The 72,089-nt window shown below is 42.8% G+C and overlaps 9 non-coding genes and 1 pseudogene across 9 annotated transcripts; 6 read left to right on the top strand and 4 right to left on the bottom strand.

Moving 5' to 3' along the window:
• The first annotated feature begins 2,738 nt into the window (after positions 1 to 2,738).
• Positions 2,739 to 2,858, top strand: LOC140287460 (U5 spliceosomal RNA). Its single transcript, XR_011911624.1, has one exon. It is a non-coding gene; the product is annotated as a U5 spliceosomal RNA (small nuclear RNA).
• A 17,101-nt stretch (positions 2,859 to 19,959) lies between these two features.
• On the top strand, positions 19,960 to 20,073 carry LOC140287452 (U5 spliceosomal RNA). The gene has a single exon (XR_011911617.1). It is a non-coding gene; the product is annotated as a U5 spliceosomal RNA (small nuclear RNA).
• A 308-nt stretch (positions 20,074 to 20,381) lies between these two features.
• On the top strand, positions 20,382 to 20,565 carry LOC140287448 (U2 spliceosomal RNA). Its single transcript, XR_011911614.1, has one exon. It is a non-coding gene; the product is annotated as a U2 spliceosomal RNA (small nuclear RNA).
• A 22,060-nt stretch (positions 20,566 to 42,625) lies between these two features.
• LOC140287451 (U5 spliceosomal RNA) lies at positions 42,626 to 42,739 on the top strand. Its single transcript, XR_011911616.1, has one exon. It is a non-coding gene; the product is annotated as a U5 spliceosomal RNA (small nuclear RNA).
• A 308-nt stretch (positions 42,740 to 43,047) lies between these two features.
• LOC140287464 (U2 spliceosomal RNA) lies at positions 43,048 to 43,231 on the top strand. The gene has a single exon (XR_011911628.1). It is a non-coding gene; the product is annotated as a U2 spliceosomal RNA (small nuclear RNA).
• Positions 43,232 to 47,690: 4,459 nt separating this feature from the next.
• LOC140287463 (U2 spliceosomal RNA) lies at positions 47,691 to 47,874 on the bottom strand. Its single transcript, XR_011911627.1, has one exon. It is a non-coding gene; the product is annotated as a U2 spliceosomal RNA (small nuclear RNA).
• Positions 47,875 to 48,182: 308 nt separating this feature from the next.
• On the bottom strand, positions 48,183 to 48,296 carry LOC140287450 (U5 spliceosomal RNA). Its single transcript, XR_011911615.1, has one exon. It is a non-coding gene; the product is annotated as a U5 spliceosomal RNA (small nuclear RNA).
• Positions 48,297 to 68,987: 20,691 nt separating this feature from the next.
• On the top strand, positions 68,988 to 69,178 carry LOC140287446 (U2 spliceosomal RNA). The gene has a single exon (XR_011911613.1). It is a non-coding gene; the product is annotated as a U2 spliceosomal RNA (small nuclear RNA).
• Positions 69,179 to 71,156: 1,978 nt separating this feature from the next.
• On the bottom strand, positions 71,157 to 71,324 carry LOC140287449 (U2 spliceosomal RNA; annotated as a pseudogene).
• Positions 71,325 to 71,599: 275 nt separating this feature from the next.
• On the bottom strand, positions 71,600 to 71,713 carry LOC140287454 (U5 spliceosomal RNA). Its single transcript, XR_011911619.1, has one exon. It is a non-coding gene; the product is annotated as a U5 spliceosomal RNA (small nuclear RNA).
• Between the last annotated feature and the right edge of the window lie 376 nt (positions 71,714 to 72,089).

Here is a 72,089-nt window from a genome sequence, read left to right as displayed (position 1 = left end):
ACCATAGACAATGGGAGGAAATGTGGCCCCATTTATCGATATGGAGTGGCTCAAATCAAAATAAAAATGATGGTGTGGCCATTCTAATTAAAAATCCGCATGTTCTGGTGAAAGGTAGCACAGTGGTGAGAGACGGACGGGCACTTTTAGCACACTTGAATTTTATGGGGCAAGACTTTAACCTCTTAAATATTTATGGTTTCAATGGAAAAAATGAAAGGTATGACCTTATAGAAGATATACAGCTTTACATGCTAGGGCAAGTACCTTTAGTTGTAGGAGGGGATTTTAACTGTATCTTGAGCAGGAAAGATAGAAAAAGAGCAGGGGTAGATTTTAAAGTGGATAAGACTTCGATTTTATTTCAGGGCATATGCAGGGATTTTAAGCTTACTGACTGTTTTAAAACCATGCATCCCAGAGAGGAGGGCTTCACCTGGTTTAGTCATGATGGCACCAGAGCCTCTCGCATTGATTATTTCTTTACTAGAGATTGCCCACCCACTGATGTTAGATTAACCCCTGTTTTCTTTTCAGACCACCTTATGCTCTCCTGCACCCTTTCACCCCCTTCTGGTGTGACGGTAGGAAGTGGTCTGTGGAAACTCAACTGTTCCCTGTTGGAGGATGAAATCATAGTCAGTCAGTACAGGGAATGTTATAAAGAGTGGCAGACCCTTCAAGACCTCTACGAAACACATGCACAATGGTGGGAAATGGTGAAGGAAACGACCCAGACTTTTTTTAAACAGCAAGGTAAACGTAAAAAAAGGAAAGAGAATAGATATATGATGGGACTACATAAACGCTTACAGCGCTACTTTAAACTAAATCAGTGTGGCATAGACTTTAAAGAAGAAATCAAAGATGTCAAAAAGGAAATGTCAGTTTTAGCAGAAATAAAGAGTAAAGGAATTTTTGTAAGAAGCAGGGAGCAGGAAATTGAGGAAGGTGAAAAAGAAAGAAAGTTATAAATAAAAAGGAGTGTATTCAAAATCTAAAAAGAGAAGATGGGTTTTTAACAAAATCCACACAAGAGATGATTGAAACTGTACATACCTTTTATAGTAACATGTACAAAGAGAAACCAGTGCACTTGGAAACATCGGCAGAAATCTTAAAATTCGTTGACAAAACCGTAAAAGAGAATGCACACTTGAAACAGAATTTTACTGCTTTAGAGTAAAAAAAATGCCTAACAGGTTTTAAGAGAAGTCGAGCTCCGGGTTTAGACGGGCTTCCTGCAGAATTCTATCTGACCTATTGGGACCTTTTATCATCAGACATTTTAGATGTTTTTAAAGATTTTGAAAAACTCGACCGACTGCCTGATAGTTTTAGAGTGGGACACAAAACCGCTCTCTCTCTTTTTTTTTTTTATCGTGTGCCAGGGCGTTGTCTCACGTATTAGATTATGCTTAAGATACGAATGGGTTTATCAGTCACATCAGAATCCATACATACTGATCCTCCCGTAATAAAATGGTCGGATCTTATCAAACACACTTTGTTTCTTGTGACAATCAAGTCAGCGAAACAGCGTATACACGTCAAGACACTGAATCAAGTTTGCCACAAGAACTCATAAGTTTGGCAGTATTGCTCTGCCGTCAGCAATCATACACCCATTTTATTTTCGTGAGACATGTGCAAGCACCTGTTCATCTACTGTTCTATCACTATGAATTAGTGATCTATTATCAATAAGGATACTTCTACAACTACTATCAAAGTATGTCCGGACTTCTTATGTTGTCAGTTGCTATATATGAATAAGTGGGTAGCTACTGACAAGCATTAAGCATGTCACACAGCCCAAACATATAACATTTCAGGACACACCACACAGTTAACAACCACAGTGAAGCGTGTCAAAGCCCAAACATGTAACATTCAACAGGACACTTACACAACACATTCAAATCAAACAGTCAGACAACATACAAGAACATATACCCCAGCCGGCATTGCTCCCTGCCTATTTTCGTACAGCACACTATGTGTGCGCACACCTTTATTCACAAACTCTTCAACTTATACTCTTTTACCGAAGCTGCTACAGCTCGATTGGCCGAATACCCTTTGATCCTATTTCGGTGAATTTGACATCTGCCTTACATATAACAGATTAGCGGTTTAGCAGTTTTAATTTAGTTTGAGTGAAGGAATTCATTTTATAGCAAAATCCGAAATCGTGAAGAACTCATGAAAGTAAGCTTATTCTCGGATTCCTGAAACTTTAGATTTGCTCTTTCTTTTACTGCAAAGTACAACGTTGTTTTTTTTGTTTAAATCTTTCTAGACATGGTAAATATTAAGGACAAAGCAGTTTTCACATAGTTTGAGTGAAGGAATTAATTTTATAGATAAAATCCCAAGAGTCTGCTGAGAAAAGAGAGTGAATGCGAAGTAGACTTTAACACGGCTATGGGAGCGAGCCGAGTGTGGGCTAACCGGGAGAATTGCTTGAAAGAAACGCGACACCGAATGAGCGATCAGAACAAAGCCTCAATACGGGATTTTCGTGGTGTTTTTGTTGCTGCCTTGTCTTTTGCACAGAGTAAAAGACAAGGCAGCCATCGAATAGGGCCCGATTGTTCCTACTTGGTCAGCCGAGGAGCAAGGGGGGGGGGGGGGGGGGGGGGGGGGGGCAAGCGTCTCAACCAAGCAAAGCTCACCATGGGGAAGGTGGCTATGCCAACTAGCCTGATGCCCTGCTCCCGCAGTGACGGATAATCGTACTCTGGTTTCTCTTCATAACTCTTTCTCATAAGTCTTTCGCCTTTTACTAAAGATTTCTGTGGAGAGCAGCACTAATGAGTTGTTTCTATTTTTGGCAGGCTTTACCTTTGCGGGTGAAGCCCTTTCTGTCTGTGCAAAAGAAATCTTCTTACTGTGCAGAGTGACTTCTCTGAGTAGAGTCGCCTTACTTGTTGCGACTGTGCCGATGTTTGAAGCTGGAGTGCAAAGTTGTTGCTTGAATGGTGCTTGCTGGAGCGTGCGGGAGTGCAAAGTTATACCATTTAAAAGGGCTGAAGAGTGCTCAGTGCAGCGGGTGGGCGACACTTTGGCCACCTTGAAAACCGAGGTTACATCCACTACCAGGGTCAGCCCAAGTTCTGCCGCAAGTGTGGTGAGCATGGACACCTGGTTGAGGCTTGTACCAAGGTGTTATGTGGGAAGAGCAGAGAAATTGGGCAAACTTTTGGAGAGTGTCCAAATGGCAGGAAATGTAATCTCTGTGGAGAATTAAATCACCTCTTCAGAGATTGCCCTAAATCTTTTGCCAACAAATTAAAGATGGTAAAGCCACAGTCAAGCCAACAAAGAGAAGGACCAAAGGTGGCAGTTGGTGAACAAAGTGAAGAGGTTGACCCAATAAATTCAAACTTCCCGCCAAAAGCTTGGATTGGAAGTGAGGAGCAAAAAGGGGAGGGGCCTGTAGAGGCCTCACCACTCAGTGTTGAAGTCTGTGAGAATTCAAAGGCAGAGGGTGGAGCTACGCTAAATGAGGAGGAAGAGCAGACAGGTGAGTCTAGTGAAGATACTCACCTCCCCGAAGGTCAACAGAAGGTCAATTTGTTGATAGGCATTCATTTATTTCTTCACTTCTGATGAAGTTTCAACAATAAACAACAAACTTTGTATTATGAGAAAGAACCAGAATCATTCTACAGGAATCCGAAAATAAGCTCTATTTTATGAGTTATGCACGAATTCGGATTCTCCTATAAAACGAATTCCTTAACTCAAACCAAGTTAAGACTGCTTTGTCCTTCATATTTATTCATGTCTAATCAAGTTTCAACGATAAACAACGTTGTACTTTGTAGAATGAGAAAGAACTTCTTCAGCAATAAGCATCTCTCGACATATGACGAAGTACAGATTTTGCTATAAAATTAATTCCTTCTATCAGCCTGACTTAAAACTGTTTGTCCTCCTTATTTATCCACTTCAAATCAAGTTTCAACAATTAAAAAAAATTTGTAGTTTGAGAAAGAACAACTTAATCTTCAGCAATCAGTATAAAAAGAGGTGCAAATGCCAACCATACATACCTAAAAGGTGGAGCGGAAGTATTCAGCTGCAAGTAGGTGTGAATGTTCGACCATAATTTGTAAAAAGCGGGTAAGAAAAGGTTCGAATGCCCGACTATATATTAACAAAAGCGGGAGGAGAGGTCTTCGGATGAGAGTGGGTGAGAATTTCCAACCATAATCTATAAAATACGGTGAAAGAAAATATGTGAATGCCTCATAGAACACTAAAAGCGGAAGTGTTCGGCTGCAAGAAGGTGTGAATGTCCGACTATATTTGGTGAAAAGCAGGTGAAGCAAGGTCTGAATGCCCAACCTTACATCATCAAAAGCGAGATCAGAGGTGTTTGGCTGCAAGAAGGCCATAGTTTGCCAAAAGCGGGTAAGGTGCGAATGTCCGACTAAATATCAACAAAATTTGGGGCGGAGGTCTTCGGATGCAAGTGGGTGTGAATGTCCGACTATATTTGGTGAAAAGCAGGTGAAGCAAGGTCTGAATGCCCAACCTTACATCATCAAAAGCGAGATCAGAGGTGTTGGGCTGCAAGAAGGCCATAGTTTGCCAAAAGCGGGTAAGGTGTGAATGACCGACTAAATATCAACAAAAGTGGGGGCGGAGGTCTTCGGATGCAGGTGGGTGTGAATATCCCACCATACAAGTATGGTGGAGAGGAAGCTGTGAATGGCCGACCATAGTAAAAGGCGGGTGAGAGAAGGTGCGAAAGTCAAACCATACATAATCAAAACAGGGAGCGGAGGTGTTCTGCTGTAAGAAGGTGTGAATGTCCAACCATAGTTGGTAAAAAGCGGGTAAGAAAAGGTTAAAATACCCGACTGTACACAATCAATAGCGGGAGCGGAGTTGTTCGGCTACTAAAAGGTGTGAAATTCCGACCATGGTTTGTAAAAGCGGGTAAGAAAAGGTGCGAATGCCCGACAATGTATGATCAAAAGAGGGAGTGGAGGTTTTCGGCTGCAAGAAGGTCTGAATGTCCAACTATAATTTGTAAAAACCGGGGAAGAAAAGGCTCGAAAGCCCGACTATACACCATCAAAAGTGGGAGCGGAGGTGTTCAGCTGCAAGATGGTCTGAATGTCCATCAATAATTGCTAGAAAACATTAAAGAAAATTTTCGAATATCAAACTGCACATGATCATAAGCGGGAGAGGAGGTGTTCAGCTGCAAGAAGGTGTGAATGTCTACCCATAATTACTGAAAAATGGGTAAGAAAAGGTGCGAATGCCTAACCATACATCATCAAAAGAGGGAGCGGAGGTGTTCCGCTGTAAGACGGTGTGAATGTCCGAACATAGATGGTAAAAAGCGGGTAAGAAAAGGTTAAATTACACGACTGTACACAATCAAAAGAGGGAGCGGAGTTGTTCAGCTAAGAGAAGGTGTGAAAGTCCGACCTTGGTTTGTAAAAAGCGGGTAAGAAAAGGTTCGTATGCCCGAATATACACCATCAAAAGCGGAAGCGGAGGTGTTCGGCTGCAAGATATTGTGAACGTCCGACCAAAGTTTGTAAAAAGCAGTTAAGAAAAGGTTCGAATATCTAACTAAACATAATCAAAAGCGGGAGCAGAGCTGTTCGACTGGAAGTAGGTGTGAATGTCAGATCATAATTTGCAAAAAGCTGATGAGAAAGGGTGAGAATGCCCGACTATACACCATCAAATGCGGTAGCGGAGTTGTTCGGCTGTGAGTAGGTGTGAATCTCCAACCATAATTGCTGAAAAATGTGTTAGAAAAGGTAAAAATGCCGGTCCATACATAATCAAAATCGGGAGAGGTGGTGTTCAGCTGCAAGAAGGTCTAAATGTCCATCAATAATTGCTAGAAAACATGAAAGAAAATTTTCGAAAATCAAACCACACATGATCATAAGTGGGAGAGGAGGTGTTCAGCTGCAAGAAGGTGTGAATGTCCACCCATAATACCTGACAAATGGGTAAAAAAAAGGTGCGAATGCCCAACCATACATCATCAAAAGCAGGAGTGCATGTGTGCGGCTACAAGAAGGTGTGAACGTCCGACCAAAGTTTGTAAAAAGCAGTTAAGAAAAGGTTCGAATATCCAACCATACATAATCAAAAGCGGGAGCAGAGCTGTTCGACTGCAAGTAGGTGTGAATGTCAGATCATAATTTGCAAAAAGCTGATGAGAAAGGGTGAGAATGCCCGACTATACACCATCAAATGCGGTAGCGGAGTTGTTCGGCTGTTAGTAGGTGTGAATCTCCAACCATAATTGCTGAAAAATGTGTTAGAAAAGGTAAAAATGCCGGTCCATACATAATCAAAATCGGGAGAGGTGGTGTTCAGCTGCAAGAAGGTCTAAATGTCCATCAATAATTGCTAGAAAACATGAAAGAAAATTTTCGAAAATCAAACCACACAAGATCATAAGTGGGAGAGGAGGTGTTCAGCTGCAAGAAGGTGTGAATGTCCACCCATAATACCTGAAAAATGGGTAAAAAAAAGGTGCGAATGCCCAACCATACATCATCAAAAGCAGGAGTGCATGTGTTCGGCTACAAGAAGGTGTGAACGTCCAACCAAAGTTTGTAAAAAGCAGTTAAGAAAAGGTTCGAATATCCAACCATACATAATCAAAAGCGGGAGCAGAGCTGTTCGACTGCAAGTAGGTGTGAATGTCAGATCATAATTTGCAAAAAGCTGATGAGAAAGGGTGAGAATGCCCGACTATACACCATCAAATGCGGGAGCGGAGTTGTTCGGCTGTGAGTAGGTGTGAATCTCCGACCATAATTGCTGAAAAATGTGTTAGAAAAGGTAAGAATGCCGGTCCATACATCATCAAAAGCGAGAGAGGTTGTGTTCGGCTGCAAGTAGGTGTGAATGTCCAGCCATAATTACTCACAAACGGGTAAGAAAAGGTAGTATTGCCAGACCATATATGATCAAAACAGGGAGCGGAGGTGGTTCAGCTGCAAGAAGGTTTGAATGTCCGACTAAAGTTCAAATATATTAACAAAAGCGGGAGGAGAGGTCTTCGGATGAGAGTGGTTGAAAATTTCCAACCATAATGTATAAAATGCGGTGAAAAAAAGGTGTGATAGAACACTAAAAGGTGGAGCGGAAGTGTTCGGCTGCAAGAAGGTGTGAATGTCCGACTATATTTGGTGAAAAGCAGGTGAAGCAAGGTCTGAATGCCCAACCTTACATCATCAAAAGCGAGATCAGAGGTGTTTGGCTGCAAGAAGGCCATAGTTTGCCAAAAGCGGGTAAGGTGCGAATGTCCGACTAAATATCAACAAAATTTGGGGCGGAGGTCTTCGGATGCAAGTGGGTGTGAATGTCCGACTATATTTGGTGAAAAGCAGGTGAAGCAAGGTCTGAATGCCCAACCTTACATCATCAAAAGCGAGATCAGAGGTGTTGGGCTGCAAGAAGGCCATAGTTTGCCAAAAGCGGGTAAGGTGCGAATGACCGACTAAATATCAACAAAAGTGGGGGCGGAGGTCTTCGGATGCAGGTGGGTGTGAATATCCCACCATACAAGTATGGTGGAGAGGAAGCTGTGAATGGCCGACCATAGTAAAAGGCGGGTGAGAGAAGGTGCGAATGTCAAACCATACATAATCAAAACAGGGAGCGGAGGTGTTCTGCTGTAAGAAGGTGTGAATTTCCAACCATAGTTGGTAAAAAGCGGGTAAGAAAAGGTTAAAATACCCGACTGTACACAATCAATAGCGGGAGCGGAGTTGTTCGGCTACTAAAAGGTGTGAAAGTCCGACCATGGTTTGTAAAAAGCGGGTAAGAAAAGGTGCGAATGCCCGACAATGTATGATCAAAAGAGGGAGTGGAGGTTTTCGGCTGCAAGAAGGTCTGAATGTCCAACCATAATTTGTAAAAACCGGGGAAGAAAAGGCTCGAAAGCCCGACTATACACCATCAAAAGTGGGAGCGGAGGTGTTCAGCTGCAAGACGGTCTGAATGTCCATCAATAATTGCTAGAAAACATGAAAGAAAATTTTCGAATATCAAACTGCACATGATCATAAGCGGGAGAGGAGGTGTTCAGCTGCAAGAAGGTGTGAATGTCTACCCATAATTACTGAAAAATGGGTAAGAAAAGGTGCGAATGCCTAACCATACATCATCAAAAGAGGGAGCGGAGGTGTTCCGCTGTAAGACGGTGTGAATGTCCGAACATAGATGGTAAAAAGCGGGTAAGAAAAGGTTAAATTACACGACTGTACACAATCAAAAGAGGGAGCGGAGTTGTTCAGCTAAGAGAAGGTGTGAAAGTCCGACCTTGGTTTGTAAAAAGCGGGTAAGAAAAGGTTCGTATGCCCGAATATACACCATCAAAAGCGGAAGCGGAGGTGTTCGGCTGCAAGATATTGTGAACGTCCGACCAAAGTTTGTAAAAAGCAGTTAAGAAAAGGTTCGAATATCTAACTAAACATAATCAAAAGCGGGAGCAGAGCTGTTCGACTGCAAGTAGGTGTGAATGTCAGATCATAATTTGCAAAAAGCTGATGAGAAAGGGTGAGAATGCCCGACTATACACCATCAAATGCGGGAGCGGAGTTGTTCGGCTGTGAGTAGGTGTGAATCTCCAACCATAATTGCTGAAAAATGTGTTAGAAAAGGTAAAAATGCCGGTCCATACATAATCAAAATCGGGAGAGGTGGTGTTCAGCTGCAAGAAGGTCTAAATGTCCATCAATAATTGCTAGAAAACATGAAAGAAACTTTTCGAAAATCAAACCGCACATGATCATAAGTGGGATAGGAGGTGTTCAGCTGCAAGGTGTGAATGTCCACCCATAATTCCTGAAAAATGGGCAAAAAAAAGGTGTGAATGCCCAACCATACATCATCAAAAGCAGGAGTGGAAGTGTTCGGCTACAAGAAGGTGTGAACGTCCAACCAAAATATGTAAAAAGCAGTTAAGAAAAGGTTCGAATATCCAACCAAACATAATCAAAAGCGGGAGCAGAGCTTTTCGACTGCAAGTAGGTGTGAATGTCAGATCATAATTTGCAAAAAGCTGATGAGAAAGGGTGAGAATGCCCGACTATACATCATCAAATGCGGGAGCGGAGTTGTTCGGCTGTGAGTAGGTGTGAATCTCCGACCATAATTGCTGAAAAATGTGTTAGAAAAGGTAAAAATGCCGGTCCATACATCATCAAAAGCGAGAGAGGTTGTGTTCGGCTGCAAGTAGGTGTGAATGTCCAGCCATAATTACTCACAAACGGGTAAGAAAAGGTAGTATTGCCAGACCATATATGATCAAAACAGGGAGCGGAGGTGGTTCAGCTGCAAGAAGGTTTGAATGTCCGACTAAAGTTCAAATATATTAAAGAAAGCGGGAGGAGAGGTCTTCGGATGAGAGTGGTTGAAAATTTCCGACCATAATGTATAAAATGCGGTGAAAAAAAGGTGTGATAGAACACTAAAAGGTGGAGCGGAAGTGTTCGGCTGCAAGAAGGTGTGAATGTCCGACTATATTTGGTGAAAAGCAGGTGAAGCAAGGTCTGAATGCCCAACCTTACATCATCAAAAGCGAGATCAGAGGTGTTTGGCTGCAAGAAGGCCATAGTTTGCCAAAAGCGGGTAAGGTGCGAATGTCCGACTAAATATCAACAAAATTTGGGGCAGAGGTCTTCGGATGCAAGTGGGTGTGAATATCCAACCATACAAGTATGGTGGAGAGGAAGCTGTGAATAGCCGACCATAGTTTGGAAAAAGCGGGTAAGAAAAGGTTTGAATACCCGAACATACACCATCAAAAGAGGGAGCAGAGGTGTTCCGCTGTACGAAGGTGTGAATGTCCGACCATAGTTGGTAAAAAGCGGGTAAGAAAAGGTTAAAATACCCGACTGTACACAATCAATAGCGGGAGCGGATGTGTTCGGCTACAAGAAGGTGTGAAAGTCCGACCATGGTTTGTAAAAAGCGGGTAAGAAAAGGTGCGAATGTCCGACAATGTATGATCAAAAGAGGGAGTGGAGGTTTTCGGCTGCAAGAAGGTCTGAATGTCCAACCATAATTTGTAAAAACCGGGAAAGAAAAGGCTCGAAAGCCCGACTATACACCATCAAAATCGGGAGAGGTGGTGTTCAGCTGCAAGAAGGTCTAAATGTCCATCAATAATTGCTAGAAAACATGAAAGAAACTTTTCGAAAATCAAACCGCACATGATCATAAGTGGGATAGGAGGTGTTCAGCTGCAAGGTGTGAATGTCCACCCATAATTCCTGAAAAATGGGCAAAAAAAAGGTGTGAATGCCCAACCATACATCATCAAAAGCAGGAGTGGAAGTGTTCGGCTACAAGAAGGTGTGAACGTCCAACCAAAATATGTAAAAAGCAGTTAAGAAAAGGTTCGAATATCCAACCAAACATAATCAAAAGCGGGAGCAGAGCTTTTCGACTGCAAGTAGGTGTGAATATCAGATCATAATTTGCAAAAAGCTGATGAGAAAGGGTGAGAATGCCCGACTATACACTATCAAATGTAGGAGCGGAGGTGTCCGTCTGTGAGTAGGTGTGAATGTCCGACCATAATTGCTGAAAAATGTGTTAGAAAAGGTAAGAATGCCGGACCATATCTCATCAAAAGCGGGAGAGGTTGTGTTCGGCTGCAAGAAGGTGTGAATGTCCAGCCATAATTACTCACAAACGGGTAAGAAAAGGTACTATTGCCAGACCATATATGATCAAAACAGGGAGCGGAGGTGGTTCAGCTGCAAGAAGGTTTGAAAGTCCGACTAAAGTTTGTAAAAAGCGGGTAAGACAAGGTGTGAATGCCCGACAATGTATGATCAAAAGAGGAGCGGAGGTTTTCGGCTGCAAGAAGGTCTGAATGTCCACCCATAATTACTGAAAAATGGGTAAGAAAAGGTGCGAAAGCCCAACCGCACATGATCATAAGTGGATGAGAAGGTGTTCGACTGCAAGTAGGTGTGAATGTAAGATCATAATTTGTAAAAAGCGGGTAAGAAAAGGTAAGAATGCCCAACCATAAATTATCATAAGCGGCAGCAGAGTTTCGGCTGGTATTTATCAATGTCTAGATAGATTTCAACAAAAAACAACGTTGTACTTTGCAGTAAAAGAAAGTGCAAGTCAAAAGTTTTAGGAATCCGAGAATAAGCTTATTTTCATGAGTTCTGCACGATTTCGGATTTTATGTATAAAATGAATTTCTTCACGCAAACTAAGTTAACATTGCTTTGTCCTTCATATGTACCCATTTCTACATATATTTCAAGCATAAACTTCCTCATATTACCCTGAATGAGAAAGAGCCACACTTGTGATTAAGCCATACCTCCCTTTTGAGGAGTTCTGCATGATTTGGGATTTTATCTATAAAATTAATTCCTTCACTCAAACTATGTTAAAACGGCTTTTACCTTCATATTTATCAATGTCTCGATAGATTTAAACAAAAAAACAACGTTGTACTTTGCAATAAAAGAAAGAGCAAATCAAACGTTTTAGGAATCCGAGAATAAGCTTATTTTCATGAGTTCTGCACGATTTCGGATTTTATGTATAAAATGAATTCATTCACTCAAACCAAGTTAAAACTGCTTTTTCCTTCATATTTATCAATGTCTAGATCGACTTCAACAAAGAACAACATTGTATTTTGCAGTAGAAGAAAGAGCAAAACTGAAGGATCAGGAATCCGAGAATAAGCTTCTTTTCATACGTTCTGCATGATTTGGGATTTTATGTATAAAATGAATTCCTTCACTCAAACTAAGTTAACACTGCTTTGTCCTTCATATGTACCCATTTCTACATATATTTCAAGCATAAACTTCCTCATACTACCCTGAATGAGAAAGAACCACACTTGTGATTAAGCCATACGCCCCTTTTGAGGAGTTCTGCATGATTTGGGATTTTATCTATAAAATCAATTCCTTCACTCAAACTATGTTAAAACGGCTTTTACCTTCATATTTATCAATGTCTCGATAGATTTAAACAAAAAAACAACGTTGTACTTTGCAGTAAAAGAAAGAGCCAATCAAAAGTTTTAGGAATCCGAGAATAAGCTTATTTTCATGAGTTCTGCACGATTTCGGATTTTATGTATAAAATGAATTCATTCACTCAAACCAAGTTAAAACTGCTTTTTCCTTCATATTTATCAATGTCTAGATCGACTTCAACAAAGAACAACATTGTATTTTGCAGTAGAAGAAAGAGCAACACTGAAGGATCAGGAATCCGAGAATAAGCTTATTTTCTTATGGGCAAGTGGGAACTGCTTTGTCCTTCATATTTATCAATGTGTAAACTTCTTCTACTGCAAAGTCCAATGTTTTTCTTTGTTGAAGTCGATCTAGACATTGATGAATATGGAAGGACAAAGCAGTTTTAACTTGGTTTGAGCAAAGCAATTCATTTTATAGCAAAATTCGAAATCGTGCAGAACTCATGAAAGCAAGCTTATTCTCGGATTCCTGAAACTTTAGATTTGCTCTTTCTTTTACTGCAAAGTACAACGTTGAGCAGCACTAATGAGTTGTTTCTATTTTTTGCAGGCTTTACCTTTGCGAATGAAGCCCTTTCTGTCTGTGCTTTGTTTAAATATTTCTAGACATGGTAAATATGAAGGACAAATCAGTTTTAACATAGTTTGAGTGAAGTAATGCATTTTATAAGCAAAATCCCAAATCATGCAGAACTCACGAAATGCTTTTTCTCGCTTTTCACTGCTTTTTACAAACTTTGGTCGGACGTTCACACCTTCTTGCATCCGAACACCTCCGCTTCCGCTTTTGATGATGTATATTCGGGCATTTGAACCTTTTTTTACCCGCTTTTTACAAACCATTGTCAGACTTTCACACCTTCTTGCAGCCGAACACCACCTCTCCCAATTTTGATGATGTATGGTCCAGTATTCTTACCTTTTCTAACACATTTTTCAGCAATTATGGTCGGACATTCACACCTACTCACAGCTGGACACCTCCGCTCCCGCTTTTGATCATACAATGTCAGGACATCGCTCCTTGTCTTACCAGCTTTTTACAAATTTTAGTCGAACATTCACACCTTCTTGCAGCTGAAGACCTCCGCTCCCGCTTTTGATGATGTATAGTCGGGCTTTCGAGCCTTTTCTTACCCGGTTTTTACAAATTATGGTTGGACATTCAGACCTTGCAGCCGAACACCTCCGCTCTCTCTTTTGATCATACATTGTTGGGCATTCGCACCTTGTCTTACCCGCTTTTTACAAACTATAGTCAGACATTCACACCTTGCAGCTGAACCTCCGCTCCCTGTTTTGATCATGTATGGTCTGGCAATACTACCTTTTCTTCCCCCGTTTGTGAGTAATTATGGCTGGACATTCACACCTACTTGCAGTCGAACAGCTCTGCTCCCGCTTTTGATTATGTTTGGTTGGATATTCGAACCTTTTCTTAACTGCTTTTTACAAACCATGGTCGGACTTTCACACCTTCTTGTAGCCGAACAACTCCGCTCCCGCTATTGATTGTGTACAGTCGGGTATTTTAACCTTTTCTTACCCGCTTTTTACCAAGTATGATCGGACATTCACACCTTCGTACAGCGGAACACCTCCGTTCCCTCTTTTGATGGTGTATAGTCGGGCATTCAAACCTTTTCTTACCCGCTATTTACAAACTATGGTAGGACATTCAAACCTTCGTGTATCCGAAAACCTCCGCTCTCTCTTTTGATCATACATTGTCGGACATTCGCACCTTTTCTTACCCGCTTTTTACAAACCATGGTCAGACTGTCACACCTTCTTGTAGTCGAACACATCCGCTCCCGCTATTGATTGTGTACAGTCGGGTATTTTAACCTTTTCTTACCCGCTTTTTACCAAGTATGGTCGGACATTCACACTTTCGTACAGCGGAACACCTCCGCTCCCTCTTTTGATGGTGTATGTTCGGGCATTCAAACCTTTTCTTACCCGCTTTTTCCAAACTATGGTCGGCTATTCACAGCTTCCTCTCCACCATACTTGTATGGTGGGATATTCACACCCACTTGCATCCGAAAACCTCCGCCCCAAATTTTGTTGATATTTGGTCGGACATTCGCACCTTACCCGCTTTTGGCAAACTATGGCCTTCTTGCAGCCAAACAACTCTGATCTCGCTTTTGATGATGTAAGGTTGGGCATTCAGACCTTGCTTCACCTGCTTTTCACCAAATATAGTCGGACATTCACACCTTCTTGCAGCCGAACACTTCCGCTCCACCTTTTAGTGTTCTATCACACCTTTTTTTTCACCGCATTTTATACATTATGGTTGGAAATTTTCAACCACTTTCATCCGAAGACCTCTCCTCCCGCTTTTGTTAATATATTTTAACTTTAGTTTGACATTCAAACCTTCTTGCAGCTGAACCACCTCCGCTCCCTGTTTTGATCATATATGGTCTGGCAATACTACCTTTTCTTACCCGTTTGTGAGTAATTATGGCTGGACATTCACACCTACTTGCAGCCGAACACAACCTCTCTCGCTTTTGATGATGTATGGACCGGCATTTTTACCTTTTCTAACACATTTTTCAGCAATTATGGTCGGAGATTCACACCTACTCACAGCCGAACAACTCCGCTCCCGCATTTGATGATGTATAGTCGGGCATTCTCACCCTTTCTCATCAGCTTTTTGCAAATTATGTTCTGACATTCACACCTACTTGCAGTCGAACAGCTCTGCTCCCGCTTTTGATTATGTTTGGTTGGATATTCGAACCTTTTCTTAACTTCTTTTTACATATTTTGGTTGGACGTTCACACCTTCTTGTAGCTGAACACTTCCACTCCTGCTTTTGATGATGTATGGTTGGGCATTCACACCTTTTTTTTGCCCATTTTTCAGGAATTATGGGTGGACATTCACACCTTGCAGCTGAACACCTCCTATCCCACTTATGATCATGTGCGGTATGATTTTCGATGTTCATGATTTTCATGTTTTCTAGCAATTATTGATGGACATGTAGACCTTCTTGCAGCTGAACACCTCCGCTCCCGCTTTTGATCATACATTGTCAGGCATTAGCAACCTTGTCTTACCCACTTTTTACAAACTTTAGTCGAACAGTCACACCTTTTTGAAGCCGAACACCACCTCTACCGCTTTTGATGATGTATGGTCCAGCATTCTTACCTTTTCTAACACATTCTTCAGCAATTATGGTCGGACATTCACACCTACTCAGAGCCGAACACCTCCGCTCCCGCATTTGATGGTCTATAGTCGGGCATTCTACAGCGGAAAAGACTCATTCTTATGTTTGGTTAGATATTCGAACCTTTTCTTAACTGCTTTTTACAAACTTTGGTCGGACGTTCACAATATCTTGCAGCCGAACACCTCCGCTTCCGCTTTTGATGGTGTATATTCGGGCATACGAACCTTTTCTTACCCGCTTTTTACAAACCAAGGTCGGACTTTCACACCTTCTCTTAGCTGAACAACTCCGCTCCCTCTTTTGATTGTGTACAGTCGGGTAATTTAACCTTTTCTTACCCGCTTTTTACGATCTATGTTCGGACATTCACACCGTCTTACAGCGGAACACCTCCGCTCCCTCTTTTGATGATGTATGGTTAGGCATTCGCACCTTTTCTTACCCATTTTTCAGTAATTATGGGTAGACATTCACACCTTCTTGCAGCTGAACACCTCCTCTCCCGCTTATGATGATGTGTGGTTTGATATTCGAAAATTTTCTTTCATGTTTTCTAGCAATTATTGATGGACATTCAGACCGTCTTGAAGCTGAACACCTCCGCTCCCACTTTTGATGGTGTATAGTCGGGCTTTCGAGCCTTTTCTTCCCCGGTTTTTACAAATTATGGTTGGACATTCAGACCTTCTTGCAGCCGAAAACCTCCACTCCCTCTTTTGATCATACATTGTCGGGCATTCGCACCTTTTCTTACCCGCTTTTTACAAACCATGGTCGGACTTTCACACCTTCTTGTAGCCGAACAACTCCGCTCCCGCTATTGATTGTGTACAGTCGGGTATTTTAACCTTTTCTTACCCGCTTTTTACCAACTATTGTTGGACATTCACACCGTCTTACAGCGGAACACCTCCGCTCCCTCTTTTGATGGTGTATATTCGGGCACTCGAACCTTTTCTTACCCGCTTTTTACAAACTATGGTCGGACATTAAAACCTTCTTGTAGCCGAACACATCCACTCCTGCTTTTGATGATGTATGGTTGGGCATTCGTACCTTTTCTTACCCATTTTGCAGTAATTATGGGTGGACATTCACACCTTTTTGCATTTTAACACCTCCTCTCCCGCTTATGATCATGTGCGGTTTGATATTCGAAAATTCTCTTCCCTGTTTTCTAGCAATTATTGATGGACATTCAGACCTTCTTGCAGCTGAACACCTCCGCTCCCTCTGTTGATGGTGTATAGTCGGGCTTTCGAGCCTTTTCTTCCCCGATTTTTACAAATTATGGATGGACATTCAGACCTTCTTTCAGCCGAAAACCTCCGCTCCCTCTTTTGATCATACATTGTCGGGCATTCGCACCTTTTCTTACCTGCTTTTTACAATTCATGGTCGGACTTTCACACCTTTTAGTAGCGGAACAACTCTGCTCCCGCTATTGATTGTGTACAATAGGGTATTTTAACCTTTTCTTACCTGCTTTTTGCCAATTATGGTTGGACATTCACACCTTCTTACAGCGGAACACCTCCGCTCCCTCCTTTGATGGTGTATGTTCGGGCATTCGAACCTTTTCTTACCCGCTTTTTACAAACTATGGTCAGACATTCAAACCTTCTTGTAGCCGAACACATCCACTCCTGCTTTTGATGATGGGTATTCAAACCTACTTGTTGCCCGCTTTTCATTAATTATGGGTGGACATACACACCTTGTCGCAGCCAAGCACCTCCGCTCCCTGTTAGGATCATGTATGGTTGGGCATTCGTACCTTTTCTTACCCATTTTGCAGTAATTATGGGTGGACATTCACACCTTCTTGCATTTGAACACCTCCTCTCCCGCTTATGATCATGTGCGGTTTGATATTCGAAAATTCTCTTCCATGTTTTCTAGCAATTATTGATGGACATTCAGACCTTCTTGCAGCTGAACACCTCCGCTCCAGCTGTTGATGGTGTATAGTCGGGCTTTCGAGCCTTTTCTTCCCAGATTTTTACAAAATATGGATGGACATTCAGACCTTGTTTCAGCCGAAAAACTCCGCTCCCTCTTTTGATCATACATTGTCGGGCATTCGCACCTTTTCTTACCCGCTTTTTACAAACCATGGTCGGACTTTCACACCTTTTAGTAGCGGAACAACTCTGCTCCCGCTATTGATTGTGTACAATCGGGTATTTTAACCTTTTCTTACCTGCTTTTTGCCAACTATGGTCGGACATTTACACCTTCTTACAGCGGAACACCTCCGCTCCCTCCTTTGATGGTGTATGTTCGGGCATTCGAACCTTTTCTTTCCCGCTTTTTACAAACTATGGTCAGACATTCACACCTTCTTGCAGCCGAACACTTCCGCTCTACCTTTTAGTGTTCTATGGGGTATTCACACCTTTTTTTTCACCGCATTTTATAGATTATGGTTGTAAATTCTCCCCCACTCTTATCCGAAGACCTCTCCTCCTGCTTTGGTTAATATATAGTCGGGCATTCGAACCTTTTCTTACCCGCTTTTTACAAATTATGGTCGAACATTCACACCTACTTGCAGCCGAACACCTCCGCTCCCGCTTTTGATGGTGTATAGTCGGGCTTTCGAGCCTTTTCTTCCCCGGTTTTTACAAATTATGGTTGGACATTCAGACCCCACAGCCGAAAACCTCCGCTCCCTCTTTTGATCATACATTGTCAGGCATTCGCACCTACTTGCAGCCGAATACTTCCGCTCCACCTTTTAGTGATGTATGGTTGGCATTTGCACCTTTTCTTACCCTTTCTTACCCTACTGATTGCTTAAGATTAAGTTGTTTTTTCTCAAACTACAAAATTTTTTTAATTGTTGAAACTTGATTTGAAGTGGATAAATAAGGAGGACAAACAGTTTTAAGTCAGGCTGATAGAAGGAATTAATTTTATAGCAAAATCTGTATTTCGTCATATGTCGAGAGATGCTTATTGCTGAAGAAGTACAAAGTACAACGTTGTTTATCGTTGAAACTTGATTAGACATGAATAAATATGAAGGACAAAGCAGTCTTAACTTGGTTAGAGTTAAGGAATTCGTTTTATAGGAGAATCCGAATTCGTGCATAACTCGTAAAATAGAGCTTATTTTCGGATTCCTGAAGAATGAGTCTGGTTCTTTCTCATAATACAAAGTTTGTTGTTTATTGTTGAAACTTCATCAGAAGTGAAGAAATAAATGAATGCCTATCAACAAATGTGGGATCTAAACTCTAGTGCTTCCTCTAAAATAATTTCCTTTCTCAATTCAGAAATGTGTGTGTGTAAGTCACAACACCCGTGACACCAAAACGGCTTTCTTTTCTCTCTTTTCTCTACACTCTGCACTGTGAGCACACACACCAAATCAGAAAGGCTTTTTTCTCTCTTTTCTACATTATGGACTGTGGGGACACAAAACCGCTCTCTCTTTTTTTTTTTGATTGTGTGCCAGGGCGTTGTCTCACGTATTAGATTATGCTTACGATACGAATGGGTTTATCAGTCACATCAGAATCCATACATACTGATCCTCCCGTAATAAAATGGTCGGATCTTATCAAACACACTTTGTTTCTTGTGACAATTAAGTCAGCGAAACAGCGTATACACGTCAAGACACTGAATCAAGTTTGCCACAAGAACTCATAAGTTTGGCAGTATTGCTCTGCCGTCAGCAATCATACACCCATTTTATTTTCGTGAGACATGTGCAGGCACCTGTTCATCTACTGTTCTATCACTATGAATTAGTTTATCTATTATCAATAAGGATACTTCTACAACTACTATCAAAGTATGTCCAGACTTCTTATGTTGTCAGTTGCTATATATGAATAAGTGGGTAGCTACTGACAAGCATTAAGCATGTCACACAGCCCAAACATATAACATTTCAGGACACACCACACAGTTAACAACCACAGTGAAGTGTCAAAGCCCAAACATGTAACATTCAACAGGACACTTACACAACACATTCAAATCAAACAGTCAGACAACATACAAGAACATATACCCCAGCCGGCATTGCTCCCTGCCTATTTTCCTACAGCTCACTATGTGTGCGCACACCTTTATTCACAAACTCTTCAACTTATACTCTTTTACCAAAGCTGCTACAGCTCGATTGGCCGAATACCCTTAGATCCTATTTCGGTGAATTTGACATCTGCCTTACATGTAACAGATTAGCGGTTTAGCAGTTTTAATTTAGTTTGAGTGAAGGAATTCATTTTATAGCAAAATCCGAAATCGTGAAGAACTCATGAAAGTAAGCTTATTCTCGGATTCCTGAAACTTTAGATTTGCTCTTTCTTTTACTGCAAAGTACAACGTTGTTTTTTTTTTGTTTAAATATTTCTAGACATGGTAAATATGAAGGACAAAGCAGTTTTAACATAGTTTGAGTGAAGGAATTCATTTTATAGATAAAATCCCAAGAGTCTGCTGAGAAAAGAGAGTGAATGCGAAGTAGACTTTAACACGGCTCTGGGAGCGAGCCGAGTGTGGGCTAACCGGGAGAATTGCTTGAAAGAAACGCGACACCAAATGAGCGGTCAGAACAAAGCCTCAATACGGTGTTCCCGTGGTGTTTTTGTTGCTGCCTTGTCGATTGCACAGGGGCAAGCGTTTCAATCAAGCAACGCTCACCATGGGGAAGGTGGCTATGGCAACTAGCCTGATGCCCTGCTCCCGCAGTGACGGATAATCGTACTCTGGTTTCTCTTCATAACATACAAGTCTTTCGCCTTTTACTAAAGACTTTCGTGGAGAGCAGCACTAATGAGTTGTTTCTATTTTTGGCAGGCTTTACCTTTGCGGGTGAAGCCCTTTCTGTCTGTGCAAAAGAAATCTTGTTACTGTGCAGAGTGACTTCTCTGAGTAGAGTCGCCTTACTTGTTGCGATTGTGCCGATGTTCGAAGCTGGAGTGCAAAGTTGTTGCTTGAATGGTGCTTGCTGGAGCATGCGGGAGTGCAAAGTTATACCATTTAAAAGGGCTGAAGAGTGCTCAGTGCAGCGGGTGGGCGGAGGTGCAACGTGACACTCTGGCCACCTATGGCCATAAAAAGAACACTGCTACAAGTGCGCATTGTGCCAGCAAGGGCCCTCGGACCTGAAACAGTGGACAGTTATCGCTTCTCGGCCTTTTGGCTAAGATCAAGTGTAGTATCTGTTCTTATCAGTTTAATATGTCCTCTATACGAGGACTACATATTAAATGGATTTTTAAGAATAGGAGTTGAAAAAGAAGCTTGCTCCGTTCACTCCAAGCATCGACCCAGTACTGCAGTGCCGCTGGGAACGGTGCGCTCTTCTCTGCTCTTGTGAAAAAGCAAACAGCGGTGCAGGATGGAAGTTTCAGGGAGCCCAAGATGAAACTTTCTTTTAGTCTGCTGAGAAAAGAGAGTGAATGCGAAGTAGACTTTAACACAGCTCTGGGAGCGAGCCGAGTGTGGGCTAACCGGGAGAATTGCTTGAAAGAAACGCCATACCAAATGAGCGGTCAGAACAAAGCCTCAATACGGTGTTCCCGTTGTGTTTTTGTTGCTGCCGCTGTTTGCTTTTTCACAAGAGCGCACCTGTTGAGGGGGGGCCTGGGGGGGCCTGGGTGATGGTGGGTCTCAGGCCCGGGCTGCTGCGACTGGTGTGACCGGGTGGTTTGTTTGTTTGTTTTTTGTTGTTGTTTGTTTGTTTTTTGTAGAGGTCCTCCGGAGTGGGGTTGGGTTTAGTGGGGTGGGGCGGGATGGGTACCTTCTGGGGGTACAGTAGCTCCCAGAATATGGTCGCTGCAGGCCCCGAGCCTGGTGGACATCAGGCCCTCCTGTCCTGTGTTGGCTCCCTTTTAAAAAGTACAGAACTTAGAACAGGTCTAGTCCCTGGCTTTCGGCAGAACTGTCTTCTTTACTTTTTTTTCCCCTTATCGTGTTCAGCATTATGGCAGCAGAATTGTAGTCTGAATACCTTTGATGCCAAACAGATTTGCTTTGCCAAGGGAAGTTTTATAAATGTAAAGCTCCCCTTGATGCCCATTTATTTATTTCTGTTTACAATATATGACATGTAATAGAACTGAACCGGACCGGGGGACAAGGAAAGAAGAAGAGGAAAGAAGAGAAAAACAGAACATACATCGCATACAACACAGCTGTGGATATAGATGACCTGAGACGACATGATAATACATCAACTGCTTAGCGACCATGCTACTGGACTAATGAATGTGGTTGTGTCTGTGTGAGAACATGCAACACCCATGGCACAGGACCTACATGATAACCGTGCTTAGTTATGAGTGTATAAGCATACAGGGCCACAATCCACAGCCCCCCCAAGCAATCAGAAGCAGGCAGAGAGGGCCACAAGACCCGGGCCACCAGCAGCCCCCACAGAGCACAGAACCCAGGAAGCCCACCGCAGGGGCAACCACGCATCCACCCAGAAGACTGCAGAGGAAGCCCCCGGAAAGAGCCCCCATAAGCATAGGGCAGAGGCCCTCCGGGAGCCAGGGGCAACAGCCCACCGACGTCGCCAGGCCCCAGCCGCCCAGACATGGGCCGTGCACTGGATCCGGGCCCCAGGAGCCCGAGCGCCCCCAAACCCCCCGGCAGAGGCCCCACCCAATACCCAGGAGGGCCAAGCGCCCCAGACAGCCACACAGTGGGTCAGCGCCTGCCCCAGCACCCCTGGCCAAGTGCCCTGGGAGTCAAGACGTGCCCACAGGTGGGTGAAGTCGCGAGCAGCGGAGAGAGGCCACGCCGCCCCCCCCCATCGGGAGAAGCACAGGCAGGCCAGGCGACAGCAAGTCCAAGATCCAGGCCCAATCATTACCACACACACTTTCATGTCCCATACATCCACACGTCCTCCCTCCCTCGACTCCGCTGGGGTGTAGTGCAGCGGGCACACCAGGGGGCCAGCAGCCCCCCAGCCACCACAGACCCCAAACCAGCAGAACAATTAATTAATCCTCCTGGCCCCTCCCACCCCGAGCAGCAACCAGGAAGCAGGGGTGTGCGAAGAAGACCCCTCCCCTCACCCTTCTGGCTCTTCAATATTTTCTAATAGTGAGCAATTAAAATTGAGGGGCAGCCAAACTTGTAGAACTGGGAGCGTGGCCCTCTGGGAAGCCTACATACCCAAAGAGCCCCGCCCACCAGATGCCACTCAGTGTAACCACCCCCCAAGACCTAATGTGTGTGTGTGAGTGTGTTTGATAAGTAGTAATGTCTAAGGTGTAATTAAAACAGGGGTGGGAACTGCAGAGTGCAACTACTGCAGAGTCCACTACACCCCACCGAACACACACGCCCCCAATACCCTTCATGTGTGAGTGTGTGCTGTGTACAGGAGCCAGAAGGGAGAGGGGTATGGGGATATACACTGGGGGCAGCCAGGGACTGGCTGCAATAGGCATCCCCGCTACCAGGGAGCCAACACAGGACAGGAGGGCCTGATGTCCACCAGGCTCGGGGCCTGCAGCGACCATATTCTGGGAGCTACTTTACCCCCAGAAGGTACCCATCCCGCCCCACCCCACTCAACCCAACCCCACTCCGGAGGACCTCTACAAAAAACAAACAAACAACAACAAAAAACAAACAAACAAACCACCCGGTCACACCAGTCGCAGCAGCCCAGGCCTGAGACCCACCATCACCCAGGCCCCCCCAGAACCCCCCTCAACAGGTGCGCTCTTGTGAAAAAGCAAACAGCGGCAGCAACAAAAACACAACGGGAAAACCGTATTGAGGCTTTGTTCTGACCGCTCATTCGGTGTCGCGTTTCTTTCAAGCAATTCTCCCGGTTAGCCCGCACTCGGCTCGCTCCCAGAGCCGTGTTAAAGTCTACTTCGCATTCACTCTCTTTTCTCAGCAGACTCTTGGGATTTTATCAATAAAATGAATTCCTTCACTCAAACTATGTTAAAACTGCTTTGTCCTTCATATTTACCATGTCTTGAAAGATTTAAACAAAAAAAACAACGTTGTACTTTGCAGTAAAAGAAATAGCAAATCTAAAGTTTCAGGAATCCGAGAATAAGCTTACTTTCATGAGTTCTTCACGATTTCGGATTTTGCTATAAAATGAATTCCTTCACTCAAACTAAATTAAAACTGCTAAACCGCTAATCTGTTACATGTAAGGCAGATGTCAAATTCACCGAATTAGGATTATTCGGTATTCGGCCAATCGAGCTGTAGCAGCTTTGGTAAAAGAGTATAAGTTGAAGAGTTTGTGAATAAAGGTGTGCGCACACATAGTGAGCTGTAGGAAAATAGGCAGGGAGCAATGCCGGCTGGGGTATATGTTCTTGTATGTTGTCTGACTGTTTGATTTGAATGTGTTGTGTAAGTGTCCTGTTGAATGTTACATGTTTGGGCTTTGACACTTCACTGTGGTTGTTAACTGTGTGGTGTGTCCTGAAATGTTATATGTTTGGGCTGTGTGACATGCTTAATGCTTGTCAGTAGCTACCCACTTATTCATATATAGCAACTGACAACATAAGAAGTCTGGACATACTTTGATAGAGTAGTTGTAGAAGTATCCTTATTGATAATAGATAAACTAATTCATAGTGATAGAACAGTAGATGAACAGGTGCCTGCACATGTCTCACGAAAATAAAATGGGTGTATGATTGCTGACGGCAGAGCAATACTGCCAAACTTATGAGTTCTTGTGGCAAACTTGATTCAGTGTCTTGACGTGTATACGCTGTTTCGCTGACTTGATTGTCACAAGAAACAAAGTGTGTTTGATAAGATCCGACCATTTTATTAGGGGAGGATCAGTATGTATGGATTCTGATGTGACTGATAAACCCATTCGTATCGTAAGCATAATCTAATACGTGAGACAACGCCCTGGCACACAATCAAAAAAAAAAAGAGAGAGCGGTTTTGTGTCCCCACAGTCCATAATGTAGAAAAGAGAGAAAAAAGCCTTTCTGATTTGGTGTGTGTGCTCACAGTGCAGAGTGTAGAGAAAAGAGAGAAAAGAAAGCCGTTTTGGTGTCACGGGTGTTGTGACTTACACACACACATTTCTGAATTGAGAAAGGAAATTATTTTAGAGGAAGCACTAGAGTTTAGATCCCACATTTGTTGATAGGCATTCATTTATTTCTTCACTTCTGATGAAGTTTCAACAATAAACAACAAACTTTGTATTATGAGAAAGAACCAGACTCATTCTTCAGGAATCCGAAAATAAGCTCTATTTTACGAGTTATGCACGAATTCGGATTCTCCTATAAAACGAATTCCTTAACTCTAACCAAGTTAAGACTGCTTTGTACTTCATATTTATTCATGTCTAATCAAGTTTCAACGATAAACAACGTTGTACTTTCTAGAATGAGAAAGAACTTCTTCAGCAATAAGCATCTCTCGACATATGACGAAATACAGATTTTGCTATAAAATTAATTCCTTCTATCAGCCTGACTTAAAACTGTTTGTCCTCCTTATTTATCCACTTCAAATCAAGTTTCAACAATTAAAAAAATGTTGTAGTTTGAGAAAAAACAACTTCATCTTAAGCAATCAGTAGGGTAAGAAAGGGTAAGAAAAGGTGCAAATGCCAACCATACATCACTAAAAGGTGGAGCGGAAGTATTCGGCTGCAAGTAGGTGCGAATGCATGACAATGTATGATCAAAAGAGGGAGCGGAGGTTTTCGGCTGCAAGGTCTGAATGTCCAACCATAATTTGTAAAAACCGGGGAAGAAAAGGCTCGAAAGCCCGACTATACACCATCAAAAGCGGGAGCGGAGGTGTTCGGCTGCAAGTAGGTGTGAATGTTCGACCATAATTTGTAAAAAGCGGGTAAGAAAAGGTTCGAATGCCCGACTATATATTAACCAAAGCAGGAGGAGAGGTCTTCGGATAAGAGTGGGTGAGAATTTACAACCATAATCTATAAAATGCGGTGAAAAAAAAGGTGTGAATACCCCATAGAACACTAAAAGGTAGAGCGGAAGTGTTCGGCTGCAAGAAGGTGTGAATGTCTGACCATAGTTTGTAAAAAGCGGGTAAGAAAAGGTTCGAATGCCCGAACATACACCATCAAAGGAGGGAGCGGAGGTGTTCAGCTGTAAGAAGGTGTGAATGTCCGACCATAGTTGGCAAAAAGCAGGTAAGAAAAGGTTAAAATACCCGATTGTACACAATCAATAGCGGGAGCAGAGTTGTTCCGCTACTAAAAGGTGTGAAAGTCCGACCATGGTTTGTAAAAAGCGGGTAAGAAAAGGTGTGAATGCCCGACAATGTATGATCAAAAGAGGGAGAGGAGGTTTTCGGCTGAAACAAGGTCTGAATGTCCATCCATATTTTGTAAAAATCTGGGAAGAAAAGGCTCGAAAGCCCGACTATACACCATCAACAGCTGGAGCGGAGGTGTTCAGCTGCAAGAAGGTCTGAATGTCCATCAATAATTGCTAGAAAACATGGAAGAGAATTTTCGAATATCAAACCGCACATGATCATAAGCGGGAGAGGAGGTGTTCAAATGCAAGAAGGTGTGAATGTCCACCCATAATTACTGCAAAATGGGTAAGAAAAGGTACGAATGCCCAACCATACATGATCCTAACAGGGAGCGGAGGTGTTTGGCTGCGACAAGGTGTGTATGTCCACCCATAATTAATGAAAAGCGGGCAACAAGTAGGTTTGAATACCCATCATCAAAAGCAGGAGTGGATGTGTTCGGCTACAAGAAGGTGTGAACGTCCGACCAAAGTTTGTAAAAAGCAGTGAAGAAAAGTTTCGAATATCCAACCAAACATAATCAAAAGCGGGAGCAGAGCTGTTCGACTGCAAGTAGGTGTGAATGTCAGATCATAATTTGCAAAAAGCTGATGAGAAAGGGTGAGAATGCCCGGCTATACACCATCAAATGCGGGAGCGGAAGTGTTCGGCTGTGAGTAGGTGTGAATGTCAAACCATAATTGCTGAAAAATGTGTTAGAAAAGACTAGAATGCCGGACCATACATCATCAAAAGCGGGAAAAGTGGTGTTCGGCTGCAAGTAGGTGTGAATATACAGCCATAATTACTCACAAACCGGTAAGAAAAGGTAGTATTGCCAGACCATACATTATCAAAACAGGGAGCGGAGGTGGTTCAGCTGCAAGGTGTGAATATCTGACTAAAGTTTATAAAAAGCGGGTAAGACAAGGTGCGAATGCCTGACAATGTATGATCAAATGAGGGAGCGGAGGTTTTCGGCTGCAAGGTCTGAATGTACAACCATAATTTGTAAAAACCGGGGAAGAAAAGGCTCGAAAGCCCGACTATACACCATCAAAAGCGGGAGCGGAGGTGTTCGGCTGTAAGTAGGTGTGAATGTTCAACCATAATTTGTAAAAAGCGGGTAAGAAAAGGTTTGAATGCTCGACTATATATTAACAAAAGCAGGAGGAGAGGTCTTCGGATAAGAGTGGGTGAGAATTTCCAACCATAATCAATAAAATGCGATGAAAAAAAAGGTGTGAATACCCCATAGAACACTAAAAGGTGGAGCAGAAGTGTTCGGCTGCAAGAAGGTGTGACTGTTCGACTATATTTGGTGAAAAGCAGGTGAAGCAAGGTCTGAATGCCCAACCTTACATCATCAAAAACGAGATCAGAGGTGTTTGGCTGCAAGAAGGCCATAGTTTGCCAAAAGCAGGTAAGGTGCGAATGTCCGACTAAATATCAACAAAATTTGGGGCAGAGGTCTTCGGATGCAAGTGGGTGTGAATATCCCACCATACAAATATGGTGGAGAGGAAGCTGTGAATGGCCGACCATAGTAAAAGGCGGGTGAGAGAAGGTGCGAATGTCAAACCATACATAATCAAAACAGGGAGCGGAGGTGTTCTGCTGTAAGAAGGTGTTAATGTCCAACCATAGTTGGTAAAAAGCGGGTAAGAAAAGGTTAAAATACCCGACTGTACACAATCAATAGCGGGAGCGGAGTTGTTCGGCTACTAAAAGGTGTGAAAGTCCGACCATGGTTTGTAAAAAGCGGGTACGAAAAGGTGCGAATGTCCGACAATGTATGATCAAAAGAGAGAGCGGAGGTTTTCGGATACAAGAAGGTTTGAATGTCCCACCATAGTTTGTAAAAAGCGGGTAAGAAAAGGTTCGAAAGCCCGACTATACACCATCAAAAGCGGGAGCAGAGGTGTTCCGCTGTAAGACGGTGTGAATGTCCGACCATAGTTGGTAAAAAGCGGGTAAGAAAAGGTTAAAATACCCGACTGTACACAATCAATAGCGGGAGCGGAGTTGTTTGGCTACAAGAAGGTGTGAAAGTCACACCATGGTTTGTAAAAACCGGGAAGAAAAGGCTCGAAAGCCCGACTATACACAATCAAAAAGAAGGTTTGAATGTCCATCAATAATTGCTTTAAAACAAGAAAGTAAATTTTCGAATATCAAACCGTACATGATCATAAGCGGGAGAGGAGGTGTTCCGCTGTAAGACGGTGTGAATGTCCGACCATAGTTGGTAAAAAGCGGGTAAGAAAAGGTTAAAATACCCGACTGTACACAATCAATAGCGGGAGCGGAGTTGTTCGGCTACTAAAAGGTGTGAAAGTCCGACCCTGGTTTGTAAAAGCGGGTAAGAAAAGGTTCGAATGCCCGAACATACACCATCAAAAGAGGGAGCGGAGGTGTTCCGCTGTAAGACGGTGTGAATGTCCGATCATAGTTGGTAAAAAGCGGGTAAGAAAACGTTAAAATACCCGACTGTACACAATCAAAAGAGGGAGCGGAGTTGTTCAGCTAAGAGAAGGTGTGAAAGTCCGACCATGGTTTGTAAAAAGCGGGAAAGAAAAGGTTCGAATGCCCGAACATACACCATCAAAGGAGGGAGCGGAGGTGTTCTGCTGTAAGAAGGTGTTAATGTCCAACCATAGTTGGTAAAAAGCGGGTAAGAAAAGGTTAAAATACCCGACTGTACACAATCAATAGCGGGAGCGGAGTTGTTCGGCTACTAAAAGGTGTGAAAGTCCGACCATGGTTTGTAAAAAGCGGGTACGAAAAGGTGCGAATGTCCGACAATGTATGATCAAAAGAGAGAGCGGAGGTTTTCGGATACAAGAAGGTTTGAATGTCCCACCATAGTTTGTAAAAAGCGGGTAAGAAAAGGTTCGAAAGCCCGACTATACACCATCAAAAGCGGGAGCAGAGGTGTTCCGCTGTAAGACGGTGTGAATGTCCGACCATAGTTGGTAAAAAGCGGGTAAGAAAAGGTTAAAATGCCCGACTGTACACAATCAATAGCGGGAGCGGAGTTGTTTGGCTACAAGAAGGTGTGAAAGTCACACCATGGTTTGTAAAAACCGGGAAGAAAAGGCTCGAAAGCCCGACTATACACAATCAAAAAGAAGGTTTGAATGTCCATCAATAATTGCTTTAAAACAAGAAAGTAAATTTTCGAATATCAAACCGTACATGATCATAAGCGGGAGAGGAGGTGTTCCGCTGTAAGACGGTGTGAATGTCCGACCATAGTTGGTAAAAAGCGGGTAAGAAAAGGTTAAAATACCCGACTGTACACAATCAATAGCGGGAGCGGAGTTGTTCGGCTACTAAAAGGTGTGAAAGTCCGACCCTGGTTTGTAAAAGCGGGTAAGAAAAGGTTCGAATGCCCGAACATACACCATCAAAAGAGGGAGCGGAGGTGTTCCGCTGTAAGACGGTGTGAATGTCCGATCATAGTTGGTAAAAAGCGGGTAAGAAAAGGTTAAAATACCCGACTGTACACAATCAAAAGAGGGAGCGGAGTTGTTCAGCTAAGAGAAGGTGTGAAAGTCCAACCATGGTTTGTAAAAAGCGGGTAAGAAAAGGTTCGTATGCCCGAATATACACTATCAAAACCGGAAGCGTAGGTGTTCGGCTGCAAGAAGGTGTGAACGTCCGACCAAAGTTTGTAAAAAAGCAGTTAAGAAAAGGTTCGATTATCTAACCAAACATAATCAAAAGCGGGAGCAGAGCTGTTCAACTGCAAGTAGGTGTGACTGTCAGAGAATAATTTGCAAAAAGCTGATGAGAAAGGGTGAGAAATCCCGACTATACACCATCAAATGCGGTAGCGGAGTTGTTCGGCTGTGAGTAGGTGTGATTCTCCAACCATAATTGCTGAAAAATGTGTTAGAAAAGGTAAGAATGCCGGTCCATACATCATCAAAATCGGGAGAGGTGGTGTTCGGCTGCAAGAAGGTGTGAACGTCCGACCAAAGTTTGTAAAAAGCAGTTAAGAAAAGGTTTGAATATCCAACCGAACATAATCAAAAGCGGGAGCAGAGCTGTTCGACTGCAAGTAGGTGTGAATGTCAGATCATAATTGCTGAAAAATGTGATAGAAAAGACTAGAATGCCGGACAATACATCATCAAAAGCGGGAGAGGTGGTTTTTCGGCTGCAAGTAGATGTGAATGTCCAGCCATAATTACTCACAAACGGGGGAAGAAAAGGTAGTATTTCCAGACCACACATGATCAAAACAGGGAATGGAGGTGGTTCAGCTGCAAGGTGTGAATGTCTGACTAAAGTTTGTAAAAACCGTGTAAGACAAGGGGCGAATGCCCGACAATGTATGATCAAAAGAGGGAGCGGAGGTTTTCGGCTGCAAGGTCTGAATGTCCAACCATAATTTGTAAAAATCGGGGAAGAAAAGGCTCGAAAGCCCGACTATACACCATCAAAAGCGGGAGCAGAGGTGTTCAGGTGCAAGAAGGTCTGAACGTCCGACCAATAATTACTGAAAAATGGGTAAGAAAAGGTGCGAATGCCAAATCATACATCATCAAAAGCAGGAGCGGATGTGTTCGGCTACAAGAAGGTTTGAATGTCCAACCATAGTAAGTAATAGGTGGGTAAGAAAAGGCTCGAATGCCCGACTATACACCATCAAAAGCGGAAGCGGAGGTGTTCGGCTGCAAGACGGTGTGAACGTCCGACCAAAGTTTGTAAAAAGCATTAAGAAAATGTTCGAATATCCAACCAAACATAATCAAAAGCGGGAGCAGAGCTGTTCGACTGCAAGTAGGTGTGAATATCAGATCATAATTTGCAAAAAGCTGATGAGAAAGGGTGAGAATGCCCGACTATACACTATCAAATGTGGGAGCGGAGGTGTTCGTCTGTGAGTAGGTGTGAATGTCCGACCATAATTGCTGAAAAATGTGTTAGAAAAGGTAAGAAGATGATATACGGACCGTATATCATCAAAAGCGGGAGAGGTTGTGTTCGGCTGCAAGAAGGTGTGAATGTCCAGCCATAATTACTCACAAACGGGTAAGAAAAGGTACTATTGCCAGACCATATATGATCAAAACAGGGAGCGGAGGTGGTTCAGCTGCAAAAAGGTTTGAATGTCCGACTAAAGTTTGTAAAAAGCGGGTAAGACAAGGTGTGAATGCCCGACAATGTACGATCAAAAGAGGAGCGGAGGTTTTCGGCTGCAAGAAGGTCTGAATGTCCACCCATAATTACTGAAAAATGGGTAAGAAAAGGTGCGAAAGCCCAACCGCACATGATCATAAGTGGATGAGAAGGTGTTCGACTGCAAGTAGGTGTGAATGTAAGATCATAATTTGTAAAAAGCGGGTAAGAAAAGGTAAGAATGCCCAACCATAAATTATCATAAGCGGCAGCAGAGTTTCGGCTGGTATTTATCAATGTCTAGATAGATTTCAACAAAAAACAACGTTGTACTTTGCAGTAAAAGAAAGTGCAAGTCAAAAGTTTTAGGAATCCGAGAATAAGCTTATTTTCATGAGTTCTGCACGATTTCGGATTTTATGTATAAAATGAATTTTTTCACGCAAACTAAGTTAACATTGCTTTGTCCTTCATATGTACCCATTTCTACATATATTTCAAGCATAAACTTCCTCATACTACCCTGAATGAGAAAGAACCACACTTGTGATTAAGCCATACGCCCCTTTTGAGGAGTTCTGCATGATTTGGGATTTTATCTATAAAATCAATTCATTCACTCAAACCAAGTTAAAACTGCTTTTTCCTTCATATTTATCAATGTCTAGATCGACTTCAACAAAGAACAACATTGTATTTTGCAGTAGAAGAAAGAGCAAAACTGAAGGATCAGGAATCCGAGAATAAGCTTCTTTTCATACGTTCTGCATGATTTGGGATTTTATGTATAAAATGAATTCCTTCACTCAAACTAAGTTAACACTGCTTTGTCCTTCATATGTACCCATTTCTACATATATTTCAAGCATAAACTTCCTCATATTACCCTGAATGAGAAAGAGCCACACTTGTGATTAAGCCATACCTCCCTTTTGAGGAGTTCTGCATGATTTGGGATTTTATCTATAAAATTAATTCCTTCACTCAAACTATGTTAAAACGGCTTTTACCTTCATATTTATCAATGTCTCGATAGATTTGAACAAAAAAACAACGTTGTACTTTGCAATAAAAGAAAGAGCAAATCAAAAGTTTTAGGAATCCGAGAATAAGCTTATTTTCATGAGTTCTGCACGATTTCGGATTTTATGTATAAAATGAATTCATTCACTCAAACCAAGTTAAAACTGCTTTTTCCTTCATATTTATCAATGTCTAGATCGACTTCAACAAAGAACAACATTGTATTTTGCAGTAGAAGAAAGAGCAAAACTGAAGGATCAGGAATCCGAGAATAAGCTTCTTTTCATACGTTCTGCATGATTTGGGATTTTATGTATAAAACGAATTCCTTCACTCAAACTAAGTTAACACTGCTTTGTCCTTCATATGTACCCATTTCTACATATATTTCAAGCATAAACTTCCTCATACTACCCTGAAGGAGAAAGAACCACACTTGTGATTAAGCCATACGCCCCTTTTGAGGAGTTCTGCATGATTTGGGATTTTATCTATAAAATCAATTCCTTCACTCAAACTATGTTAAAACGGCTTTTACCTTCATATTTATCAATGTCTCGATAGATTTAAACAAAAAAACAACGTTGTACTTTGCAGTAAAAGAAAGAGCCAATCAAAAGTTTTAGGAATCCGAGAATAAGCTTATTTTCATGAGTTCTGCACGATTTCGGATTTTATGTATAAAATGAATTCATTCACTCAAACCAAGTTAAAACTGCTTTTTCCTTCATATTTATCAATGTCTAGATCGACTTCAACAAAGAACAACATTGTATTTTGCAGTAGAAGAAAGAGCAACACTGAAGGATCAGGAATCCGAGAATAAGCTTATTTTCTTATGGGCAAGTGGGAACTGCTTTGTCCTTCATAATTATCAATGTGTAGATGGATTTCAACTTCTTCTACTGCAAAGTCCAATGTTTTTCTTTGTTGAAGTCGATCTAGACATTGATGAATATGGAAGGACAAAGCAGTTTTAACTTGGTTTGAGCAAAGCAATTCATTTTATAGCAAAATCCGAAATCGTGCAGAACTCATGAAAGCAGGCTTATACTCGGATTCCTGAAACTTTAGATTTGCTCTTTCTTTTACTGCAAAGTACAACGTTGTTTTCTTGTTTAAATATTTCTAGACATGGTAAATATGAAGGACAAATCAGTTTTAACATAGTTTGAGTGAAGTAATTCATTTTATAAGCAAAATCCCAAATCATGCAGAACTCACGAAATGCTTTTTCTCGCTTTTCACTGCTTTTTACAAACTTTGGTCGGACGTTCACACCTTCTTGCATCCGAACACCTCCGCTTCCGCTTTTGATGATGTATATTCGGGCATTCGAACCTTTTTTTACCCGCTTTTTACAAACCATTGTCAGACTTTCACACCTTCTTGCAGCCGAACACCACCTCTCCCAATTTTGATGATGTATGGTCCAGTATTCTTACCTTTTCTAACACATTTTTCAGCAATTATGGTCGGACATTCACACCTACTCACAGCTGGACACCTCCGCTCCCGCTTTTGATCATACAATGTCGGGACATCGCTCCTTGTCTTACCAGCTTTTTACAAATTTTAGTCGAACATTCACACCTTCTTGCAGCTGAAGACCTCCGCTCCCGCTTTTGATGATGTATAGTCGGGCTTTCGAGCCTTTTCTTACCCGGTTTTTACAAATTATGGTTGGACATTCAGACCTTGCAGCCGAACACCTCCGCTCTCTCTTTTGATCATACATTGTTGGGCATTCGCACCTTGTCTTACCCGCTTTTTACAAACTATAGTCAGACATTCACACCTTGCAGCTGAACCTCCGCTCCCTGTTTTGATCATATATGGTCTGGCAATACTACCTTTTCTTCCCCCGTTTGTGAGTAATTATGGCTGGACATTCACACCTACTTGCAGTCGAACAGCTCTGCTCCCGCTTTTGATTATGTTTGGTTGGATATTCGAACCTTTTCTTAACTGCTTTTTACAAACCATGGTCGGACTTTCACACCTTCTTGTAGCCGAACAACTCCGCTCCCGCTATTGATTGTGTACAGTCGGGTATTTTAACCTTTTCTTACCCGCTTTTTACCAAGTATGGTCGGACATTCACACCTTCGTACAGCGGAACACCTCCGCTCCCTCTTTTGATGGTGTATAGTCGGGCATTCAAACCTTTTCTTACCCGCTATTTACAAACTATGGTAGGACATTCAAACCTTCGTGTATCCGAAAACCTCCGCTCTCTCTTTTGATCATACATTGTCGGACATTCGCACCTTTTCTTACCTGCTTTTTACAAACCATGGTCAGACTGTCACACCTTCTTGTAGTCGAACACATCCGCTCCCGCTATTGATTGTGTACAGTCGGGTATTTTAACCTTTTCTTACCCGCTTTTTACCAAGTATGGTCGGACATTCACACCTTCGTACAGCGGAACACCTCCGCTCCCTCTTTTGATGGTGTATGTTCGGGCATTCAAACCTTTTCTTACCCGCTTTTTCCAAACTATGGTTGGCTATTCACAGCTTCCTCTCCACCATACTTGTATGGTGGGATATTCACACCCACTTGCATCCGAAAACCTCCGCCCCAATTTTTGTTGATATTTGGTCGGACATTCGCACCTTACCCGCTTTTGGCAAACTATGGCCTTCTTGCAGCCAAACAACTCTGATCTTGCTTTTGATGATGTAAGGTTGGGCATTCAGACCTTGCTTCACCTGCTTTTCACCAAATATAGTCGGACATTCACACCTTCTTGCAGCCGAACACTTCCGCTCCACCTTTTAGTGTTCTATCACACCTTTTTTTTCACCGCATTTTATACATTATGGTTGGAAATTTTCAACCACTTTCATCCGAAGACCTCTCCTCCCGCTTTTGTTAATATATTTTAACTTTAGTTTGACATTCAAACCTTCTTGCAGCTGAACCACCTCCGCTCCCTGTTTTGATCATATATGGTCTGGCAATACTACCTTTTCTTACCCGTTTGTGAGTAATTATGGCTGGACATTCACACCTACTTGCAGCCGAACACAACCTCTCTCGCTTTTGATGATGTATGGACCGGCATTTTTACCTTTTCTAACACATTTTTCAGCAATTATGGTCGGAGATTCACACCTACTCACAGCCGAACAACTCCGCTCCCGCATTTGATGATGTATAGTCGGGCATTCTCACCCTTTCTCATCAGCTTTTTGCAAATTATGATCTGACATTCACACCTACTTGCAGTCGAACAGCTCTGCTCCCGCTTTTGATTATGTTTGGTTGGATATTCGAACCTTTTCTTAACTTCTTTTTACATATTTTGGTTGGACGTTCACACCTTCTTGTAGCTGAACACTTCCACTCCTGCTTTTGATGATGTATGGTTGGACATTCACACCTTTTTTTTGCCCATTTTTCAGGAATTATGGGTGGACATTCACACCTTGCAGCTGAACACCTCCTATCCCACTTATGATCATGTGCGGTATGATTTTCGAAAAGTTTCTTTCATGTTTTCTAGCAATTATTGATGGACATGTAGACCTTCTTGCAGCTGAACACCTCCGCTCCCGCTTTTGATCATACATTGTCAGGCATTCGCACCTTGTCTTACCCACTTTTTACAAACTTTAGTCGAACAGTCACACCTTTTTGAAGCGGAACACCACCTCTACCGCTTTTGATGATGTATGGTCCAGCATTCTTACCTTTTCTAACACATTCTTCAGCAATTATGGTCGGACATTCACACCTACTCAGAGCCGAACACATCCGCTCCCGCATTTGATGGTCTATAGTCGGGCATTCTACAGCGGAAAAGACTCATTCTTATGTTTGGTTAGATATTCGAACCTTTTCTTAACTGCTTTTTACAAACTTTGGTCGGACGTTCACAATATCTTGCAGCCGAACACCTCCGCTTCCGCTTTTGATGGTGTATATTCGGGCATACGAACCTTTTCTTACCCGCTTTTTACAAACCAAGGTCGGACTTTCACACCTTCTCTTAGCTGAACAACTCCGCTCCCTCTTTTGATTGTGTACAGTCGGGTAATTTAACCTTTTCTTACCTGCTTTTTACCATCTATGGTCGGACATTCACACCGTCTTACAGCGGAACACCTCCGCTCCCTCTTTTGATGATGTATGGTTAGGCATTCGCACCTTTTCTTACCCATTTTTCAGTAATTATGGGTAGACATTCACACCTTCTTGCAGCTGAACACCTCCTCTCCTGCTTATGATCATGTGCAGTTTGATATTCGAAAATTTTCTTTCATGTTTTCTAGCAATTATTGATGGACATTCAGACCGTCTTGAAGCTGAACACCTCCGCTCCCACTTTTGATGGTGTATAGTCGGGCTTTCGAGCCTTTTCTTCCCCGGTTTTTACAAATTATGGTTGGACATTCAGACCTTCTTGCAGCCGAAAACCTCCACTCCCTCTTTTGATCATACATTGTCGGGCATTCGTACCTTTTCTTACCCGCTTTTTACAAACCATGGTCGGACTTTCACACCTTCTTGTAGCCGAACAACTCCGCTCCCGCTATTGATTGTGTACAGTCGGGTATTTTAACCTTTTCTTACCCGCTTTTTACCAACTATTGTTGGACATTCACACCGTCTTACAGCGGAACACCTCCGCTCCCTCTTTTGATGGTGTATATTCGGGCACTCGAACCTTTTCTTACCCGCATTTTACAAACTATGGTCAAACATTCAAACCTTCTTGTAGCCGAACACATCCACTCCTGCTTTTGATGATGGGTATTCAAACCTACTTGTTGCCCGCTTTTCATTAATTATGGGTGGACATACACACCTTGTCGCAGCCAAACACCTCCGCTCCCTGTTTTGATCATGTATGATTGGACATTCGCACCTTTTCTCACCCGCTTTTTACTATGGTCGGCCATTCACAGCTTCCTCTCCACCATACTTGTATGGTGGGATATTCACACCCACTTGCATCCGAAGACCTCCGCCCCCACTTTTGTTGATATTTAGTCGGTCATTCGCACCTTGTCTTACCCGCTTTTTATAAACTTTAGTCAGACATTCACACCTTGCAGCTGAACCACCTCCGCTCCCTGTTTTGATAATTTATGGTCTGGCAATACTACCTTTTCTTACCGGTTTGTGAGTAATTATGGCTGGACATTCACACCTACTTGCAGCCGAACACCACTTTTCCCGCTTTTGATGATGTATGGTCCGGCATTCTAGTCTTTTCTAACACATTTTTCAGCAATTATGGTTTGACATTCACACCTACTCACAGCCGAACACTTCCGCTCCCGCATTTGATGGTGTATAGTCGGGCATTCTCACCATTTCTCATCAGCTTTTTGCAAATTATGATTTGACATTCACACCTACTTGCAGTCGAACAACTCTGCTCCCGCTTTTGATGGTATATATTCGGGCATTCGAACCTTTTCTTACCCGCTTTTTACAAACCATGGTTGGACTTTCACACCTTCTTGTAGCCGAACAACTCCGCTCCCGCTATTGATTGTGTACAGTCGGGTATTTTAACCTTTTCTTACCCGCTTTTTACCAACTATTGTTGGACATTCACACCGTCTTACAGCGGATCACCTCCGCTCCCTCTTTTGATGGTGTATGTTCGGGCATTCGAACCTTTTCTTACCCGCATTTTACGAACTATGGTCGGATATTCAAACCTTCTTTTAGCCGAACACATCCACTCCTGCTTTTTATGATGTATGGTTGAGCATTCGCACCTTTTCTTACCCATTTTTTACAAACTATGGTCGGACATTCACACCTTCTTGCAGCTGAACACCTCCTCTCCCGCTTATGATGATGTGTGGTTTGATATTCGAAAATTTTCTTTCATTTTTTCTAGCAATTATTGATGGACATTCACACCGTCTTACAGCGGATCACCTCCGCTCCCTCTTTTGATGGTGTATGTTCGGGCATTCGAACCTTTTCTTACCCGCATTTTACGAACTATGGTCGGATATTCAAACCTTCTTTTAGCCGAACACATCCACTCCTGCTTTTTATGATGTATGGTTGAGCATTCGCACCTTTTCTTACCCATTTTTTACAAACTATGGTCGGACATTCACACCTTCTTGCAGCTGAACACCTCCTCTCCCGCTTATGATGATGTGTGGTTTGATATTCGAAAATTTTCTTTCATTTTTTCTAGCAATTATTGATGGACATTCAGACCTTCTTGCAGCTGAACACCTCCGCTCCCGCTTTTGATGATGTATAGTTTGGCTTTCGAGCCTTTTCTTCCCCGGTTTTTACAAAATTATTGTTGGACATTCAGACCTTCTTGCAGCCGAAAACCTCCGCTCCCTCTTTTGATCATACATTGTCGGGCATTCGCACCTTCTCTTACCCGCTTTTTACAAACCAGGGTCGGACTTTCACACCTTTTAGTAGCCGAACAACTCCGCTCCCGCTATTGATTGTGTACAGTCGGGTATTTTCACCTTTTCTTACCCGCTTTTTACCAACTATGGTCAGACATTCACACCTTCTTACAGTGGAACACCTCCGCTCCCTCTTTTGATGGTGTATGTTCGGGCATTCGAACCTTTTCTTACCCGCTTTTTACAAACTATGGTCGGACATTAAAACCTTCTTGTAGCCGGACACATCCACTCCTGCTTTTGATGATGTATGGTTGGGCATTCGTACCTTTTCTTACCCAATTTTCAGTAATTATGGGTGGACATTCACACCTTTTTGCATTTTAACACCTCCTCTCCCGCTTATGATGATGTGTGGTTTGATATTCGAAAATTTTCTTTCATGTTTTCTAGCAATTATTGATGGACATTCAGACCTTCTTGCAGCTGAACACCTCCGCTCCCGCTTTTGATGATGTATAGTTTGGCTTTCGAGCCTTCTCTTCCCCGGTTTTTACAAAATTATTGTTGGACATTCAGACCTTCTTGCAGCCGAAAACCTCCGCTCCCTCTTTTGATCATACATTGTCGGGCATTCGCACCTTCTCTTACCCGCTTTTTACAAACCAGGGTCGGACTTTCACACCTTTTAGTAGCCGAACAACTCCGCTCCCGCTATTGATTGTGTACAGTCGGGTATTTTCACCTTTTCTTACCCGCTTTTTACCAACTATGGTCAGATATTCACACCTTCTTACAGTGGAACACCTCCGCTCCCTCTTTTGATGGTGTATGTTCGGGCATTCGAACCTTTTCTTACCCGCTTTTTACAAACTATGGTCGGACATTAAAACCTTCTTGTAGCCGAACACATCCACTCCTGCTTTTGATGATGTATGGTTGGGCATTCGTACCTTTTCTTACCCATTTTGCAGTAATTATGGGTGGACATTCACACCTTTTTGCATTTTAACACCTCCTCTCCCGCTTATGATCATGTGCGGTTTGATATTCGAAAATTCTCTTCCATGTTTTCTAGCAATTATTGATGGACATTCAGACCTTCTTGCAGCTGAACACCTCCGCTCCAGCTGTTGATGGTGTATAGTCGGGCTTTCGAGCCTTTTCTTCCCCAATTTTTACAAATTATGGATGGACAATCAGACCTTCTTTCAGCCGAAAACCTCCGCTCCCTCTTTTGATCATACATTGTCGGGCATTCGCACCTTTTCTTACCTGCTTTTTACAATTCATGGTCGGACTTTCACACCTTTTAGTAGCGGAACAACTCTGCTCCCGCTATTGATTGTGTACAATAGGGTATTTTAACCTTTTCTTACCTGCTTTTTGCCAATTATGGTTGGACATTCACACCTTCTTACAGCGGAACACCTCCGCTCCCTCCTTTGATGGTGTATGTTCGGGCATTCGAACCTTTTCTTACCCGCTTTTTACAAACTATGGTCAGACATTCAAACCTTCTTGTAGCCGAACACATCCACTCCTGCTTTTGATGATGGGTATTCAAACCTACTTGTTGCCCGCTTTTCATTAATTATGGGTGGACATACACACCTTGTCGCAGCCAAGCACCTCCGCTCCCTGTTAGGATCATGTATGGTTGGGCATTCGTACCTTTTCTTACCCATTTTGCAGTAATTATGGGTGGACATTCACACCTTCTTGCATTTGAACACCTCCTCTCCCGCTTATGATCATGTGCGGTTTGATATTCGAAAATTCTCTTCCATGTTTTCTAGCAATTATTGATGGACATTTAGACCTTCTTGCAGCTGAACACCTCCGCTCCAGCTGTTGATGGTGTATAGTCGGGCTTTCGAGCCTTTTCTTCCCAGATTTTTACAAAATATGGATGGACATTCAGACCTTGTTTCAGCCGAAAAACTCCGCTCCCTCTTTTGATCATACATTGTCGGGCATTCGCACCTTTTCTTACCCGCTTTTTACAAACCATGGTCGGACTTTCACACCTTTTAGTAGCGGAACAACTCTGCTCCCGCTATTGATTGTGTACAATCGGGTATTTTAACCTTTTCTTACCTGCTTTTTGCCAACTATGGTCGGACATTCACACCTTCTTACAGCGGAACACCTCCGCTCCCTCCTTTGATGGTGTATGTTCGGGCATTCGAACCTTTTCTTTCCCGCTTTTTACAAACTATGGTCAGACATTCACACCTTCTTGCAGCCGAACACTTCCGCTCTACCTTTTAGTGTTCTATGGGGTATTCACACCTTTTTTTTCACCGCATTTTATAGATTATGGTTGTAAATTCTCACCCACTCTTATCCGAAGACCTCTCCTCCTGCTTTGGTTAATATATAGTCGGGCATTCGAACCTTTTCTTACCCGCTTTTTACAAATTATGGTCGAACATTCACACCTACTTGCAGCCGAACACCTCCGCTCCCGCTTTTGATGGTGTATAGTCGGGCTTTCGAGCCTTTTCTTCCCCGGTTTTTACAAATTATGGTTGGACATTCAGACCTTGCAGCCGAAAACCTCCGCTCCCTCTTTTGATCATACATTGTCAGGCATTCGCACCTACTTGCAGCCGAATACTTCCGCTCCACCTTTTAGTGATGTATGGTTGGCATTTACACCTTTTCTTACCCTTTCTTACCCTACTGATTGCTTAAGATTAAGTTGTTTTTTCTCAAACTACAACATTTTTTTAATTGTTGAAACTTGATTTGAAGTGGATAAATAAGGAGGACAAACAGTTTTAAGTCAGGCTGATAGAAGGAATTAATTTTATAGCAAAATCTGTATTTCGTCATATGTCGAGAGATGCTTATTGCTGAAGAAGTACAAAGTACAACGTTGTTTATCGTTGAAACTTGATTAGACATGAATAAATATGAAGGACAAAGCAGTCTTAACTTGGTTAGAGTTAAGGAATTCGTTTTATAGGAGAATCCGAATTCGTGCATAACTCGTAAAATAGAGCTTATTTTCGGATTCCTGAAGAATGAGTCTGGTTCTTTCTCATAATACAAAGTTTGTTGTTTATTGTTGAAACTTCATCAGAAGTGAAGAAATAAATGAATGCCTATCAACAAATGTGGGATCTAAACTCTAGTGCTTCCTCTAAAATAATTTCCTTTCTCAATTCAGAAATGTGTGTGTGTAAGTCACAACACCCGTGACACCAAAACGGCTTTCTTTTCTCTCTTTTCTCTACACTCTGCACTGTGAGCACACACACCAAATCAGAAAGGCTTTTTTCTCTCTTTTCTACATTATGGACTGTGGGGACACAAAACCGCTCTCTCTTTTTTTTTTTGATTGTGTGCCAGGGCGTTGTCTCACGTATTAGATTATGCTTACGATACGAATGGGTTTATCAGTCACATCAGAATCCATACATACTGATCCTCCCCTAATAAAATGGTCGGATCTTATCAAACACACTTTGTTTCTTGTGACAATCAAGTCAGCGAAACAGCGTATACACGTCAAGACACTGAATCAAGTTTGCCACAAGAACTCATAAGTTTGGCAGTATTGCTCTGCCGTCAGCAATCATACACCCATTTTATTTTCGTGAGACATGTGCAGGCACCTGTTCATCTACTGTTCTATCACTATGAATTAGTTTATCTATTATCAATAAGGATACTTCTACAACTACTATCAAAGTATGTCCAGACTTCTTATGTTGTCAGTTGCTATATATGAATAAGTGGGTAGCTACTGACAAGCATTAAGCATGTCACACAGCCCAAACATATAACATTTCAGGACACACCACACAGTTAACAACCACAGTGAAGTGTCAAAGCCCAAACATGTAACATTCAACAGGACACTTACACAACACATTCAAATCAAACAGTCAGACAACATACAAGAACATATACCCCAGCCGGCATTGCTCCCTGCCTATTTTCCTACAGCTCACTATGTGTGCGCACACCTTTATTCACAAACTCTTCAACTTATACTCTTTTACCAAAGCTGCTACAGCTCGATTGGCCGAATACCCTTAGATCCTATTTCGGTGAATTTGACATCTGCCTTACATGTAACAGATTAGCGGTTTAGCAGTTTTAATTTAGTTTGAGTGAAGGAATTCATTTTATAGCAAAATCCGAAATCGTGAAGAACTCATGAAAGTAAGCTTATTCTCGGATTCCTGAAACTTTAGATTTGCTCTTTCTTTTACTGCAAAGTACAACGTTGTTTTTTTTTTGTTTAAATCTTTCTAGACATGGTAAATATGAAGGACAAAGCAGTTTTAACATAGTTTGAGTGAAGGAATTCATTTTATAGATAAAATCCCAAGAGTCTGCTGAGAAAAGAGAGTGAATGCGAAGTAGACTTTAACACGGCTCTGGGAGCGAGCCGAGTGTGGGCTAACCGGGAGAATTGCTTGAAAGAAACGCGACACCGAATGAGCGGTCAGAACAAAGCCTCAATACGGTGTTCCCGTGGTGTTTTTGTTGCTGCCTTGTCGATTGCAGAGGGGCAAGCGTTTCAACCAAGCAACGCTCACCATGGGGAAGGTGGCTATGGCAACTAGCCTGATGCCCTGCTCCCGCAGTGACGGATAATCGTACTCTGGTTTCTCTTCATAACATACAAGTCTTTCGCCTTTTACTAAAGACTTTCGTGGAGAGCAGCACTAATGAGTTGTTTCTATTTTTGGCAGGCTTTACCTTTGCGGGTGAAGCCCTTTCTGTCTGTGCAAAAGAAATCTTGTTACTGTGCAGAGTGACTTCTCTGAGTAGAGTCGCCTTACTTGTTGCGATTGTGCCGATGTTCGAAGCTGGAGTGCAAAGTTGTTGCTTGAATGGTGCTTGCTGGAGCATGCGGGAGTGCAAAGTTATACCATTTAAAAGGGCTGAAGAGTGCTCAGTGCAGCGGGTGGGCGGAGGTGCAACGTGACACTCTGGCCACCTATGGCCATAAAAAGAACACTGCTACAAGTGCGCATTGTGCCAGCAAGGGCCCTCGGACCTGAAACAGTGGACAGTTATCGCTTCTCGGCCTTTTGGCTAAGATCAAGTGTAGTATCTGTTCTTATCAGTTTAATATGTCCTCTATACGAGGACTACATATTAAATGGATTTTTAAGAATAGGAGTTGAAAAAGAAGCTTGCTCCGTTCACTCCAAGCATCGACCCAGTACTGCAGTGCCGCTGGGAACGGTGCGCTCTTCTCTGCTCTTGTGAAAAAGCAAACAGCGGTGCAGGATGGAAGTTTCAGGGAGCCCAAGATGAAACTTTCTTTTAGTCTGCTGAGAAAAGAGAGTGAATGCGAAGTAGACTTTAACACAGCTCTGGGAGCGAGCCGAGTGTGGGCTAACCGGGAGAATTGCTTGAAAGAAACGCCATACCAAATGAGCGGTCAGAACAAAGCCTCAATACGGTGTTCCCGTTGTGTTTTTGTTGCTGCCGCTGTTTGCTTTTTCACAAGAGCGCACCTGTTGAGGGGGGGCCTGGGGGGGCCTGGGTGATGGTGGGTCTCAGGCCCGGGCTGCTGCGACTGGTGTGACCGGGTGGTTTGTTTGTTTGTTTTTTGTTGTTGTTTGTTTGTTTTTTGTAGAGGTCCTCCGGAGTGGGGTTGGGTTTAGTGGGGTGGGGCGGGATGGGTACCTTCTGGGGGTACAGTAGCTCCCAGAATATGGTCGCTGCAGGCCCCGAGCCTGGTGGACATCAGGCCCTCCTGTCCTGTGTTGGCTCCCTTTTAAAAAGTACAGAACTTAGAACAGGTCTAGTCCCTGGCTTTCGGCAGAACTGTCTTCTTTACTTTTTTTTTTTTTCCCCTTATCGTGTTCAGCATTATGGCAGCAGAATTGTAGTCTGAATACCTTTGATGCCAAACAGATTTGCTTTGCCAAGGGAAGTTTTATAAATGTAAAGCTCCCCTTGATGCCCATTTATTTATTTCTGTTTACAATATATGACATGTAATAGAACTGAACCGGACCGGGGGACAAGGAAAGAAGAAGAGGAAAGAAGAGAAAAACAGAACATACATCGCATACAACACAGCTGTGGATATAGATGACCTGAGACGACATGATAATACATCAACTGCTTAGCGACCATGCTACTGGACTAATGAATGTGGTTGTGTGTGTGTGAGAACATGCAACACCCATGGCACAGGACCTACATGATAACCGTGCTTAGTTATGAGTGTATAAGCATACAGGGCCACAATCCACAGCCCCCCCAAGCAATCAGAAGCAGGCAGAGAGGGCCACAAGACCCGGGCCACCAGCAGCCCCCACAGAGCACAGAACCCAGGAAGCCCACCGCAGGGGCAACCACGCATCCACCCAGAAGACTGCAGAGGAAGCCCCCGGAAAGAGCCCCCATAAGCATAGGGCAGAGGCCCTCCGGGAGCCAGGGGCAACAGCCCACCGACGTCGCCAGGCCCCAGCCGCCCAGACATGGGCCGTGCACTGGATCCGGGCCCCAGGAGCCCGAGCGCCCCCAAACCCCCCGGCAGAGGCCCCACCCAATACCCAGGAGGGCCAAGCGCCCCAGACAGCCACACAGTGGGTCAGCGCCTGCCCCAGCACCCCTGGCCAAGTGCCCTGGGAGTCAAGACGTGCCCACAGGTGGGTGAAGTCGCGAGCAGCGGAGAGAGGCCACGCCGCCCCCCCCATCGGGAGAAGCACAGACAGGCCAGGCGACAGCAAGTCCAAGATCCAGGCCCAATCATTACCACACACACTTTCATGTCCCATACATCCACACGTCCTCCCTCCCTCGACTCCGCTGGGGTGTAGTGCAGCGGGCACACCAGGGGGCCAGCAGCCACCACAGACCCCAAACCAGCAGAACAATTAATTAATCCTCCTGGCCCCTCCCGCCCCGAGCAGCAACCAGGAAGCAGGGGTGTGCGAAGAAGACCCCTCCCCTCACCCTTCTGGCTCTTCAATATTTTCTAATAGTGAGCAATTAAAATTGAGGGGCAGCCAAACTTGTAGAACTGGGAGCGTGGCCCTCTGGGAAGCCTACATACCCAAAGAGCCCCGCCCACCAGATGCCACTCAGTGTAACCACCCCCCAAGACCTAATGTGTGTGTGTGAGTGTGTTTGATAAGTAGTAATGTCTAAGGTGTAATTAAAACAGGGGTGGGAACTGCAGAGTGCAACTACTGCAGAGTCCACTACACCCCACCGAACACACACGCCCCCAAAACCCTTCATGTGTGAGTGTGTGCTGTGTACAGGAGCCAGAAGGGAGAGGGGTATGGGGATATACACTGGGGGCAGCCAGGGACTGGCTGCAATAGGCATCCCCGCTACCAGGGAGCCAACACAGGACAGGAGGGCCTGATGTCCACCAGGCTCGGGGCCTGCAGCGACCATATTCTGGGAGTTACTGTACCCCCAGAAGGTACCCATCCCGCCCCACCCCACTCAACCCAACCCCACTCCGGAGGACCTCTACAAAAAACAAACAAACCACCCGGTCACACCAGTCGCAGCAGCCCAGGCCTGAGACCCACCATCACCCAGGCCCCCCCAGAACCCCCCTCAACAGGTGCGCTCTTGTGAAAAAGCAAACAGCGGCAGCAACAAAAACACAACGGGAACACTGTATTGAGGCTTTGTTCTGACCGCTCATTTGGTATGGCGTTTCTTTCAAGCAATTCTCCCGGTTAGCCCGCACTCGGCTCGCTCCCAGAGCCGTGTTAAAGTCTACTTCGCATTCACTCTCTTTTCTCAGCAGACTCTTGGGATTTTATCAATAAAATGAATTCCTTCACTCAAACTATGTTAAAACTGCTTTGTCCTTCATATTTACCATGTCTTGAAAGATTTAAACAAAAAAAACAACGTTGTACTTTGCAGTAAAAGAAATAGCAAATCTAAAGTTTCAGGAATCCGAGAATAAGCTTACTTTCATGAGTTCTTCACGATTTCGGATTTTGCTATAAAATGAATTCCTTCACTCAAACTAAATTAAAACTGCTAAACCGCTAATCTGTTACATGTAAGGCAGATGTCAAATTCACCGAATTAGGATTATTCGGTATTCGGCCAATCGAGCTGTAGCAGCTTCGGTAAAAGAGTATAAGTTGAAGAGTTTGTGAATAAAGGTGTGCGCACACATAGTGAGCTGTAGGAAAATAGGCAGGGAGCAATGCCGGCTGGGGTATATGTTCTTGTATGTTGTCTGACTGTTTGATTTGAATGTGTTGTGTAAGTGTCCTGTTGAATGTTACATGTTTGGGCTTTGACACTTCACTGTGGTTGTTAACTGTGTGGTGTGTCCTGAAATGTTATATGTTTGGGCTGTGTGACATGCTTAATGCTTGTCAGTAGCTACCCACTTATTCATATATAGCAACTGACAACGTAAGAAGTCCGGACATACTTTGATAGAGTAGTTGTAGAAGTATCCTTATTGATAATAGATAAACTAATTCATAGTGATAGAACAGTAGATGAACAGGTGCCTGCACATGTCTCACGAAAATAAAATGGATGTATGATTGCTGACGGCAGAGCAATACTGCCAAACTTATGAGTTCTTGTGGCAAACTTGATTCAGTGTCTTGACGTGTATACGCTGTTTGGCTGACTTGATTGTCACAAGAAACAAAGTGTGTTTGATAAGATCCGACCATTTTATTACGGGAGGATCAGTATGTATGGATTCTGATGTGACTGATAAACCCATTCGTATCTTAAGCACAATCTAATACGTGAGACAACGCCCTGGCACACGATAAAAAAAAAAGAGAGAGCGGTTTTGTGTCCCCACAGTCCATAATGTAGAAAAGAGAGAAAAAAGCCTTTCTGATTTGGTGTGTGTGCTCATAGTGCAGAGTGTAGAGAAAAGAAAGCCGTTTTGGTGTCACGGGTGTTGTGACTTACACACACACATTTCTAAATTGAGAAAGGAAATTATTTTAGAGGAAGCACTAAAGTTTAGATCCCACATTTGTTGATAGGCATTCATTTATTTCTTCACTTCTGATAAAAATGATAAGACTGACCTAAAGAATTGGAGGCCCATCACACTTTTAAACTTTGACTGTAAACTTTTTAGCAAGGTTTTAACGACACGGATGTCCTCTGTTTTAGAGGAGGTAATTCACCCAGACCAGGCTTGTGCCATCTCAGAGAGACAACTCACCGACAGCCTCGTACTGATTCGAGACATCATTGATTACGCTAGAGACAGAAACACCCGGCTTGTCATCTTAAATTTAGACTTTGAAAAAGCTTTTGATCGGGTCTCGCATCAATATCTCTTTCAGGTGTTGCAGCCATCGAATAGGGCCCGATTGTTCCTACTTGGTGAGATTTGCTTGGTTGAGACGCTTGCTCCCCCCCCTTGCTCCTCGGCTGACCAAGTAGGAACAATCGGGCCCTATTCGATGGCTGCCTTGTCTTTTACTCTGTGCAAAAGACAAGGCAGCCACAAACACCACGGGAACACCGTATTGAGGCTTTGTTCTGACCACTCATTCGGTGTCGCGTTTCTTTCAAGCAATTCTCCCGGTTAGCCCACACTCGGCTCGCTCCCAGAGCTGTGTTATAGTCTACTTCGCATTCACTCTCTTTTCTCAGCAGATTAAAAGAAAGTTTCATCTTGGGCTCCCTGAAACTTCCATCCTGCACCGCTGTTTGCTTTTTCACAAGAGCAGAGAAGAGCGCACCGTTCCCAGCGGCACTGCAGTACTGGGTCGATGCTTGGAGTGAACGGAGCAAGCTTCTTTTTCAACTCCTATTCTTAAAAATCCATTTAATATGTAGTCCTCGTATAGAGGACATATTAAACTGATAAGAACAGATACTACACTTGATCTTAGCCAAAAGGCCGAGAAGCGATAACTGTCCACTGTTTCAGGTCTGAGGGCCCTTGCTGGCACAATGCGCACTTGTAGCAGTGTTCTTTTTATGGCCATAGGTGGCCAGAGTGTCACGTTGCACCTCCGCCCACCCGCTGAACTGAGCACTCTTCAGCCCTTTTAAATGGTATAACTTTGCACTCCCGCATGCTCCAGCAAGTACCATTCAAGCAACAACTTTGCACTCCAGCTTCGAACATCGGCACAATCGCAACAAGTAAGGCGACTCTACTCAGAGAAGTCACTCTGCACAGTAACAAGATTTCTTTTGCACAGACAGAAAGGGCTTCACCCGCAAAGGTAAAGCCTGCCAAAAATAGAAACAACTCATTAGTGCTGCTCTCCACGAAAGTCTTTAGTAAAAGGCGAAAGACTTGTATGTTATGAAGAGAAACCAGAGTACGATTATCCGTCACTGCGGGAGCAGGGCATCAGGCTAGTTGCCATAGCCACCTTCCCCATGGTGAGCGTTGCTTGGTTGAAACGCTTGCCCCTGTGCAATCGACAAGGCAGCAACAAAAACACCACGGGAACACCGTATTGAGGCTTTGTTCTGACCGCTCATTCGGTGTCGCGTTTCTTTCAAGCAATTCTCCCGGTTAGCCCACACTCGGCTCGCTCCCAGAGCCGTGTTAAAGTCTACTTCGCATTCACTCTCTTTTCTCAGCAGACTCTTGGGATTTTATCTATAAAATGAATTCCTTCACTCAAACTATGTTAAAACTGCTTTGTCCTTCATATTTACCATGTCTAGAAAGATTTAAACAAAAAAAAAACAACGTTGTACTTTGCAGTAAAAGAAAGAGCAAATCTAAAGTTTCAGGAATCCGAGAATAAGCTTACTTTCATGAGTTCTTCACGATTTCGGATTTTGCTATAAAATGAATTCCTTCACTCAAACTAAATTAAAACTGCTAAACCGCTAATCTGTTACATGTAAGGCAGATGTCAAATTCACCGAAATAGGATCTAAGGGTATTCGGCCAATCGAGCTGTAGCAGCTTTGGTAAAAGAGTATAAGTTGAAGAGTTTGTGAATAAAGGTGTGCGCACACATAGTGAGCTGTAGGAAAATAGGCAGGGAGCAATGCCGGCTGGGGTATATGTTCTTGTATGTTGTCTGACTGTTTGATTTGAATGTGTTGTGTAAGTGTCCTGTTGAATGTTACATGTTTGGGCTTTGACACTTCACTGTGGTTGTTAACTGTGTGGTGTGTCCTGAAATGTTATATGTTTGGGCTGTGTGACATGCTTAATGCTTGTCAGTAGCTACCCACTTATTCATATATAGCAACTGACAACATAAGAAGTCTGGACATACTTTGATAGTAGTTGTAGAAGTATCCTTATTGATAATAGATAAACTAATTCATAGTGATAGAACAGTAGATGAACAGGTGCCTGCACATGTCTCACGAAAATAAAATGGGTGTATGATTGCTGACGGCAGAGCAATACTGCCAAACTTATGAGTTCTTGTGGCAAACTTGATTCAGTGTCTTGACGTGTATACGCTGTTTCGCTGACTTGATTGTCACAAGAAACAAAGTGTGTTTGATAAGATCCGACCATTTTATTAGGGGAGGATCAGTATGTATGGATTCTGATGTGACTGATAAACCCATTCGTATCGTAAGCATAATCTAATACGTGAGACAACGCCCTGGCACACAATCAAAAAAAAAAAGAGAGAGCGGTTTTGTGTCCCCACAGTCCATAATGTAGAAAAGAGAGAAAAAAGCCTTTCTGATTTGGTGTGTGTGCTCACAGTGCAGAGTGTAGAGAAAAGAGAGAAAAGAAAGCCGTTTTGGTGTCACGGGTGTTGTGACTTACACACACACATTTCTGAATTGAGAAAGGAAATTATTTTAGAGGAAGCACTAGAGTTTAGATCCCACATTTGTTGATAGGCATTCATTTATTTCTTCACTTCTGATGAAGTTTCAACAATAAACAACAAACTTTGTATTATGAGAAAGAACCAGACTCATTCTTCAGGAATCCGAAAATAAGCTCTATTTTACGAGTTATGCACGAATTCGGATTCTCCTATAAAACGAATTCCTTAACTCTAACCAAGTTAAGACTGCTTTGTACTTCATATTTATTCATGTCTAATCAAGTTTCAACGATAAACAACGTTGTACTTTCTAGAATGAGAAAGAACTTCTTCAGCAATAAGCATCTCTCGACATATGACGAAATACAGATTTTGCTATAAAATTAATTCCTTCTATCAGCCTGACTTAAAACTGTTTGTCCTCCTTATTTATCCACTTCAAATCAAGTTTCAACAATTAAAAAAATGTTGTAGTTTGAGAAAAAACAACTTCATCTTTAGCAATCAGTAGGGTAAGAAAGGGTAAGAAAAGGTGCAAATGCCAACCATACATCACTAAAAGGTGGAGCGGAAGTATTCGGCTGCAAGTAGGTGCGAATGCCTGACAATGTATGATCAAAAGAGGGAGCGGAGGTTTTCGGCTGCAAGGTCTGAATGTCCAACCATAATTTGTAAAAACCGGGGAAGAAAAGGCTCGAAAGCCCGACTATACACCATCAAAAGCGGGAGCGGAGGTGTTCGGCTGCAAGTAGGTGTGAATGTTCGACCATAATTTGTAAAAAGCGGGTAAGAAAAGGTTCGAATGCCCGACTATATATTAACCAAAGCAGGAGGAGAGGTCTTCGGATAAGAGTGGGTGAGAATTTACAACCATAATCTATAAAATGCGGTGAAAAAAAAGGTGTGAATACCCCATAGAACACGAAAAGGTAGAGCGGAAGTGTTCGGCTGCAAGAAGGTGTGAATGTCTGACCATAGTTTGTAAAAACGGGTAAGAAAAGGTTCGAATGCCCGAACATACACCATCAAAGGAGGGAGCGGAGGTGTTCCGCTGTAAGAAGGTGTGAGGTGTGTTATCTGTGCAATGTGAGCAGATGTTTGAGTGTGTTAAACCCATCCTGAACATCCTTTGTCCTGTATAGTGTGTTCTATGAAGAATTTTGTATTGTATGAGCTGTAAATTAGGATTTCGAGTCATTCTGAAGGTGTTCAAACATATATGTGGCCAGAAGCTATGACTAGAACTGATGGATAAATCTGCCTCCCATTTTGAGGACGGTAGAGACATTGTGTCATCTATCTTAGACAATAATTTATATATTTTTGATAGTAGTTTTGGGGTGCAGATGCTTAGAAATTCTACTACCCTAATCGGGAGTTGTAAGTCTGGTTGGTGGAGGATATATTTCTTTTTTATTATAGACTTAAGTTGTTGATATTCTAGGAATTTATTGCTGCCTATCTCATGTTGTGATATGAGCTCATCAAATAAAATAAAATGTCCATTTTGGATTATATGTTCCAGATGTTTGATTCCTTTGATCTTCCAGAGAGTAAAGTTTAGCATTTTTTTGTTTTGCAGGATGTCAGGATTGTTCCAGATGGGTGTAAGCTTACACGGGACAAGTGAAGACTATGTTATTTTAAGAAATTCCCACCAGGCTGTCAGAGAGGTGCTGATGTTAATGCTTTTGAAACATTTGTGATTTTTTACGTTTTGACTAATAAGTGGCAGGTCAGAGATTTCCAGATTATCACACAATGCTTGTTCTATATTTATCCATGGTTCATCTATTGGGCTAGGTTTAAACCATTTTGATATATACTGTAACCTATTGGCTAAGGAATAGTGCTGAAAATTAGGTAAATCTAATCCACCCTGTCCTTGGTCTTCTGTAGGGTTTTTAAACTAATACGTGGTGGTTTGTTTTTCCACAGAAATTTGGAGATGCATGAACCTAGTGACTTAAACCAAGTAGCAGATGGTTTTATGGGGATCATTGAGAACAAATAGTTAACTTTTGGTAGTATCATCATTTTAATGGTTGTAACTCTCCCCATAAGTGATATAGGTAAGGACTTCAAACGAGAGAGATCGTCCTCTACTGTCTTTAATAATTGCACATAATTTAGCTTTGTTAGCCCTGAGAGCCTGGAGGAAATGTTTATTCCTAAATATCTAATATTTCCTGACTGTAAAGTGATCGCAGGTATATTCTGGTCCCTATAGTTAATGGGCAGAACTGTGGTCTTAGACCAATTGATAGAGTAGTCAGAAAGTGCTGAGAATTTATTTATGAGTGTGATCGTGTGAGTGAGAGACGTTTGTGAGTTCTGAAGGAAAAGTAATACATCATCAGCATAAAGACTTATTTTATGCTCAATATTTTGGGGTTGGATGCCTTTAATATTTCTATCTTGTCTGATAGCAGCTGCTAAAGGTTCGATGAAAATAGCAAAAAGTGAGGGCGAAAGTGGGCAACCCTGTCTTGTACCTCTCTGCAGACTGAAGCTTGGAGAAGTTTGATCATTTGTCCTGACACTTGCACTTGGGGAGTCAGTTATTTTCTTTTGAGGAGATAAGAGGCTTTAATAATAATATCTTGCAAGAGAGAACAACACAGTACAGAATACAGAGTTGCTCTGACCACTGAAGCAAAAACACACAGTTATATTGCCCACTCATCACGTCATCTGTTTTTGGGTATAGTTGATTGTTCTTCTAACTTTCCTCCCCAACCATTAGTTGAGGTTACCCAGACACACTCGTAAATACCAGCCTAACCCTGTCCCCCCTAAAGTGCAGCTATCTCATAATAACAAGCCCACCATTGTAAAGAGGAATTTAAGAAAACAGGGCAGGGTGGTACCTTGCAGCTCAGTGTTTTGCAGGTTATACACAGTAACACTCAATGCAATGCATATAAGAATTATTTTCCATTACATTCCTCTCTTTTGATTATAATAATACCATTATATTAATCAACCCAAAAGAAACAAGGAAAATAATAACTTTATCTGTAAAACATCAGCCTGCATTTGCACACAACGTGAGTTTAAAATGCAGGCATCATAGTGATAAAGGGTCCAATGATAAACAATCAAAACATGAACAATTAAATATGATTATCTTCATCCCTCTCTAAGTCAGCGTCACTAGAGGAAAAATTTTGAAAGCAAAAAAGTTCTTTGAGTCATTTGAATCATTTGGTGAGATACATACAATGAGGCCTTTCACACAGGGAAAAATACAGCAGCCCTGTATTATTGCTTCCTGTGAAATCAAGATACAATGTGCACATGCTGGTTACAAATAAGAAAATACAAACAACAAACAGTTTCTTCCATGGTTCACAGCATGTGTATGATCATCTTCATCACAGGTCTCAGTAAGGATGTTTCAATCTTCGGTGTCAGAGGTTACTAGCACTTAACACACCGGTGGAGTACAGCTTTTACTGCTGACTCTTATCTTTGTCCTTCCGGGCGTGTTGGTTAGGCTGATGTATGTCAGGGTGGAAGTCATCTACTGGTTCTGGTACCTTCTTACAGTGACTGGCATGAATCCAGGTTGCTCTCTCTGCAACTTTAACAGCTGTATGAGTGACCAGTAGCACCTGGAACGGGCCTTGCCAACGTTTGGACTTCCAATGTTTCCTGCGAAGTTCCTTCACCACCTGTCATCTGGTTGGAGTGGTGTGTTTTCTGTGGCTGGAAGGGCTGCTTTTACTGTCTGTGAAACTTGAGATAGAACAGTGGAAAGGTTTCGACAGTAAGACAACATAGCATCATCACAAACAGTTGTGGAAGGGAGGGGTCTGGTTACAGGTCCCAATCCCAGGTTAGGAGGTCTGCCAAATAAAATTTCAAATGGGCTGAGATTCACTTGAGCTCTGATTCTCATTCTCATGTAGGTAAGCACAATAGGTAATGTTTTTGTCCATGGCAGACCTGTTTCTTCACAACATTTGGCTAACTTGGACTTTAATGTACCATTTTCTCTTTCCACAGCACCTCCACTCTGTGGATGATAAGCACAATGTGTGCGCAAGGTTATTCCCAGGAATTTACCAACCTCAGTCAATGCAGTGTTTACAAAATGTGTGCCATTATCACTGCTGATCTTCTCTGGAATGCCCCATCTAGGAATGATTTCTGTTTAGCAGTGCTTTAGTCACTGCATTACTGTTTGCATGTTTTGCAGGGAAAACTTCAACCCATTTACTAAACACGTCCACTATTACTAGTGCATATTTCTTTCCTTCAGCTGGTGTGAGTTCAACAAAATCCATCATCAAATGTTCAAAAGGTTTCTCTGATGGAGGGTGTGCAACTTGCGATGTGTGTAATGCCTTTCCTACATTATGTGTGGCACAAACCATACATGACTGACAGTATTTTTGCGCATATGAACTGAACCCTTTTGTGAACCACTGAGCAGTGAGTGCATTCAGCATCCCCCCTTTTGACACATGGTCCAACCCATGTGTCAATTTTGAAAAATGAGGAAAAAAATGTTTAGGTAGACAGGGTTTACCATCAGGTCCCATCCAAACACCATCCATATAAGTTGCACCCACAGAGGACCAAATGCGTCCAGAGGACCAAATTTCATCTGCAGAGGCAAAAGTTTGCAAAGCATGGAGATCTGTGAGGGAGTCTTCTGCCTGCAAAGAGAGGGAAGCGAAAACAGGAAAAGATTTAGCTGCTTGCTTAGCTGCAGCATCAGCTCTGGCATTGCCACAAGCAACAGGATTGTCTGAGTTAGTGTGAGCCGCACACTTACAGACCGAGATTGCTGTAGGCAAAAGGATCGCATCAAGAAGATCAGAAACCTGCTTGGAGTTCAGAATAGTTTTACCATCTGATTTAAGGAAATGCCTGTGTTTCCACAGCGCACCAAAGTCATGAACAACACCAAAAGCATATCTGGAATCTGTGTAAATAGTGACAGACTTACCAGCTGCCAACTTACAAGCTTCAGTAAGTGCAATAAGCTCAGTAGTTTGAGCAGAGAAATGTTTAGGAAGAGAACCAGACAACAAAGTGTCATGTGAAGAACATACTGCAAACCAAACACAGTTAGTACCTGTGGCTGGATCACGCAAAGCTGATCCATCTACAAAAAGAATCATGTCAGAGTTTGGAAGAGGAGTCTCTAAAAGATCAGGTCGGGGTGTACAAACTTGTTCCAAAACAGCTTCACAGTCATGAGGCTCCCCATCCTCAGGAGTCGGAAGCAAAGTAGCAGGATTCAGAACAGTACAACGTTTAACAGTGACATTTGGCATATCACAGAGGTGTATCTGAGCCAACGAGCAGTTGAAAGATGTGAAGTTTTCTGCTCGAGAAGAATAAAGGCAACAGCATGAGGAACCAAAACAGTCAAATTAGCGTAGCCCACAATATCTTGGGAGGCCAGGACAGCTTTCTCTGCAGCTGCAACAGCACGAAGACAACCAGGCAGGCCTGCAGCCACAGAGTCCAGTTTTGCTGAGAAATGAGCCACTGGCCTTTGCCTGCCCCATGTTCCTGCATAAGAACAGATGTCATACAACCATGCTTCTCATCAACTGCCTGTATGAAAGGTTTATGAGGATCTGGAATGCCAAGTGTTGGTGCTGTTTGAAGAGCCAGCTTAAGCTGACTAAAGGCTGGAGCTGCATGTCAGAACTGCAGCTGCCTTTACCATGGATAAGAGCACCTAAGAGAGCTTCGAGAAAAGAGTAGTTAGGAATAAAGTTCCTGCAGTAAGATGTTATACCTAAGAATGACATAAGCTGTTTTTTAGTAACCGGTTTAGGAATGATCTGAACTGCAGCAACACGTTTAGGAGAAAGTGAGCGCCCATCCTTAGAAATCACATGACCCAAAAAGGTGACTTCGTCCTGTACAAACTGTAACTTAGAAAGGCTGGCTTTATGGCCATAAGAAGGAAGATGTTTCAACAGATTCACTGTCTTTTTCACACTGTTGTTTAGATGGACCACATAAAAGGATGTCATCCACATACTGCAAAAGAGCAGAGCCTGTGGTTGATTGAAGTTAATCCAGACTAGCTTTGAGGGCAGCATTGTAAATAGTGGGACTTTCACAGTACCCCTGGCATAACCGGGTAAAAGTCCAAGATCTCCCTTCAAACTAAAAAGCAAACCAAAATGGGCTATCAGGGTGCACTGGCGACAAGTCAACCACTGAGAAAAACTGTGCATCTGATGTAATTTGAGACAAAATAGTGTGTGGGTTGGGCACAGTAGGAGCATGTGGCTGAACTGCAGCATTCACCGCTTGGAGGTCCTGTACAAAACGCCATTCATCTGGCTGGCCAGCATCTTTAATCTTTTTAACAGGAAACAATGGAGTAAGCACAGGTGAATTTTCAAAAGGAACAATAACGCCTGTTTTCTGAAAAGATTGAAAAACAGGTTTAATCCCTTTAATTGCTTCAGGCTTAAAAGGGTATTGTTTTTTACATGGACAAAAGTCTGATTTAGGGGTGACAATTACTGGTTCACAGCCTTTTATCAACCCCACATCATATTTGCTCTTAGCCCAAAGATCATTGGGCACTTCAGCCAACATGGGTATCGAAGACAAATCTGTTTCAGATAAAAAACATGCTTCAAAATGTGATTCTGTGGTAGGAATTAAGTCCACAGTTCTTTGACAATGCATTGTACTCAAAAATGTTTTTTTGTATGCTGACAATCGTTCAGAAAACATCAAATTTGGATCAGCAGGTGAAACGGTCCACTCCATTTCTTTCTGACATGTAGCAACAAACTCTCCCACACCTTGTCACTGCCAGTGTGTACATTTGGCCAAGGAAATGTGAGGGCGAGTACCACAAACATTAAAAAAATCGAAGTGCTCTGGAGTGAGCGACACAGCCAATAAAGTAGGCGCACATATTTTTTCACTTCTTCTCATAGTCATTGTCAGGCCCCGAAGAAATGTGTGATGTGCAGTGCAAATCAGTAGGTTGCATGAAATCAGAAAGGGGTGAAACTAACGCTTTTGCTTCTTCCACTAGTTGTTGTGAAAAAGGAGAGCTGGGAAGTTTCCACTCATAAGCATATGTAAGTGCCGATGAATCAAACTGCACTGCTGTGAAAACTTTGTCAGGCTGTAACATAACCTTAACACCCTCTGGTGTAGAAGTTAAAATAATGCCTAATTTACACATGAGATCACAGCCCATCAGGTTAATGGGACACAACTCTGATAACAAAAATGAGTGTTTGAAGGAGAGCTCATCGGGAGTGACAACACGCAATGGGCATTGTCATTTTCTCCTTCACAACCTGGCCTGAGGCAGACATACAGTAAACGTGGTTTCCACTTAACTTTTGAGGACAATCAAACTCCCCTGACGTCACTACTGATGAACATAAGTTCCTATATTCTGAAAGAAATATCTTTGCTCTAGGACGGAAATAGCATGCAAAACTTTACTACGTGAATCACAGTCGGCAAGCGTTTCTTCACTACACAGAGCAGGAAAAATGTGTGAGTGTGTTTGTGCTATCACCCATCAGTGGAGGCTCCGCTGCCGCGTGACGTCCAGAACCTGCCTCCCACCCTCAGTCAGCCTTTTGCCCAATTTCATCACTTTTCAGCTGTGGACAGTCCTTCTTCCAGTGTCCAGTCTGGCCACAGTAAAAACAAATATTCGGATCATAGCTCTGGCGTGGCCCATTTCGACCTCCTCTCCCACACGTCCACGTCTTCAACTTCGGCCTCGTCCTCTGTTTACACCAACTGCGTAATACATGGTCATGGCTGCCAAATGCAGCTCCTTTTCACACTTGTCCCTTTTGGTTGTCTTACGCGTCTCAACTTGGTTATGAGCATGGCAAACATATCGGCGAACGTCAGCCAAACGAGGACCCTCACACCATCCCACGTAAATGTTCTTTACTTCAGTGGCGACATCTGGCATGAGGCCTTTAATTATTGCATTGCATGCAATACTCTCCCATGGTCCTGATTCATTACCCAAATCCCTTGGTCTCTGATGACCGCTGTGCTTGCTGACTTCCTCAAGGATGCGGTGTACAAAATCATCAGTCCCTTCACCGGGTTTCTGTTTGCAGGTGTAAATGTGGGACATATTGATTTTGGTTGGAAATTGAGTGGTGATGGCTTGACACAGTCTTTGGATGGCTGCTTCATATTGAGCGTTATCATTATGTCCTCGTTCACTGTTGGTAGGTCGCAAATCCAGTTGTAGCATACTGGCCTCTCTTTTGCAGAGGTCGGTCGGTTTGAACTTTTTTGCCAATGTGCGACGCAATTCAACCCCAGTCGGGCAGATTGTGCGCAGAAATCTCGCAACTCGTCAGCAAAATGGGGTCCAGAAATCTCTGGATCTGGTAAGCATTGTTATGCTTCCATGATGTCAGTCTCAGTCCAGGGTCGATAAACCAGTAATGGTCCAGTGGGAACTGCAACTTTAACCATAGGCATGGTTTGAATCTGGTTTTGTTTTTTCTCACGTTTAGATCTCTGAAGTCCAGATTGTGGGTAAAGGATTTTTGTCACTTGCGTTAAAAGTTCTTGGGCAGGTACGCTGGAGAACCAAACGTCTTCCTTTTCCTCATCATCAGACCTATGTAACTGATGTTGTGAGAATGATGGAATTTCTTCCAGAGGGAGGATGGAAGAAGTCCCTTCTTCCCGAGAGGCTTGTGGCAGGGCTGGCTGTTGTTGTTGCAGGGCAGGAGTCCAGGTCTGGATCCGGCACAGCTAATACTAAATTATTATCATCATTCCGTCATGGCATTTGTTTAACATTTTCCTTTCTTTCTCTTAATACACTTTATTTTTTCCAAAATTCTATACCTTTCTTACTTCTTATTTAAACTTAATTTTCTTTTTTTTGCTTCATCTCTTTCTCATATTTGCAAAACTTTTCTTCTAATTTTCTTATTTCTAACATACTAAAAGAACCTTCAGGTGGAAAACCTCTGGACCATATGTCTTTTTCATTTCATCATGCTTAGGTCCCCCGGTAGGGTCAAAAGTCTGAGACCTACTGTTTCCCATTCTCAGACTTGGAATGGGGAAATATATTCCTTCACTCAAAGGACGTCTCCAATGAGGACCTTAATCTGTACTCACACTTCTTCGGAGTACTTCACACTTCTTCGGACTGCTTCAAAAGTTTCACTTACTCATGAAATCTCTGTCTCACTGATGACACAACCGGGAAACACTCTTTTATTCAAATAAAAACTAAAAAGCAGTCCTATCGTCTCAGACTATCATATTTCAAAAATGATCCCAGCGCTGGTATTCAAGAAAAGGACCTGCCAGTCCTCTCTCTCAGAAAAGGCCTTGGAGGTATGAGGCTGGAACAGCTACTTCAGTCCAGGCTGGCCATGCACTGCGATCCGGTCCAGAGACACCAGTCGAGGGATCCTGTTCGTGACGCCAAAATTGTGGTGGAAATTTAGTAACGCACAGAGTCAGTTATTTTCTTCTGAGGAGATAAGAGGCTTTAATAATAATATCTTGAAAGAGAGAACAACACAGTACAGAATACAGAGTTGCTCTGACCACTGAAGCAAAAACACACAGTTATATTGCCCGCTCATCACGTCATCTGTCTTTGGTTGATAGTTGATTGTTCTTCTAACTTTCCTCCCCAACCATCAGTTTAGGTTACCCAAAAGGAGTGTATTGCTCCATCACAAGTATGCTTCTTTCACATACAGGGTAATATGAAGAATGTTATGCCTGAAACCTATTTAGACATGCAAAAATATGAAGGACAAAGCAGTTTTAACTTGGTTTGAGTGAAGGAATTCATTTTATATCAAAATCCGGAATTGTGCATTATGGCAGCAGAATTGTAGTCTGAATACCTTTATGCCAAACAGATTTGCTTTGCCAAGGGAAGTTTTATAAATGTTTATTGTTTATGTTTACAATATATAAACTAGCAGAATAATTAATTCATCCTCCTGGTCCCTCCCACCCCGGAGAGGGCAGCCAGAGACTGGCTGCAATAGGCATCCCCGCTACCTGGGACCCAACACAGGGCAGGAGGGCCTGATGTCCACCAGGCTCGGGGCCTGCAGTCACCATATTCCGGGAGCTACTGTACCCCCAGAAGGAACCCATCCCGCCCCACCCCACTCAACCCAACCCCACCCCGGAGGACCTCTACAAAAACAAACAAACAACAACAAAAATCAAACAAACAAACAAACAAATCACCCGGTCACACCAGTCGCAGCAGCGAGACCCACCATCACCCAGGCCCCCCCCAACAGGGGAAAAGCACACCCCCACACAGACCCCCTCCCCCTCACCGCACGCCCCAACACCCTAAAAAAAATAACCACCTGCGGACACCTTGGAGTTCCCAGAGCAACAAGGCCGGCACCAGGATCTGCACCAACCCACGCATATTGTGGCATGTCCAGGGCAACCCAGACCCCCCAGGCGCAGGCAGGGCCCCGCCCCGGGCGCAAGGCAGCGGCAAGCCACCAGGTCCAGGCCCAGCTCCACCACCCACGCCAGAGCGGCCCGGTCACCCGGTACAGAGCCAGCAGCCACCACCCCAAGGCCCCTAAGGGACCCCGCCCCACACCGCAAGACAGCCCCACCCGCAAGCCCCCAAAACTGCCCTCCAAGCCCGACACACAGTCCCCCCCAGCAATGACCAACCCGGTCCCCACGACCCGAGAGACCACCAGACGCCCGAAGCCACACAGCCCCCCCCAGCACACACCCAACCGCCCAGAGCGACGGGACAGCAACCCACCACCAACACTATGTGATCAAGCTAATCAGAGGGGACCAGAGAGAATTAAATTCAGCCAATTGATGTTTTGAGGAGGCAGACATTGTTTCCATGCTAATATAATCTAAAAGAAAATTTCTAAACTGGTTAATAAACAGATTGTTCTTCGCTTTCCAGTTCATGAGAATAGTTTTCTTTGCTATACATAACACTGTGAGGATCATGTGTGCTAAGCTAAATTCCACGTTGATGTTGTCTAAGTCACCCAGTATGCACAGTGTGGGGCATGCAGGAATGCTACACTTTAGCCATGTTGATAGGTCCGCACAGACTTCAAGCCAGAACTTCTGGACAGGCGCACAAAACCACAAAGCGTGTGCATAATCATCAGGTGTGTTATCTGTGCAATGTGAGCAGATGTTTGAGTGTGTTAGACCCATCCTGAACATCCTTTGTCCTGTATAGTGTGTTCTATGAAGAATTTTGTATTGTATGAGCTGTAAATTAGGATTTTGAGTCATTCTGAAGGTGTTCAAACATATTTGTGGCCAGAAGCTATGACTAGAACTGATGGATAAATCTGCCTCCCATTTTGAGGACGGTAGAGACATTGTGTCATCTATCTTAGACAATAATTTATATATTTTTGATAGTAGTTTTGGGGTGCAGATGCTTAGAAATTCTGCTACCCTAATCGGGAGTTGTAAGTCTGGTTGGTGGAGGATATATTTCTTTGTTATTATAGACTTAAGTTGTTGATATTCTAGGAATTTATTGCTGCCTATCTCATGTTGTGATATGAGCTCATCAAATGAAATAAAATGTCCATTTTGGATTATATGTTCCAGATGTTTGATTCCTTTGATCTTCCATAGAGTAAAGTTTAGCATTTTTTTGTTTTGCAGGATGTCAGGATTGTTCCAGATGGGTGTAAGCTTACACGGGACAAGTGAAGACTTTGTTATTTTAAGAAATTCCCACCAGGCTGTCAGAGAGGTGCTGATGTTAATGCTTTTGAAACATTTGTGATTTTTTACGTTTTGACTAATAAGTGGCAGGTCAGAGATTTACAGATTATCACACAATGCTTGTTCTATATTTATCCATGTTCATCTATTGGGCTAGGTTTAAACCATTTTGATATATACCGTAACCTATTGGCTAAGGAATAGTGCTGAAAATTAGGTAAATCTAATCCACCACTGTCCTTGGTCTTCTGTAGGGTTTTTAAACTAATACGTGGTGGTTTGTTTTTCCACAGAAATTTGGAGATGCATGAATCTAGTGACTTAAACCAAGTAGCAGGTTGGTTTTATGGGGATCATTGAGAACAAATAGTTAACTTTTGGTAGTATCATCATTTTAATGGTTGTAACACTCCCCATAAGTGATATAGGTAAGGACTTCCAACGAGAGAGATTGTCCTCTACTGTCTTTAATAATTGCACATAAATTAGCTTTGTTAGCTCTGAGAGCCTGGAGGAAATGTTTATGCCTAAATATCTAATATTTCCTGACTGTAAAGTGATCGCAGGTATATTCTGGACCCTACAGTTAATGGGCAGAACTGTGGTCTTAGACCAATTGATAGAGTAGTCAAAAAGTGCTGAGAATTTATTTATGAGTGTGATCGTGTGAGTGAGAGACGTCTGTGAGTTCTGAAGGAAAAGTAATACATCATCAGCATAAAGACTTATTTTATGCTCAATATTTTGGGGTTGGATGTCTTTAATATTTCTATCTTGTCTGATAGCAGCTGCTAAAGGTTTGATGAAAATAGCAAAAAGTGAGGGAGAAAGTGAGCAACCCTGTCTTGTACTTCTCTGCAGACTGAAGCTTGGAGAAGTTTGATCATTTGTCCTGACACTTGCATTTGGGGAGTCAGTTATTTTCTTGTGAGGAGATAAGAGGCTTTAATAATAATATCTTGCAAGAGAGAACAACACAGTACAGAATACAGAGTTGCTCTGACCACTGAAGCAAAAACACACAGTTATATTGCCCGCTCATCACGTCATCTGTTTTTGGGTATAATTGATTGTTCTTCTAACTTTCCTCCCCAACCATCAGTTGAGGTTACCCAGACACACTCGTAAATACCAGCCTAACCCTGTCCCCCCTAAAGTGCACCTATCTCATTATAACAAGCCCACCATTGTAAAGAGGAATTTAAGAAAACAGGGCAGGGTGGTACCTTGCAGCTCGGTCATTTGCAGGTTATACACAGTAACACTCAATACAATGCATATAAGAATTATTTTCCATTACATTCCTCCCTTTTGATTATAATAATACCATTATATTAATCAACCCAAAAGAAACAAGGAAAATAATAACTTTATCTGTAAAACATCAGCCTGCATTTGCACACAACGTGAGTTTAAAATGCAGGCATCATAGTAATAAAGGGTCCAATGATAAACAATCAAAACATGAACAATTAAACATGATTATCTTCATCCCTCTCTAAGTCAGCGTCACTAGAGGAAAAATTTTGAAAGCAAGAAAGTTATTTGAGTCATTTGGTCTTTTTCACACTGTTGTTTAGATGGACTACATAAAAGGATGTCATCCACATACTGCAAAAGAGCAGAGCCTGTGGTTGATTGAAGTTAATCCAGACTAGCTTTGAGGGCAGCATTGTAAATAGTGGGACTTTCACAGTACCCCTGGCATAACCGGGTAAAAGTCCAAGATCTCCCTTCAAACTAAAAAGCAAACCAAAATGGGCTATCAGGGTGCACTGGCGACAAGTCAACCACTGAGAAAAACTGTGCATCTGATGTAATTTGAGACAAAATAGTGTGTGGGTTGGGCACAGTAGGAGCATGTGGCTGAACTGCAGCATTCACCGCTTGGAGGTCCTGTACAAAACGCCATTCATCTGGCTGGCCAGCATCTTTAATCTTTTTAACAGGAAACAATGGAGTAAGCACAGGTGAATTTTCAAAAGGAACAATAACGCTTGTTTTCTGAAAAGATTGAAAAACAGGTTTAATCCCTTTAATTGCTTCAGGCTTAAAAGGGTATTGTTTTTTACATCGACAAAAGTCTGATTTAGGGGTGACAATTACTGGTTCACAGCCTTTTATCAACCCCACATCATATTTGCTCTTAGCCCAAAGATCATTGGGCACTTCAGCCAACATGGGTATCGAAGACAAATCTGTTTCAGATAAAAAACATGCTTCAAAATGTGATTCTGTGGTAGGAATTAAGTCCACAGTTCTTTGACAATGCATTGTACTCAAAAATATTTTTTTGTATGCTGACAATCGTTCAGAAAACATCAAATTTGGATCAGCAGGTGAAACAGTCCACTCCATTTCTTTCTGACATGTAGCAACAAACTCTCCCACACCTTGTCACTGCCAGTGTGTACGTTTGGCCAAGGAAATGTGAGGGCGAGTACCACAAACATTAAAAAAATCGAAGTGCTCTGGAGTGAGCGACACAGCCAATAAAGTAGGCGCACATATTTTTTCACTTCTTCTCATAGTCATTGTCAGGCCCCAAAGAAATGTGTGATGTGCAGTGCAAATCAGCAGGTTGCATGAAATCAGAAAGGGGTGAAACTAACGCTTTTGCTTCTTCCACTAGTTGTTGTGAAAAAGGAGAGCTGGGAAGTTTCCACTCATAAGCATATGTAAGTGCCGATGAATCAAACTGCACTGCTGTGAAAACTTTGTCAGGCTGTAACATAACCTTAACACCCTCTGGTGTAGAAGTTAAAATAATGCCTAATTTACACATGAGATCACAGCCCATCAGGTTAATGGGACACAACTCTGATAACAAAAATGAGTGTTTGAAGGAGAGCTCATCGGGAGTGACAACACGCAATGGGCATTGTCATTTTCTCCTTCACAACCTGGCCTGATGCAGACATACAGTAAACGTGGTTTCCACTTAATTTTGGAGGACAATCAAACTCCCCTGACGTCACTACTGATGAACATAAGTTCCTATATTCTGAGAGAAATATCTTTGCTCTAGGACGGAAATAGCATGCAAAACTTTACTACGTGAATCACAGTCGGCAAGCGTTGCTTCACTACACAGAGCAGGAAAAATGTGTGAGTGTGTTTGTGCTATCACCCATTAGTGGAGGCTGCGCTGCCGTGTGACGTCCAGAACCTGCCTCCCACCCTCAGTCAGCCTTTTGCCCAATTTCATCACTTTTTAGCTGTGGACAGTCCTTCTTCCAGTGTCCAGTCTGGCCACAGTAAAAACAAATATTCGGATCATAGCTCTGGCGTGGCCCATTTTGACCTCCTCTCCCACACGTCCACGTCTTCGACTTCGGCCTCGTCCTCTGTTTACACCAACTGCGTAATACATGGTCATGGTTGCCAAATGCAGCTCCTTTTCACACTTGTCCCTTTTGGTTGTCTTACGCGTCTCAACTTGGTTCTGAGCATGGCGAGCATATCGGCGAACGTCAGCCAAACGAGGACCCTCACACCATCCCACGTAAATGTTCTTTACTTCAGTGGCGACATCTATATAATATTGTCTGGGTCCCGTTAAAACATGTATTTTTCCCATCTAATTCCTTGTTTGCTTTAAAACAAGTATTCCCCATTTTCTATCCCTTCAGTAGCCAACCAGTTTGTATGGAGTACACTGGAGCAACTTGACTGATCAGTAAAACACTGCTTTTGTTGTCACCGCAAGGCTTCCCCCGTCGGTTGTTTCACTGAGACACTACTGAGTAACTATAACTCAACACAGTTTATACACATAACATTCATATACATACTAACAAACAAACAATAATTTATCGCAATTTTCTCATCTCTGTTTGAACGTACACCCAGGTAAATATTCCTGTAGTCTTCTCATACCGACTATGGACCCATTCATTGTTTAACTTCACTGTTTTGCAAATCCTAATTGAATATTACACATTGACATTGAACTTTACTGGATAAGCAGGTCTTCATTGCATTCAGCAGCCTATATGTGAGCATCTATGTGTAAGCTGTTCTTCCTTGCATTTATCAGCAGCAAGCAATTCTTCACTGCACATGCATATGTAAATAGTAAAACAATTCCAATGTGTTAGCGAAACCTTCTATATCACAGTGGTTTCTAAGGTCTATTTTAAGTTCTTTGCCATCAGTGAGATGACATTGTTTACAAAGTGTGTCAAATTATCACTGAAGATCTTTTCAGGAATTTCAAATCTAGAAATGAGTTATTTTACGCGTGATTTTGCTACAGAGAGTGCATCTGCTTGTGCACATGGAAATATTTCAGACCATTTGGTAAAAACCTCTGTTGTCACTGAGCAGAATCGTTTCCCTTAACATTTATTTAGTTCAATGAAATCTACACAATAATGAAATAATGAAATCCAAACAAATATGTTGAAAAAGATACACTGGCTTAGGGAATTATCTTCGTTTTGGTCTTAGATTGCCCTGTGGAATGTATTTTGCACATATTTGACCTGCTAGACAAAACTTTATTCATTTATTTATTCTAAAAAAAAAATTCAATAATTAGTAAAACCATATGCTGTAAAAACCTTGTTCATTATTGCTTCAATCCCTCCTGTTGAGACATGACATGGTCCGTGGCTCATTACTGCAGCATATTTAAACAAATTCTTTGGCAGTATGGTTTTCCTTCCGGTCATTCATACGAGTCTATTGTAGATGGCAATTGAATAACATCTAATAATGCTAAAATATTTGTAGTTTATACATTTAGCTGTGGATGTCTACATACCTGTTTTTCCAATGCTGTGTTAACACATGTACAGTTGAGAAGGCATACTGACTGTCAGTGTAAACGTTAACAACCTTTTTGTTATTTAATTTACAAGCTTCAGTTAAAGCTACCAATTCGAGTAATTTTTTGGTAGTGGTTGTTTTAAGAAAACTTCAGTTTCTGTTACTACTGCAAATCCTGTAGCATTTGTGCCATCAGGGTTTTTTACTTGACCTGTTGAATAAATATAGTTATTTCTGCATTTTCATAACGTATATCAGTTAAGTCTGGCCTGGGTAAAACACTGATGGTTATTTCTGACATGCAATCATGAGGCTTTCCATCTGTGGGGTAGGTAGCAGTGTGGATGGATTAAGTGTAGCACATCTCTCGACAACAAGGTGTGGCTGTGAAAGAAAAACTGTTATGTAGGAGAGATGTCTGGTAAAGATATTTTGTTAAGTAACCATATCACAGCCACTGCATGAGGTACCTTAAGTGTTAATGGGTGAAATAACACCATTATTGTTGATGCCTGCACTGCCAATGGCTTCTGGCCATTGATTCAAAAGTACGATCTCGTCCCTTTTTCCCCCTTTCAGTGGACACTGCCCCCTAATTACCGCAATTCAGCAGGGGGTCTTTCTTTAGGAGTACTGGACTCCCCCGTGCACGGTTTCAGCTCCGACCCTGGAAAGCGGAAAAAACGTTGAGATCTGGTTTGAGGACCCAATTGTTGAGAAAAGTCTCTCAATGAGACTCAGAGTTGCTGGAGTCAGTTAATGCAAATGTTTAATCTTGCAGCAAGTTCAAGAATGTGTGTGTGAATGGGTGTATGTGTGCGAACGTGTGTGAGTTTGTGTATGTGAGAGTTTAATGAACCTGTTATCCACAGGCAGGTCTTAACTAGTATGGCACAGGTCCAGCCTGTCTCATCTTTTTTGGAAGGTCCAGCGCTCGGCCGTAACCCTTCTGTCTGTTTGGACTCTCACATACATTCGGTTAATCATAGAAAAACGAGAACAAAACTTTTTAGCCCCTTAAATTCATAAAACAGACATGGTGCAGTTATTTCCATTCTAGAAAATAAGAGTAATCACCACCATTCCTATAAATTCTGGATATTCTAACAATCTGAATCTTTTTTAAATGTTCGATGAAGCCCTTTGCTGTTCTGTTTAGAGACTCAGCTGATCATAAACCAAGTTTTGCTCTTGAACCAAGCTTCTAAACTCTTCACCTTTTTCATTTCTCAGTTAGTATTCACTTTAAAACTGATTAAAAGAAAAATTAAATGAATGCCTATCAACAAATGTGGGATCTAAACTCTAGTGCTTTCTCTAAAATAATTTCCTTTCTCAATTCAGAAATGTGTGTGTGTAAGTCACAACACCCGTGACACCAAAACGGCTTTCTTTTCTCTCTTTTCTCTACACTCTGCACTGTGAGCACACACACCAAATCAGAAAGGCTTTTTTCTCTCTTTTCTACATTATGGACTGTGGGGACACAAAACCGCTCTCTCTCTTTTTTTTTTTGATTGTGTGCCAGGGCGTTGTCTCACGTATTAGATTATGCTTAAGATACGAATGGGTTTATCAGTCACATCAGAATCAATACATACTGATCCTCCCGTAAGAAAATGGTCGGATCTTATCAAACACACTTTGTTTCTTGTGACAAGTCAGCGAAACAGCGTATACACGTCAAGACACTGAATCAAGTTTGCCACAAGAACTCATAAGTTTGGCAGTATTGCTCTGCCGTCAGCAATCATACACCCATTTTATTTTCATGAGACATGTGCAGGCACCTGTTCATCTACTGTTCTATCACTATGAATTAGTTTATCTATTATCAATAAGGATACTTCTACAACTACTATCAAAGTATGTCCGGACTTCTTATGTTGTCAGTTGCTATATATGAATAAGTGGGTTGCTACTGAAAAGCATTAAGCATGTCACACAGCCCAAACATATAACATTTCAGGACACACCACACAGTTAACAACCACAGTGAAGCATGTCAAAGCCCAAACATGTAACATTCAACAGGACACTTACACAACACATTCAAATCAAACAGTCAGACAACATACAAGAACATATACCCCAGCCGGCATTGCTCCCTGCCTATTTTCCTACAACTCACTATGTGTGCGCACACCTTTATTCACAAACTCTTCAACTTATACTCTTTTACCGAAGCTGCTACAGCTCGATTGGCCAAATACCCTTAGATCCTATTTCGGTGAATTTGACATCTGCCTTGTATGTAACAGATTAGCGGTTTAGCAGTTCTAATTTAGTTTGAGTGAAGGAAATCATTTTATAGCAAAATCCAAAATCGTGAAGAACTCATGAAAGTAAGCTTATTCTCGGATTCTTGAAACTTTAGATTTGCTCTTTCTTTTACTGCAAAGTACAACGTTGAGCAGCACTAATGAGTTGTTTCTATTTTTGGCAGGCTTTACCTTTGCGGGTGAAGCCCTTTCTGTCTGTGCAAAAGAAATCTTGTTACTGTGCAGAGTGACTTCTCTGAGTAGAGTCGCCTTACTTGTTGCGACTGTGCCGATGTTCGAAGCTGGAGTGCAAAGTTGTTGCTTGAATGGTGCTCGCTGGAGCGTGTGGTAGTGTAAAGTTATACCATTTAAAAGGGCTGAAGAGTGCTCAGTGCAGCGGGTGGGCGGAGGTGCAAAGTGACACTATGGCCATAAAAGAACACCGCTACAAGTGCGCATTGTGCCAGGAAGGGCCCTCGGACGTGAACCAGTGGACAGTTATCGCTTCTCGGCCTTTTGGCTAAGATCAAGTGTAGTATCTGTTCTTATCAGTTTAATGTCTGATATGTCCTCTATGCGAGGACTACATATTAAATGGATTTTTATCAATAGGAGTTGAAAAAGGAGCTTGCTCCATTCACTCCAAGCATCGACCCGGTACTGCAGTGCCGCTGGGAACGGTGCGCTCTCCTCTGCTCTTGTGAAAAAGCAAACAGCGGTGCAGGATGGAAGTTTCAGGGAGCCTAAGATGAAACTTTCTTTTAATCTGCTGAGAAAAGAGAGTGAATGCAAAGCAGACTTTAACACGGCTCTGGGAGCGAGCCGAGTGCGGGCTAACCAGGAGAATTGCTTGAAAGAAACGCGACACCGAATGAGCGGTCAGAACAAAGCCTCAATACGGTGTTCCTGTGGTGTTTTTATAAAATGCGGTGTAAAAAAAGGTGTGAATGCCCCATAGAAAACTAAAAGGTGGAGCGGAAGTGTTCGGCTGCAAGAAGGTGTGAATGTCCGACTATATTTGGTGAAAAGCAGGTGAAGCAAGGTCTGAATGCCCAACCTTACATCATCAAAAGCGAGATCAGAGGTTTTTGGCTGCAAGAAGGCCATAGTTTGCCAAAAGCGGGTAAGGTGCGAATGATCGGCTAAATATCAACAAAAGTGGGGGCGGAGGTCTTCAGATGCAAGTGGGTGTGAATATCCCACCATACAAGTATGGTGGAGAGGAAGCTGTGAATGGCCGACCATAGTTTGCAAAAAGCGGGTGAGAAAAGGTGCGAATGTCCAACCATACATGATCAAAACAGGGAGCGGAGGTGTTTGGCTGCGACAAGGTGTGAATGTCCACCCATAATTAATGAAAAGCGGGCAACAAGTAGGTTCGAATGCCCAACCATACATCATCAAAAGCAGGAGTGGATGTGTTCGGCTACAAGAAGGTTTGAATGTCCGAGCATAGTTTGTAAAAAGCGGGTAAGAAAAGGTTCGAATGCCCGAACATACACCATCAAAAGAGGGAGCGGAGGTGTTCCGCTGTAAGACGGTGTGAATGTCCGACCATAGTTGGTAAAAAGTGGGTATGAAAAGGTTCGAATGCCCAAATTCGGCTGCAAAAAACTGTGTTCGGCTGCAAAAAGGTGTGAATGTTCGACTAAATTTTGTAAAAAGCGGGTAAGACAAGGTGCGAATGCCTGACAATGTATGATCAAAAGCGGGAGCGGAGGTGTTCAGCTGCAAGAAGGTCTAAATGTCCATTTTTAATTAATAGAAAACATGAAAGAAAATTTTCGAAAATCAATTCGCACATGATCATAAGTGGGAGAGGAGGTGTTCAGCTGCAAGAAGGTGTGAATGTCCTACCATAATTGCTGAAAAATGTGTTAGAAACGGTAAGAATGCCGGACCATACATCATCAAAAGAGGGAGCGGAGGTGTTCCGCTGTAAGACGGTGTGAATGTCCGACCATAATTGGTAAAAAGCGGGTAAGAAAAGGTTAAAATACCCGACTGTACACAATCAATAGCGGGAGCGGAGTTGTTCAGCTACAAGAAGGTGTGAAAGTCCGACCATGGTTTGTAAAACGCGGGTAAGACAAGGTGCGAATGCCCGACAATGTATGATCAAAAGAGGGAGCGTAGGTGTTCGGCTGCAAGGTCTGAATTTCCAACCATAATTTGTAAACACCGTTGAAGAAAAGCCTCGAAAGCCCGACTATACACCATCAAAAGCGGGAGCAGAGGTGTTCAGCTGCACACAATCAGGTTTTTGCAAATTATGATCTGACATTCACACATGCTTTTGATGATGTATGGTTGGGCATTCGCACCTTTTTTTACCCATTTTTCAGGAATTATGGGTGGACATTCACACCTTCTTGCAGCTGAACACCTCCTCTCCCACTTATGATCATGTGCGGTTGGATATTCGAAAATTTTCTTTCATGTTTTCTAGCAATTATTGATGGAAATTCAGACCTTCTTGCAGCTGAACCCCTCTGCTCCCGCTTTTGATGGTGTATAGTCGGGCTTTCGAGCCTTTTCTTCCCCGGTTTTTACAAATTATGGTTGGAAATTCAGACCTTCTTGCAGCTGAACCCCTCTGCTCCCGCTTTTGATGGTGTATTGTCGGGCATTCGCACCTTTTCTTACCCGCTATTTACAAAAAATGGTCGGCCATTCACACCTTCTTGTAGATGCTTGGAGTGAACGGAGCAAGCTCCTTTTTCAACTCCTATTGATAAAAATCCATTTAATATGTAGTCCTTGCATAGACATATCACATATTAAACTGATAAGTACAGATACTACACTTGATCTTAGCCAAAAGGCCGAGAAGCGATAACTGTCCACTGGTTCACGTCCGAGGGCCCTTCCTGGCACAATGCGCACTTGTAGCGGTGTTCTTTTTATGGCCATAGTGTCACTTTGCACCTCCGCCCACCCGCTGCACTGAGCACTCTTCAACCCTTTTAAATGGTATAACTTTACACTACCGCACGCTCCAGCGAGCACCATTCAAGCAACATCGGCACAGTCGCAACAAGTAAGGTGACTCTACTCAGAGAAGTCACTCTGCACAGTAACAAGATTTCTTTTGCACAGACAGAAAGGGCTTCACCCGCAAAGGTAAAGCCTGCCAAAAATAGAAACAATTCATTAGTGCTGCTCTCCACGGAAGTCTTTAGTAAAAGGCGAAAGACTTGTACATTATGAAGAGAAACCAGTGTACTGCGGGGCAGGGCATCAGGCTAGTTGGCATAGCCACCTTCCCCATGGTGGGCTTTGCTTGGTTGAGACGCTTGCTCCCCCCCCTTGCTCCTCGGCTGACCAAGTAGGAACAATCGGGCCCTATTCGATGGCTGCCTTGTCTTTTACTCTGTGCAAAAGACAAGGCAGCCACAAACAACACGGGAACACCGTATTGAGGCTTTGATCTGACTGCTCATTCGGTGTCGCGTTTCTTTCAAGCAATTCTCCCGGTTAGCCCGCACTCGGCTCGCTCCCAGAGCCGCGTTAAAGTCTGCTTCGCATTCACTCTCTTTTATCAGCAGATTAAAAGAAAGTTTCATCTTAGGCTCCCTGAAACTTCCATCCTGCACCGCTGT

This window comes from Leuresthes tenuis, unplaced genomic scaffold (assembly GCF_036924035.1).
Source record: "Leuresthes tenuis unplaced genomic scaffold, fLeuTen1.0.hap1 SCAF_135, whole genome shotgun sequence".
NCBI lineage: Eukaryota > Metazoa > Chordata > Actinopteri > Atheriniformes > Atherinopsidae > Leuresthes > Leuresthes tenuis.
This window is presented reverse-complemented; position numbering and strand designations above follow the sequence as displayed.